The following is a 72,089-nucleotide window of genomic DNA, read 5'->3' as shown; positions in this document are numbered from 1 at the left end:
AACAGAATGGCTTCAACAGAAGAAAATACGCCCAGTCAGAATCCTGACCTCAACCCAATTGAGATTCTGTGGCATGACCTCAAGAGAGCAGTTCACACCAGACATCCCAAGAATAATGTTGAACTGAAACTGTTTTGTAAAGAGGCATGGTCCAAAATTCCTCCTGACCGTTGTGCAGGTCTGATCTGCAACTACAGAAAACGTGTGGTTGAGGTTATTGCTGCCAAAGGAGGGTCAACCAGTTATTAAAGCCAAGGGTTCACATAACTTTTACCACCCTGCACTGTGGATGTTTACACGGTGTGTTCAATAAAGACATGAAAACGTAAAGTTGTTTGTGTGTTATTAGTTTAAGCAGACTGTGTTTGTCTATTTTTGTGACTTAGATGAAGATCAGATAACATTTTATGACCAATCTATGCGGAAATCCAGGTAATTCCAAAGGGTTCACATACTTTTTCTTGCCACTGTATATCCAAATGTAATTCTATAATACTGCTGTAGATTACTGAGAATGTTCAAGATAAAGCTCATTTTCTCACACAATACAAACAAACAGCTAAAAAACAAAGACCAAATGACAATTACAAGTTAACTTAGTTTTAAAGAGCACAACATCTTTAATATGACACCACATTAATGTCAATTGGAATAACACTACGTTTGTCTTGCATTGTGTAGACGCTCACTATCAAAAAACGAATAACACAACAACAAAAAACCCTAGTGTATTTGAATTGTAGTACATTTGACTAAATTACTCACTCAAAATGTATCCTGAAAAATACATTATACTTATATTATTTATACATGTTTCAAAAATCATCCAAAATGTGACCAGAGGACAATATTCAGAAAGTATTTCAAATCACACACAAAGTAGGCTATTTAATTGATAATGATTCTTATTTCTGTAACAATGTAAAATGCAAACAACTATTCTGAGACTATTTCAAAATGTAGATAACCTCTCTCAAGGCAACAGAACACAACGAATGACCAAAAGATGAGAAAGTATTCATTTGTTTCTATAAATGAAAATATCAACTATTTATCTTATTTCTACCAGTAAATGTTTCCTTATAGTATTGTTTTCTTTGGCAACTGTGGTATAAGCGAGATAAACACCTCCGTTCTTTACAGTACCTTGGAAAAATGAACTCTGCAAAGGAATCCATTATTTCCAAGGTAATGTACAGAACGGAGGCGTTTATCCCTTACTTATATCTTGTAAAATGATGAGGAATTGCATGTCAGGAGTATGTCCCGAAGTTGATAGGTTAATTGATCCCCTCGTCACTCTGGAAGTCACCCTCTGAGTTTGGTCAGCAACACTTGACAAAGGAGGGCCAACACTTGACAAAGTTCGTAGAGGCGAGGGGGTGGTTTGGGATTCATCAACTGTTCAAGCCACTGTTCAACACAGAGCCATTTTGGTATTAAAAAAATAAAATGTATTGAACTATTTGGGTTAATATATGTAAATTATGAAGAATTATAGAAAGTGTATAGAAAATGCTTTGTGTGTATAGAGTTATTGTGTAAACCTTTATTATGGTTTCTGTTTGTATGGAAACTCTTTATTGCCATTGTTGACACCTACTGGCCGATTGTTGGTTAACCTGGAGAGGAGCATATAAGGGGTTTTGGGTAATATGGCCCCTCAGTTGAACTCCAATTAGGACAGGTGTTTGTACCTGATAGAAGATGCCATGTGGAGCTGCAGTTTTCTACCATTTCATTTGTCTTTAATCTGCCTGTTGCTACTTATCATTTTTGTACTTTGGGAGTTTACCTTTATTCCATTAATATCAGTGGTGTCATTAGGCCTGGGTTTCCAGGTCTTCAGCCCCGGATGTTTTTGGTCCAGCCCGAACCTTTTTTTTACATTTCAGTCTATGAGTTCCCATAACCACACATCACTTGCTTTATGACGTATAAAAAATATATGTTTAACTGACAAATGATATAAAAAGTGGTTCTTTATGAATGTAAAAATAAAATGTCTCCTAATACACAGTATATGTGTTAATTGTTCAACCAATATTTGAGAGAGTGCCTCAAATATCACATTAATTTCTAGATATCCACAGCATGAATTGCTAGCAAAGTTGGTTCCTGTTTCAGTCGTCTTTGGTCACATTCGCTTGGGTCAAACAAAAACACCCTACTTATTGATTGACAATAGAGCCTCCCACAATGCAGGTGAGGGCTGCCGGATGAAGTTAGTGAAGAGCAACTGCAGGAATTGTGGTCGACTGCAGTCAAAACTTGATGACCTTTGATCACATGATTTTTGTAAAGTTCATGCAGTCAACATGTAGGCTAAAGTCCCTCCAACAGCAAAGCACCCCCACAACATGATGATGCCAGTCCCGTGCTTCACGGTAGGGATGGTGTTCTTTGTCTTGCAAGCCTCCCCCTTTTCCCTCCAAACATAAAGATGGTCATTTGTTTCTCCAAAAAGTATGATCTTTGTCCCCATGTGCAGTTGCAAACCGTAGTCTGGCTTTTTTAATGGCGATTTTGGAGGAGTGGCTTCCTCCTTCCTGAGCAGTATGACGGCTGCGTGGTCCATGGTGTTTATAGTTGCGTACTATTGTTTATATAGATGAATGTGGTACCTTCAGGTGTTTGGAAATTGCTCCCAAGGCTCAACCAGACTTGTGGAGGTCTACAATTTCTTTTCTGAGGTCTTGAATGATTTCTTTTGATTTTCCCATGATATTACAGTTTCTCGATTGTTTACACACATTTTCTGAAAGCATGCCTCATATTCTAAGAACTCTGCACACAAATCAAAAAACACACAATGGGCAAAACCACTCAATTCTCCAGCAAAATGAAACTTTACATTCAAAACAATGTTATTTCTTATCAAAATGGTATTTTGTTTTCAAATGACACACAAACCATCATATGAATAGACATTTATAAGAACCAGTTGAACACTGATGTGCTCAATGTAAAACACTATGATGAATGGAAAACACTTCTTCTCCATTCATCATAATGACTTAGGCCTTTTTTTGGTTCAGTGTTGCCATTACTACAGACAGTACATACATAAGTGTGTTGTAAAATATTTGAGAATATTGTTTTTAATACTCAGAACACACAAATACATTTAATTTTTCCCACAAAAACAATGTACCATTCCCATTCCCAACCAACACAAAGTTGCACATACAGTGGTCTACATACAAAACAGAAGAATTTAATATATACAGTTACAGTAAAAACATTTTTTTTAAATGCTGCATCCTCTCTTCTGTTGCGGTCTGGCCACAGCACCTCATCCACATCACAAGCAATGTTTTCCCTGGCCAAGCACCGGGGGAAATATCGCCTAGCATGGCGATTCCAGCCATGAAAAGCATCAGCTGCTATATCTCCACATGCATCTTCCATAGCTTGGAGAAGAGGTATACGCGTTTGTGGATTTCGGTCATTCACTTTCCATCTCCAGGCAGAAAAAAATTCCTCAATAGGATTGAGGAATGGAGAATATGGAGGGAGATAAACAACTAAAGCGTGGGTGGGCAGTGAACCAGTTACGAACCAGAGCAGCCCTGTGGTAACTTACGTTGTCCCAAATGACAACGTACCTGAGCTGCTCTGGGCCATCTACCTGATCTGGTGGAATGAGTGTGTTGTGTAGGGTGTCCAGGAATGTGATCAGATGGGCGGTGTTGTAGGGGCCAAGGGTAGCATGGTGATGGATGACGCCGTGGTGGGTGATCGCTGCACACATTGTGATGTCCCCTCCGCGCTGGCCAGGGACTTGAACAATGGCACGCTGGCCGATGATATTCCTTCCCCTCTTTCGTCTTTTTGTAAGGTTGAATCCAACCTCATCAATGAAGATGAACTGGTGCTCCACTGCAGCCACCTCTAGCTCAAGGATTCTCTGAAACACACATGACAATATCAGAAATAGACGTGGAGTGGTCACTATTGTGAAGCACAATCATTATGATTACAATACTGAAATATGTATAATTTATACAGTGTTGAGAGTATGCATCAATTGTGGGATTGTATAGGACTCACTTACACATAGTTATATCGCAATTCTTTGACTCTTTCTGAATTGCGTTCAAATGGCACCCTGTAGACCTGCTTCATCCTGAGATTATTTCTGCGCAAGACACGGTCCAGTGTTGATAAGATTACCCTATCAATATTTTGAAATATCCCATTGTTTTCTATTATTTTTCTTTGTATTTGCCATAATGTTATGGTGTTATTTTCAAGGACCATGTTCATGATTTCAGTTTCCTGTTCAGGAGACAGAACACGTACATTGTTTTTGTGGGAAAAATAAATATCATCGGCCACCTTGTGTTGGTAATCTTGCAGCTCTGCCAAACAAATAGTAAAATACTGTAAATACAAAGTAGGAATACATTTCCCAAATACTTGAAACACACTTTATTTTTACAGTCCTACAGAACAGTCCACAGGCAATACTGTACTACTGTACTCATTGAGTACTGTATTGATATGCAGTACTGGAATTTTCTAGTGAGAGTAGAATTCTTACCTATTCTCATTTCGGAATGTCTGGATGATGGAGGCTACAGTGTACCTGCTCAAATTTGGCTGTACTCTTTGTCCAGCCTCCCTCATTGTTAGACCATGGTTGACCACATGATCAACCAAAGTGGATCGGATCTCATCAGAGATTACGGTCCTTGGCCTTCCTCGTCCTTGTCCTCCCCGTCCTCCTCCACTTACGCTCACTCTTCTGGCTCTGCCTCTGTTTCCAATGTTGGCATCCATTGCTCCAAAACAGAAGAGCTCACCTGTTGCCCTTTTATGCTAAAGCTCTGATTGCTAATTGTAAAACGGTGTGACGGGTGTTTGCCCATGTGATGAGTCAGTGTGCATATTTGAATGGCAGTGTGTTCATTGTGAAAACAAGAGATTTTCTGCATGAAAATTGTGCCAAATAAAATAATTGTGTGTAGTGTTTTGAAAAAAAATGTGTTTTAGAACTGCAATTTGAGTGTAAAGCAGGAATTGTGCTTGTAGTTTAGCAGAATTGGTTCAGGGGGTTGGTGCATGAGTTACATGTTGTGGTCATTGTGTCTCAAGTACCAGTATTTGTGTGTAAACAATTGAGAAAAACTGTAAGCAAAGAGGCGCTGAGTTTGAAGGTAGGCCTTGAAAAACATCCACAGGTACACCTCCAATTGACTCAAATTATGTCAATTAGCCTATCAGAAGCTTCTAAAGCCATGACATAATTTTCTGGAATTTTCCAAGCTGTTTAAAGGCACAGTCAACTTAGTGTATGTAAACTTCTGACCCACTGGAATTGTGATACAGTGAAATGTAAGTGAAATAATCTGTCTGTAAACAATTGTTGTGTTGTGTCATGCACAAAGGCAGATGTCCTAACCGACTTGCCAAAACTATAGTTTGTTAACAAAAAATGTGTGGAGTGGTTGAAAAACGAGTTAAATATACTCCAACCTAAGTGTATGTAAACTTACGACTTCAACTGTAGCTAGGTGGGACAACCACATATCACAGTCATAGTAAGTACATCTTCCTCAATAAAATAGCTATTAGCAAAGTCAGAGCTAGTAAGGGGAAAAACAAGTTAAGTGTGAATGTTAGTCTACAAAAGTTGTTTTATTTTATTTATTTTGGGGGGGTGCTGCGGGATTATTTAAGATACTCTTTGAAGAGGTAATGTTTCAGATGTTTTGGGGAAAATGGACAGGAACTCTACTGTCCTAGCTTAAGGGGGAAGCTGATTCCACCATTGGGGTGCCAGGAAAGAGAAGAGCTTGGACAGGGCTGAGCGGGAGCTGCCAAGAGGGCCAAGAGACCAGAGGTGGCAGAACAGAGTGCAACACACTTCCAAAGTCAGTGACCCACAATGGTCAACGAGTTGACGTGATCCCCTCGAATGTGCCCAATGTCATTACTCAACAAAATGCTTGTCACTCAGGATATGATATTTGTGCTTTCTCAATTATCATTATTCACAATTCATTCAGGATTATCTGTAATCATGGTAGTATCCACATTAATGTAGAAGTGTTTATGTGACCCTATTTACCATTCATTTCTATTGGGCACAAATGTATCTGAAACACAAACAAAACAAACAGAAAATGCATCCAACAAGTTTGTAGTAACAAGCTTGATGAAATCATTGGGTGCTAGGAATATGAGACCAAATACAACATTTTTGCCTACTTTAATACACATAAGTGAATTTGTCCCAATATTTTTGGTCCCATAAAATCGGGGGACTATGTACAAAAAGTGCGGTAATTTCTAAACGATTCACTTGATATGGATGAAAATGCCTTCAAATGTGTCACGTCCTGGCCAGTATAAGGGTTAATTGTCATTGTAGTTTGGTCAGGACGTGGCAGAGGGTATTTGGTTTATGTGGTTCGGGGTGGTGTGTTTGTTGTAGGGGATTTGATTTATGTATTCCGGGGTTTTTGGGCACTGTTCCTTGTTTATGTATTTCTATGTTGATCTAGCTGGTTGTATGTCTATGTTTGGTTAATTGGGGTTGGGACTCTCAATTGAAGGCAGGTGTTGTCTATTTGCCTTTGATTGAGAGTCCCATATAGTAGGGTGTGTTTGTCTTTTGTGGGAGATTGTTTGTGAGCACTGCTTGTTGAGCCTGCCACACTGTTGTTAGTTGTGAGTATCATTTATTGTTTTGTTTTTTCTGTGGATGCCTTACTCTTTTTGTGAATTAAAAGAATGAGTATCCATATACCCACTGCATTTTGGTCTTCCCTGCAACACCACGACATAATTCGTGACAAAATGGAATTTGACAGAATGCACTTCGTATACAGAATGCACATCGTAGTCATTGTATCATTTCAAATTCAAAGTGCAGAGCCAAAACCAAAATAATATTTTCTCCCAATACTTTTGGAGCTAACCGTGTATCAGGCTCTATATTTATAATGTTGCAAAACTGTGTGACATAACCATAAACAATTTTTTTCATTTTTTTTCAAATTCATCCTTTATAGAGCAGGAAAAACGGATATAGATTATTTGTGACCCATTTACGTAGTGCTTATAAAGCCTATGTGAATGCTTTATGAAGCCTTCACAAGATGCACTTCAAATAAACTTTAAAGATCAACTGCATCGATACGAGTCAGAAACATTTATTTTACTGTCAAAATGAACTACAAAGTGTACAGTGAGGGAAAAAAGTATTTGATCCCCTGCTGATTTTGTACGTTTGCCCACTGACAAAGAAATGATCAGTCTATAATTTTAATGTTAAGTTTATTTGAACAGTGAGAGACAGAATAACAACAAAAAATCCAGAAAAATGTAATAAATTGATTTGCATTTTAATGAGGGAAATAAGTATTTGACCCCCTCTCAATCAGAAAGATTTCTGGCTCCCAGGTGTCTTTTATACAGGTAACGAGCTGAGATTAGGAGCACACTCTTAAAGGGAGTGCTCCTAATCTCAGTTTGTTACCTGTATAAAAGACACCTGTCCACAGAAGCAATCAATCAATCAGATTCCAAACTCTCCACCATGGCCAAGACCAAAGAGCTCTCCAAGGATTTCAGGGACAAGATTGTAGACCTACACAAGCCTGGAATGGGCTACAAGACCATCGCCAAGCAGCTTGGTGAGAAGGTGACAACAGTTGGTGCGATTATTCGCAAATGGAAGAAACACAAAAGAATTGTCAATCTCCCTCGGCCTGAGGCTCCATGCAAGATCTCACCTTGTGGAGTTGCAATGATCATGGGAATGGTGAGGAATCAGCCCAGAACTACATGGGAGGATCTTGTCAATGATCTCAAGGCAGCTGGGACCATAGTCACCAAGAAAACAATTGTTAACACACTACGCCGTGAAGGACTGAAATCCTGCAGCTCCCTCAAGGTCCCCCTGCTCAAGAAAGCACATATACATGCCCGTCTGAAGTTTGCCAATGAACATCTGAATGATTCAGAGGACAACTGGGTGAAAGTGTTGTGGTCAGATGAGACCAAAATGGAGCTCTTTGGCATCAACTCAACTCGCCGTCTTTGGAGGAGGAGCAATGCTGCCTATGACCCCAAGAACACCATCCCCACCGTCAAACATGGAGGTGGAAACATTATGCTTTGGGGGTGTTTTTCTGCTAAGGGGACAGGACAACTTCACCGCATCAAAGGGACGATGGACGGGGCCATGTACCGTCAAATCTGGCGTGAGAACCTCCTTCCCTCAGCCAGGGCATTGAAAATGGATCATGGATGGGTATTCCAGCATGACAATGACCCAAAACACACGGCCAAGGCAACAAAGGAGTGGCTCAAGAAGAAGCACATTAAGGTCCTGGAGTGGCCTAGCCAGTCTCCAGACCTTAATCCAATAGAAAATCTGTGGAGGGAGCTGAAGGTTCGAGATGCCAAACGTCAGCCTCAATGACTTCGAGAAGATCTGCAAAGAGGAGTGGGACAAAATCCCTCCTGAGATGTGTGCAAACCTGGTGGCCAACTACAAGAAACGTCTGACCTCTGTGATTGCCAACAAGCGTTTTGCCACCAAGTACTAAGTCATGTTTTGCAGAGGGGTCAAATACTTATTTCCCTCATTAAAATGCAAATCAATTTATAACATTTTTGACATGCGTTTTTCTGGATTCTTTTGTTGTTATTCTGTCTCTCACTGTTCAAATAAACCTACCATTAAAATTATAGACTGATAATTTCTTTGTCAGTGGGCAAACGTACAAAATCAGCAGGGGATCAAATACTTTTTTCCCTCACTGTACACTTTGTTATATCTCATACAACATACAATATATTTATCCCCATATGTAGGGTGGCATAATGTTACCCATTTCTTTGTAATGACTGCATCTTCCAGCAAGATTAAAACAAGTGGCCGTATGTCAAGTTGCAGGTATAAGGACATTGTGTTTCAGTCATTCCTAAGCCTAATATGAGTCAGGCCTGTGTACTATGGTGAGGGAAGATACAGAGGTTTTGAGGACAATGTTTTAAGGTAATTACAAGTATTAACTTGTAACTTGTCACGCTACAGTACATTCAGATATATACATTTAACTCATCAGTGCCCCTACAACATTTTGGGGGAGCATGATGCCCATGGCTGGGTGTGTTGTGCCAATCAAGAGGTCAACTGCCATGAGGACTGTGAACAGTACATTGGAAGTAGATGGATGATACGAACTACTTCAATATCAACTTTATGAAGGTTATAGTACAGTGCATTTTGAAATGTAATAGTTTTTTTATTATATAAAATGAAATTATTTGTTAATGCAAAAACTGGCTACTACCAAAGTCTAGCCCTCTTTTGCTTCACTTCCTGGAGCTGATCAGTGGTTAAATATCAAAATTACACAGCTGTGATTTAAACTTTGCTGAGATCTATGCATTTTACGAAAGCATTTAGAGACAAAGAAAATGTAACCCTCGGGTCTAAATACCAATTACAGATGTTAGATCTTAATTTGACCTGTTTTGTCACAGGAGTAAAATAATCCTGAAGCAGGTGGATTAAAATAAATATTTAGAATCGCCACCAGAGGGCAGCTGGAAGAGGTGATTGTATGCAATATAGTACCTACTAGCTACAGTGTACCTTAGACTGCAGGTCTACTGGGCACCATTTCAAGTAGCATAGTGTAGGCTACATGCAGCTACAGTGCATCTCGTGTGAACTCTTACATGTTACTGGATTATAATAAATTGAAATTTGTAGGGGGGGTATTTTTTGTTAGGATTTCTTTTTTTCTTTATCAATTGTTTTATTATACTGTATGTTTAAGAAAGCAATAGGCAGAATAAATCATTGGTCAAATAACAATTGTGAGCATAAGTCCAACATAAAACATGATTATCAATAATACAAGGTAATTTGTTGGAGTAGATTCCGTGTTCCTTGTCAATAATTTGCTTATTGGTGAAATCAGAAATCAGACAATATCTTTAAGTAAATTAATCAAAAACCTTTATTAATGCAATTGCAGATAGAAGTTGACAACGGGAACATAGCACGTGTGTTTCCGAGTAAGTTCTGCAAAATAGGAAAGGGTCCAAGTTGCTTTAATATGCTTGCAGTCAACCTCTAGTGATGTAACTGACTACGTCAACACCTTCTACTCATGAGACCAATCCCATGCATATACAGTTATACAAACTTGCAGGAGAGACAATAGTTCCAGTGTTTTCTAAGGGCTCAGCAGTAATTTTCCACTCCCTAAAGTTGCTTTATAGTGGTGTCTGACTAGTCTCTTATCTCTTTAACTCCCCTACAGGATTCTGTGTCTATGAATCTCTTTTAGCCTTGAGGCGCGTTCTCACAGACACCCTGTTTTGACTGCAATAACTCACACATCTCTCAGAACGTTTCTTATAAGAAGCAGAGACTAGAAAATAACTGTATATTGCTAATCTGCAGTCCAGGACCCTATAGATGTAGTGAGGGAGGGGTCTTATAGCCTTTCCCCTTCCATTAATACAACATAAACATAATCAATTATTATAATACATCAAACATTTGTTGCAGCCCCTATCATGACCCCAGGGTGACCCTCCATCAAATTCATAGAATATGCACAGACCTAGCAAGCGACAATAGATGTTATGCTAACTGATTCTGCCATTGAAAGAGAAAACAAACATCAAAATAGAATATAAACTCTATATACTGAGATTAATGAATTTTAAGCCTTGAATACATTGCAACTTTGCCCTTTCACTTTTGATTGACGCACTGAATGAATGGAGGAGTACCACCATCTGATCGTCATTTTATTTTTTAATAGATTTAGTTATACATTAGACCTATAAGTACTGTAACTGCATTTAGTTCAATGTTTTCAAAAAGTAAAACGAATAGTCAAATAATTTACACGTCAAAACAAAGTTTCTCAGCTCAACAAAATCGTCTTTGGACCATAGGCTCAAATGCATAAACATCTTGACAGCAGAACAAGGATGACTTAAAAATGCCAACATCAAACTGAAAGTACAGTATGCTACTGTAGCCTGCGCATAACAGTTTAGCAATGGAAATCTCAACTAAGGGCCACCAAAGACCATATCTATAATGACAAATTATAGCTAGCATCCACACTAGAGGAATGTTTCTAGTTTCACAGTAGCCTAGGTCTACACCAGTCAATCAACTGATTAACGCATTCTACTGCACGCTGTATATGCCTATTAATAAGGTGGTGACACAGACAATAGTACTGTCAGGGTATGTTCATTGGCATAGTGCTGCAAATATAACTACCGTGATTTCCGGACTATTAAGCGCACCTGAATATAAGCCGCACCCACTGAATTTAAAAAAAAATATTATTTTGAACATAAATAAGCCGCATATGTCTATAAGCTGCAGGTGCCTACCGGTACATTGAAACAAATGAACTTTACACAGGCTTTAACGAAACACGGCTTGTAACAAAAATAAATAGGCTTTAACGAAACACGGCTTGTAACAAAAAAAGAAAAAATGTGCACTAAACAGTAGCCTACCAAGAAAGTCATTGGTCACTATCTAACTCCTCCTGTGCACTGAAACCACTGAAGTCATCTCCTTCGGTGTCGGAGTTGAATAGCTTCAGAATTGCTTCATCCGATATTGGATCGTTTTCATTGTCGCTATCGTCACTTTCATCCGGAGGCAAATCCCCCGCTGAGCCCTCTTCAACACGCAGCAGTCCAGCCTTTCGAAACCCGTTGATGATAGTGGATTTTTTTACAATGCTCCACGCTGTCAGGACCCACTGGCAGACTTGACCATAAATTGCTCTTCGCATGCGGCCCGTTTTAGTGAAGGATTTCTCCCCGCTTGTCATCCAAGCCTCCCACTGAACATGGAGCGCCACCTTAAATGCACGATTTACACTGATGTCGAGTGGCTGCAAATACTTTGTTGTGCCCCCAGGAATCAGGGTGACAAAATGACTACCGTAATCAGAATGATGGGAAGTTTGAGAGCGCTCGATTTAATCTAAACAGTAAACAAAAAAGTTGTTTGACCTTAACCCGTTCGGCAATTTCATTGGTCTAATGAAAGCTTCCTGCTGCCAAAAAACTGAGCACGTCATAGAATGTGTTTTTTTGGAGAAAAAAAAATTGAAAGCCGGAAAAATCCATATATTAGCCGCGTCATTGTTTAAGCCACGAGGTTCAAAGCGTGGGAAAAAAGTTGCGGCTTATAGTCCAGAAATTACGGTAAACATAATGTTAAACTGTACATGTAAATGTGGTGATTTTCATTGTTACAATTGTTGTGAAGTCATTTGGATTTGATCATTGTATAAATGTATCTTCATCCAATCAATGTGAACACATTCTTAATTGATAATGACCAAATACTCACATGATTAAAGAGACAGGGTTGGCGCATATTGTAGGATTGGGGATGGTGAAATAAGCTGTTCAACAAGCTGTTCAATCACCTGTCAATCAACTGATGGGCCATCAGCTCAAATCAGTCAATCAACTCAGCCAGTGAAACACAAACATTATCGTTTTTCACACCATCCATTGATGTGACATAGGGCAGGCTACCTGCAATCAAAAATCTTTCCCTGGAGACTAGGCCAATACCCAAACTATTTTGATAAACTACGATATTGCATTTGGTCTCTGTTCATTCAGTTAAGCCTTCACTTAATTGAACACATTTTTTTTACAGTTGATTAGCAACCTTAGGTTCGTTAGAAACCTTAAAGGGAAACTTCATATTCACCATCTCCAACACCACCCCAACATCAACATACCGTATGTGAAAATGGCACTGTTTCTATGTTTAGTAATTAGAAGGACAGAGAAAGGTGTTTAAATTACCTCATCCTAACATCAAGAAATGCCTACTCACAATTGGTCAAAATCACACAATGCACACCGATGATACCATTGGAATCACTTATCTTCCTCTATCTTTTTTTACTACAAAACATGGAAATGTACCACTTTCACATATGTTGATGTTAGGATGGTGCTGGAGATGGGCCAGTTTCCCTTTAAGATGTCTTCTTTTTCGCTAAGATATAGATAAACAAATGAATGAGCTGCCTTTTTGCGTATTTGTTTTACAATCTTTCTTTCTACGCCATTGCATTCCATTCCATAGGCTACCTCACTATTCAACCTGGACTCAGTGTAAGTCTGTTTCCCTCTATTTAGTATGCTTGCTAAGAATTACAATTTGTATGATATGTTACAAAATGTAATTCTGAATTATAATTATAATTTGATGTGGCTAATGTTAGCAGTTAGGGTTAAGGTTGGGGTTAAGGTTAGGGTTATCTAACATGCTAAGTATCTAAAAAGTAGTAAATATTTGCAAAGTTGCTAATTAGCTAAAATACTGAAGTTGTCCGTGATGAGAGTCAAACGCATAACTTTTGGCAAGGAAAAGCCAAGTATTGACAAGTCACAATAAAAACAGATTTCAACAGTCATGAGTTTGGAAATTTCTGTGAATTTCACCAGTCCGAGTCTTCAGCTTTGGAAGGACCTGGATATTCATACATGCTAATAGCTCTTAATAACACCTTGACCATTGTCCTCATTTGTCCTGATCAGTTCTGCATAAATCTTCTCCAAATCTGTGTAATAGCTTAGTCTGTGGAATTAGTTCATATATTTAAAAAACTTCTTAAAATGACTAATACACTATTAACTTATTGAAATCTATATTCATACAACTATTGTCATTCCATCATTTCAAGATCCAATATCAAACAAAACTTCAACTCAAACATTATTTTTATTTTCAAACTCTATTTTCACACGAAATTAAGGATAACATTTTTTAAAAGGTAATAAAACACATGAATCAAAGAACAAAAAACAAAGGCTGAGGAAAATAAAGTTGGATTTAATAGGACAAACTAAAAAGTAAGACTGTCAAATAGTATTTAAACAGCTCAAGCAGTTTCACTGCACAATGCAAAGTTCCATAGTTCGGAATGAATTGTGAACAATGATGAGTGAGAAAGTTAGACGCACAAATATCATACCCCCAAGACATGCTAACTTCTCCATTTTTTTCTTTCACTCTTTGAATGAATACAACGTTGCCCGGTTGGAATATTATCGCTATTTTATGAGAAAAGTAGCATAAAAATTGATTTTAAACAGCATTTGACATGCTTCTAAGTACAGTAATGGAATATTTTGAATTTTTTTGTCACAAAATGCGCTCGCGCGTCACCGTTTGGATAGTTACCTGAATGCATGAACAAAATGGCGGTATTTTGATATAACTATGGATTATTTGGAACCAAAACAACATCTGTTGTTGAAGTAGAAGTCCTGGGTGTGCATTCTGACGAAGAACAGCAAAGGTAATCCAATTTTTCTAATAGTAATTCTGAGTTTAGGTGACCCCAAAGTTGACGAATGTCAAAATAGCTAGCCGTGATGGCCGAGCTATGTACTCAGAATATTGCAAAATGTGCTTTCGCCGAAAAGCTATTTTAAAATCGGACATAGCGATTGCATAAAGGAGTTCTGTATCTATAATTCTTTAAATAATTGTTATGTATTTTGTCAACGTTTATCGTGAGTAATTTAGTAAATTCACCGGAAGTTTTCAGTGGGTATGCTAGTTCTGAACATCACATGCTAATGTAAAAAGCTGTTGTTTTTGATATAAATATGAACTTGATTGAACAAAACATGCATGTATTGTATAACATAATGTCCTAGGAGTGTCATCTGATGAAGATCATCAAAGGTTAGAGCTGCATTTAGCTGTGTTTTGGGTTAATGTGACGTACATGCTTGTTTGGAAAATGGCTGTGTGATTATTTGTGTCTATGTACTCTCCTAACACAATCTAATGTTTTCTTTCGCTGTAAAGCCTTTTTGAAATCGGACAATGTGGTTAGATTAGTTGATAGTTGATTGATTGAGAAAATTGAATTGTGGTATTTTAGTTGGTTTTGTATTTCGCGCCGTGCGATAACATTGGCTGTTGGCTAGGGGTTCCGCAGGCGGAACGGGGTTCCGCTAGCGGAACGTCTGTCCTCAACAGGTTAACCTGCATTTAGCTGCATTTAGCTGTGGTTTTGGTTTTTGTTACATATATGCTTGCTTTGAAAATGGCTGTGTGATTATTTTTGGCAGGGTACTCTCCTGACATAATCTAATGTTTTGCTTTTGCTGTTTGCTTTTCAAGCCTTTTTGAAATCGGAAACTGTGGTTAGATTATCGAGAGTCTTGTCTTTAAAATGAGAAATTGAGAAATTGAAGTTATAGCATTTTTTAGGTATTTGTATTTCGCGCCACGCGATTCCACTGGCTGTTGACTAGGGTGGGACGCAATATGGGTCACAGGGGCTGTTTCGAAGGGTTAAAAAAGTCAGATCATTTCAAAACTTCATATGTGTGACTAGGTAACCCTCATGAACTGTAAATCAGTCATTTATCCCATCAGATTTGCAAAATAAACTAACACACACACACAGCTAGGACATAGTGACACGGTGTGGGGCTTAGAGACACACGGTGCCTGCAAGAGTGACCTTCGTTCGAACGATCAAAGAACCGTCAGACCTAGAGCTCTGAAACTTTAGAAACCTATTCTAGAGCTCAAGTCGATATTGCACGGTGGGTTATGGGGATCTAGACGGTTCTCAGACCGAGAAATAGCCTCGTACATTTGCAATATGTTCAATTCATTTTGACATCACGAAAATGGCAACATTTAGAAATGTTCCAGAGTCGCATGACTAGGTGAATTGAAACCGCCTCGGCCCATAGAGACGGACCCCAACGTTTCTGTCCAATAGCTCATTCAAGTTTGGGACAACCTAAACTCAGAATTACTATGAGACTGTCACGATTCCCACCGACGGTGGCGCCCCCTCCTGCTCGGGTGGCGCTCGGCGGTCATCGTCACCGGCCTATTAGCTGCCACCGATTCCCTTTTGCTTTTCCCTTTTTTTATTTTGTGACACCTGTGGTCAATTAGCCATTAGAGGGGCTATTTAGTTTAGCTGGCCCGCTCCTGTTCGTGCGGGATTAATGATTGTTTCTTGTGAGACGGCTTGTGTTCGTGTCGACGTTGTTGGACGCCGTATGTATTTTCTCCCCTGTGTGTGGGAACATTTGTTTTTTTGTGAGTGTATATTAAAAACACCACTACCCTGTGTTCGCTGCTTCCTGCGCCTCATTTCCTCCTCCACAATTACCAAGCCGTAACAGAATCCTGCACCTCGATAGAAGGCATGGAATCAGCGGGAGCAGCGGCCACTCCTCTGCCCTCGATGGAGGAACGCGTACTCCACCACACGACAGTCCTCCATCGCATCGGATCGGCAATGGACCAGATGATGGAGAGGATGGACAGATGGGAGAGAAGTGGTATCCTCTCTCCACCTCCACCTCCCCCGATACAGCCATCTTCGCCTCCCATGATGTCTGGCTCTGGCGCGCTTCGTCTGGCGCTCCCGAGGGAGTACGATGGGGCGGCGGCTGGGTGCCAGGGGTTTTTGCTCCAGCTTGAGCTGTACCTGGCCACCGTCAGACCTGCTCCCACGGGGGAGGAGAGCGTGAGTGCCCTCGTTTCCTGCCTGACGGGCCGAGCTCTGGAGTGGGCTAATGCGGTCTGGAACGGTCCAGACTCGGCGAGGGACCACTACCCGGAGTTCACCCGCCGCTTTCGGGCCGTGTTCGACCACCCTCCGGAAGGAAGAGCGGCGGGTGAACGGCTGTTCCATCTCAGGCAGGAGACGAGGAGTGCCCAGGACTTCGCGCTGGACTTCAGGACCTTGGCTGCTGGGGCGGGGTGGAACGACAGGGCCCTCATAGACCACTACCGCTGCAGTCTCCGGGCGGACGTCCGCAGGGAGCTGGCCTGTTGGGACACAGCTCTGTCCCTGGACGAACTGATAGATATGTCCATACGACTGGACAACTTGCTGGCTGCCCGCGGGCGTTCGGAGAGGGTCCTGCCCGTTCCACCCCCGTGCACCCCCGCCCCTACCCCTATGGAGGTAGGGGGGGCCGTGCCAAGGGGCACCGGAGGAGGTGGCTCCTCCTGCACCAGCTGTGGTCGGAGAGGACACACGGCCGACCGGTGCCGGAGGAGCCAGTCTGGGAGTCAAGATGGTAGGCAGAACACTTCTCGGTCACCTCAGGTGAGTCAGCACCAGATTCACCCAGAACCCCCTGTTGGTCATGTGTTTTTACCTGTTTTGTTTACTACATTTTTTCCCTCTTCCCAGCATAGGGCGCTAGTCGATTCAGGCGCAGCTGGGAATTTTATGGACTGTGGACTTGCCATTAAGCTGGGCATTCCGCGGGTGCCGATAGATTCCCCTTTCCCCGTGCACTCCCTAGATAGCCGACCATTAGGGTCAGGGCTAGTCAGGAAGTCTACGGTGCCACTGGACATGGTAACGCTGGGGAATCATAAGGAGCGCATTCGTTTTTTCCTTATTGACTCGCCTGCGTTTCCGGTGGTGCTGGGGGTCCCCTGGCTGGCTGGTCACAATCCCCGTATTTCGTGGAAACAGGGGGTTCTCCAGGGGTGGTCAGAGGAGTGTTCAGGTAGGTGTCTAGGAGTTTCCATAGGTGCCACGTCGGTGGAGAGTCCAGACCAGGTGTCCACCGTGCGCATTCCCCCTGAATACGCCGATTTGGCGATCGCTTTTTGTAAAAAGAGGGCGACTAAATTACCACCTCATCGACAGGGGGATTGTGCGATAGATCTCCAGGTTAACGCTGCGCTTCCCAGGAGTCACGTGTACCCCTTGTCACAGGAGGAGACGGCGGCTATGGAGACATATGTCACGGAATCCCTGGGACAGGGGTACATTCGGCCCTCCATCTCACCCGCTTCCTCGAGTTTCTTTTTTGTGAAGAAAAAGGAGGGAGGTCTGCGTCCGTGCATTGATTACCGAGGTCTAAACGCTATTACGGTGGGGTTTAGTTACCCACTACCTCTCATCGCTACGGCGGTGGAATCATTTCACGGAGCGCAGTTCTTCACAAAACTGGATCTCAGGAGCGCGTATAACCTGGTGCGTATCAAGAAGGGAGACGAGTGGAAAACCGCCTTTAGTACCACATCGGGCCATTATGAGTACCTCGTCATGCCGTATGGGTTGAAAAATGCTCCAGCCGTCTTTCAATCCTTTGTTGACGAGATTCTCAGGGACCTGCACGGGCAGGGCGTGATTGTATATATCGATGACATTCTGATATATTCCGCCACCCGCTCCGCGCATGTGTCCCTGGTGCGCAAGGTGCTTGGTAGACTACTGGAGCATGACCTATACGTTAAGGCTGAGAAGTGTGAGTTTTCCAAACGAGCCGTCTCCTTTCTGGGTTATCGCATTTCCACCACGGGGGTGATGATGGAGTGTGACCGCGTTAAGGCCGTGCGTAATTGGCCGACTCCAACCACGGTGAAGGAGGTGCAGCGGTTTTTAGGCTTTGCCAATTACTACCGGAGGTTTATCCGTGGTTTTGGCCAGGTAGCGGCTCCCATTACCTCACTGCTGAAGGGGGGGCCGGTGCGTTTGCGATGGTCGACGGAGGCGGACGGAGCCTTCAAGAAATTGAAGACGCTGTTCACCGACGCACCCGTGTTGGCGCACCCGGACCCGTCTTTAGCGTTCGTAGTGGAGGTGGACGCATCCGAGGCTGGGGTGGGTGCCGTGCTATCACAGCGCTCGGGTGCGCCATTGAAACTCCGCCCCTGCGCTTTCTTTTCGAAGAAGCTCAGTTCGGCGGAGCATAACTACGATGTGGGGGACAGGGAGTTGCTAGCAGTGGTTAAAGCTTTGAGGGTGTGGCGGCACTGGCTTGAGGGGGCTAAACACCCCTTTCTCATCTGGACTGACCACCGAAACCTGGAGTACATCCGGGCAGCGAGGAGACTGAATCCACGTCAGGCGAGGTGGGCCATGTTCTTCGCCCGGTTTAGGTTTACCATCTCCTATAGACCGGGTTCCCTAAATACTAAGGCCGACGCCCTGTCCCGTCTCTATGACACGGAGGACCGGCCCATCGATCCAACTCCCATCATTCCAGCGTCGAGGCTGGTGGCACCTGTGGTATGGGAGGTGGACGCGGACATCGAGCGGGCATTGGTGTTGGAACCTGCGCCTGCGCAGGTGCCCGTGGGGCGCATGTATGTGCCGCTCGGTGTTCGTGATCGTTTGTTTCGGTGGGCGCACACGCTACCTACTGCGGGTCATCCTGATGAGGCGAGGACAGTGGGGAGTCTAAGGGGGAAGTACTGGTGGCCCACCTTAGCTAAGGACGAGGTCCTATGTCTCTTCCTGTTCGGTGTGTGCCCAGAGTAAGGCTCCTAGGCATCTACCAAGAGGGAAGATACAGCCCCTCCCCGTTCCACAACGACCATGGTCGCACCTGTCCATTGACTTCCTGACAGATCTTCCCCCCTCTCAGGGGAACACGGCGATTCTGGTGGTTGTGGATCGGTTCTCTAAGTCCTGCCGTCTCCTCCCATTGCCCGGTCTCCCTACGGCCCTGCAGACTGCGGAGGCCCTATTTACCCACGTCTTCCGGCACTACGGGGTGCCGGAGGACATTGTCTCTGATCGAGGTTCCCAGTTCACATCCAGGGTCTGGAGAGCGTTTATGGAGCGGCTGGGGGTCTCGGTCAGTTTGACCTCCGGTTATCACCCCGAGAGCAATGGGCAGGCGGAGAGGGTGAACCAGGAGGTGGGCAGGTTCCTGAGGTCGTATTGCCAGGACCGGCCAGGGGAGTGGGCGAGGTATATTCCCTGGGCTGAGTTAGCCCAAAACTCACTTCGCCACTCCTCTACTAACATATCACCCTTTCAGTGTGTGTTAGGTTACCAGCCGGTCCTGGCACCATGGCACCGGAGTCAGACCGAGGCTCCTGCGGTGGAGGACTGGGTCCAGCACTCCAAGGAGACCTGGAGAGCCGTCCAGGACTCACTAAAGGAGGCCAGTGCACGGCAGAAGAGGAGTGCTGACCGCCACCGCAGTGAGGCGCCCGTGTTCGCACCGGGAGACAGGGTCTGGCTCTCGACCCGGAACCTGCCCCTCCGCGTGCCCTGCCGGAAGCTGGGGCCGCAGTGTGTGGGGCCCTTCAAAGTCCTGAGGAGGATAAATGAGGTGTGTTATCGGTTGCAACTCCCTTCCTATTACCGTATTAACCCCTCGTTTCATGTGTCTCTCCTCAGGCCGGTGGTAGCTGGTCCCCTTCACGAAGATGAGGTGCCGGAGGTCCCTCCGCCCCCTCTGGACATCGGGGGGTCCCCGGCGTACAGCGTACGGGCCATTCTGGACTCGCGACGCCGGGCGAGGGGCCTACAGTACCTCGTGGACTGGGAGGGGTACGGCCCGGAGGAGAGGTGCTGGGTGCCGGCGGCGGTCGTCCTGGACCCATCTATGTTGAGGGAGTTCCACCACCTCCGTCCGGATCGCCCTGCGCCTCGCCCTCCGGGTCGACCTCGAGGCCGGTGTCGGCGCGCTGCGGGAGCCGCGCGTCAGGAGGGGGGTACTGTCACGATTCCCACCGACGGTGGCGCCCCCTCCTGCTCGGGTGGCGCTCGGCGGTCGTCGTCACCGGCCTATTAGCTGCCACCGATTCCCTTTTGCTTTTCCCTTTTTTCATTTTGTGACACCTGTGGTCAATTAGCCATTAGAGGGGCTATTTAGTTTAGCTGGCCCGCTCCTGTTCGTGCGGGATTAATGATTGTTTCTTGTGAGACGGCTTGTGTTCGTGTCGACGTTGTTGGACGCCGTATGTATTTTCTCCCCTGTGTGTGGGAACATTTGTTTTTTTGTGAGTGTATATTAAAAACACCACTACCCTGTGTTCGCTGCTTCCTGCGCCTCATTTCCTCCTCCACAATTACCAAGCCGTAACAGAGACAAATTGTATTACCTTTGCTGTTCTTCGTCAGAATGCACTCCCAGGACTTCTACTTCAACAACAAATGCTGTTTTGGTTCCAAATAATCCATAGTTATAATCAAATAGCTCTGTTTTGTTTGTGCGTTCAGGTTACTATCCGAAGGGTGACGCGCGAGCACATTTCGTGACAAAAAAATTCAAAATATTCCATTACCGTACTTTGAAGCATGTCAAACTCTGTTTAAAATCAATTTTTATGCTGTTTTTCTCGTAAAATAGCGATAATATTCCAACCGGGCGACGTTGTATTCATTCAAAGGCTGAAATAATTTTTTTTAGAATTCTTGTGAACGCGCCTCTGTCTCACTGTTCCCAGGCTGACCACTAACATATTATCCTGCTGTTCTTCGCCCAGAGACAGCAGACACCCCATTCCACCTTCTGGCGCCTTCTGAGAGCCAATGGAAGCCTTAGAAAATGTCACGTTGCAGCACAGATGCTGTATTTTTGATAGAGATTCTGCAGAAGGACAACAAATTGTCAGACAGGGCACTTCCTGTATGGAATCTTCTCAGGTTTTGGCCTGCCATATGAGTTCTGTTATACTCACAGACACCATTCAAACAGTTTTAGAAACGTTAGAGTGTTTCCTATCCAAATCTACTAATTATATGCATATTCTAGTTTCTGGGCAGGAGTAGTAACCAGATTAAATCGGGTACGTTTTTTATCCGGCCGTGAAAATACTGCCCCTTATCCCAAACAGGTTAAGGTCGTTGCTCTGGCACCGAATGACCTATCGAGCCGAAACTTGGGATTTGGGGTTGCCTCAGCTAGGCCTACACATAATGTCAGTACTGGACCCGCAGCTACAACGTAACTATGTGTTTTATCTTTTTATTATTGTTTAAACAGAAGGCGCTGTGAATTTTGAGCCTGCTCTGAAATATGTGATAGTTGGCTGCTAAACGAGTTGGAAAAAGTGGGTGTGGTGTCAGTTTGTATCAGTTTGGTGTCAGAATGATATCTAATTGACTGATGGACGGTGACTTGCTGGCTGACTTTTGTCCATTTGCATTATGTTTAAACAGTGATAGACCATCACCAAAATGACAGTCTGAAATCAACACCAACGAGCGATGGAGAGGTTCCAGAATCACTGCCTGGCCATCCCGAGTTCATCGGGTCAGTCAATTTCACATTCCTGCAGTTTTTTTTGCATGTAAAATTCGTGATGTAAATGCCCATTGAAACATATTGCAAATGAACAGCCGTGCGCCTGGTGATTGGAACGGGTTACAAGCAGAACATTTAAAAAAATGTTTTATTGCCTTTAGGGGGGTGCAAGGGGTCCACGGTTGGGTAGGGAGCACCCCCCACCCGTGCCCATCCAATAGGGGGCGCCTCTAGTCATTTTGGGCATTTTTCAAAAAATAGAGTCCCACTTCTCTCATGTCACCATCGAGCGATGGAGAGGAACTACTAGCACTGCCCGGCCATCCTGAGTTCATCGGGCCAGTCAATTATGCATTTCTGCAGTATTTTTGAGCATGTCAAATTCGTGATGGTAAATGCCCATTGAAACATATATTGCAAATGGACAGTACATTTGCAATAAGATTCAACAGTGAAAAAACATCACCAAATGGACATGATGAAATCAACACAACGAGCGATGGAGAGGAACCACTATCACTGCCCAGCCATCCCGAGTTCATCGGGCAAGTCAATTTTGCATTTGTGCAGTATTTTTGAGCATGTCAAAGATGAAGTTTAAGTATAACTCTGACTGGTGTATGAAGTATGACTCTCTTTGATAATACAGAAATTAACCACCATATATGAGTGGTTAGTTACATGATCTCACACAACAGGGAGACTTCCTGATATTAGAAGTCAACCAAATTAAAGGTAAAATCTGATAAAACTGCAACACTTGGCTATTCACAGTGTCGGCATTCCTCAAGGAAGGCACAAGGCACAAATGCTTGAAGCGTCCCAAATTGCACCCTGTTGCCTATATAGTGTACTACTTTTGACCAGAGCCAAAGTAGTGTACTATAAAGGGGATAGGGTGCAATTGATAGCATCATTACCTGACTCCTTATGCAATTTAGAACTAAGAACTTCCGTAAGAAGAACAACAATATACAAAGCTACTCTTTCAATGTATATTTTCCCCATTGGGTGCTTTATTCTTAATACTCTCAGAAAATAAATTATTTCACCGATGCTTGTGGTTATAGTAATGTAAAGATATGTTTTTATTTTAGGTTATTAAGTTGTGATAATGCATCTGTGCTTATAACCAGGTGTATCTCTCAAAATAAATGTATATTGACAACAATTTTGGAAGGCAATTCATTGTTTCATTGGTACACTAACAATAATATGCGTGTAACTACAACGTATGGTTGAATGTGAATACTGAATAAATATCACATTATGAATTCCCATTTAATTTAATCATCATATTTAATTTTTATCCAAGTTGAACAGTGAATAGTTTGGAAACTCATTCCAGGGTTTTTCTTTATTTGTACTATTTTCTACAATGTAGCATAATAGTGAAGACATCAAACTATGAAATAACTCATATGGAATCATGTAGTATCATGAAACTGGCGTTCATTAGAGTTAACTGCACATCAGATTGCAGCCCAAATAAATGTTTCACAGAGTTCAAGTAACAGACACATCTCAACATCAACTGTTCAGAGGACACTGCGTGAATCAGGCCTTCATGGTCAAATTGCTTCAAAAAACCACTACTAAAGGACACCAATAAGAAGAAGAGACTTGATTGGGCAAAGAAACATGAGCAATTAGACTGGTGGAAATCTGTCCTTTGGTCTGATAAATCCAAATGAGATTTTTGGTTCCAACCGCCATGCCTTTGTGAGACGCAGAGTAGGTGAACGGATTATCTCCGCATGTGTGGTTCCCACCGTGAAGCATGGAGGTGTGATGGTGTGGGGGTGCTTTGCTGGTGACACGGTCAGTGAGAATTCAAGGCACACTTAACCAGCATGGCTACCACAGCATTCTGCAGCGATATGCCATCCCATCTGATTTGCGCTTAGTGGGACTATCTTTTGTTTTTCAACAGGACAATGACACCTCCAGGATGTGCATGGGCTATTTGACCAAGAAGGAGAGTGATGGAGTGTTGCATCAGATGACCTGGCCTACACAATCCCCTGACTTCAAACCAATTGAGATGGTTTGGGGTGAGTTGGACCGCAGAGTGAAGGAAAAGCATATGGGAACTCCTTCAAGACTGTTGGAAAAGCATTCCAGTTGAAGCTGGTTGAGAGAATGCCAAGAGTGTGCAAAGTTGTCATCAAGGCAAAGGGTGGCTACTTTGAAGAATCTAAAATCTAAAATATATTTGGATTTGTTTAACACTTTTTTTGGTTACTATACGATTCCATGTGTTATTTCATAGTTTTGATGTCTTCACTATTATTCTACAACGTAGAAAATAGTAAAAATAAAGAAAAACCCTTGAATGAGTAGAGGTGTCCAAACCTTTGACTGGTACTGTATATTCTATATGTCACGCCCTGATCTGTTTCACCTGTTCCTGTGATTGTCTCCACCCCCTGCAGGTGCCGCTTATTTTCCCCAGTGTATTTATCCCTGTGTTTCCTGTCTCTCTGTGCCAGTTCGTCTTGTATGTTAGTCAAGTCAACCAGCGTGTTTTTCCCATATTCCTTTTGCTATTCTCTTTTTGATCGTCTTCCCGGTTTTGACCCCGCCTGACTCTGGACTACTTTCCCGCCTGACAGATCATCCTGCCTACCCTTTGGTACCTTTTGGACTCTGAACTGGTTTTGACCTTTTTGCCTGTCCACGACCATTCTCTTGCCTTACCCTATTGGATTATTAAATATTTTAAGACTCCAACCATCTGCCTCCTGTGTCTGCATCTGGGTCTCGCCTTCTGTCATGATACTATATTCATATTCTGACAATTCAAAATTATGTATTTTTGCTGTCTTAAACAATCATTCACTCATTCCACTGAGCAGCTGGTAGTAGAGAAGTGATTGTAGACCAACAAAGTGATTATAAATCTTGGTTACACTTTACATAAATCTTTCCATTATGGGGGTTGTAAAGGGTTTTTAAGTTTATAGGCTTAGTTTATAGATTCTGGGTTTGCCTAATGTTGAGCACTTTGTCACAAATGTTTATGTAAAAAGGGCTTGCGCAAATATTCACCCCCCTTGGCATTTTTCCTATTTTGTTGCCTCACCACCTGGAATTAAAATTTATTTTTGGGGGAGATTTGTATAATTTGATTTACAAAACATGCCCACCACTTTGAAGATGCAAAATATTTTGTATTGTGAAACAAATGACAAATAAGACAAAAAAACTGAACTTGAGTATGCATAACTATTTCAATACTTTAGAGCCACCTTTTGCAGCAATTACAGCTGCAAGTCTCTTGGGGTATGTCTCTATAAGCTTGACACATCTAGCCACTGGGATTTTTCACATTCTTCAAGGCAAAACTGCTCCAGCTCCTTCAAGTTGGATGGGTTCCGCTGGTGTACAGCATTCTTTAAGTCATACTACAGATTCTCAATAGGATTGAGGTCTGGGCTTTGACTAGGCCATTTCAAGACATTGAAATGTTTCCCCTTAAGCCACTCAGGTGTTGCTTTAACAGTATGCTTAGGGTCATTGTCCTGCTGGACGGTGAACTTCCGTCCCAGTCTCATATCTCTGGAAGACTGAAACAGGTTTCCATCAAGAATGTCCCTGTATTTAGCATCATCCATCATTCCTTCAATTCTGACCCGTTTCCCAGTCCCTGCCAGTGAAAAACATCCCCACTGCATGATGCTGCCACCACCATGCTTCACTGTGGGGATGGTGTTCTCGGGGTGATGGGAGGTGTTGGGTTTCTGCCAGCCATAGTGTTTTCCTTCATGGCCAAAAAGCTTTTTTGGTCTCATCTGACCAGAGTACCTTCTTCCATATGTTTGGGGAGTCTCCCACATACCTTTTTTTATTTAAGTAATGGCTTTTTTCTCGCCACTCTTCCATAAAGCCCAGCTCTGTAGAGTGTACGGCTTAAAGTGGTCCTATGGACAGATACACCAATCTCCGCTGTGGAGCTTTGCAGCTCCTTCAGGGTTATCTTTGGTCTCATTGTTGCCTCTCTGATTAAATGCCCTCCTTGCCTGGTCTGTGAGTTTTGGTGTGCGGCCCTCTCTTGGCAGGTTTGTTGTGGTGCCATATTCTTTCTATTTTGTAATATGGATTCAGTTGTGCTCTGTGGGATGTTCAATGTTTTGGATATTTTTTTGTAACCCAACCCTGAACTATACTTCTCCAAAACTTTGTCCCTGACCTGTTTAGAGAGTTCCTTGGTCTTCATGGTGCCACTAACTTGGTAAGTGCTTAGTGGTGTTCCCGACTCTGTGTCCTTTCAGAACAGATATATATATATATATATACTCAGATCATGTGACACTTAAATAAAGTCCATCTGTGTGCAATCTAACTAATTATGTGACTTATTTGGTTGCACCAGATCTTATTTAGGGGCTTCATAGCAAAGGGGGTGAATACATATGCACAAACCACTTTTCCGTTGTATATTTAGAAAAAAAATTGAAACAAGTTTTTTTTTCATTTCACTTCACCAATTTGGACTATTTTGTGTATGTTGTTTTTCCCAGTTTCGTCCGACGAACAGATTGTAGTGGTAAAATAAAAAGGGATAAAAAAAATTGTGCCGTTTAGCCGAAATGGAATTCTAAGCGTCACTCCGGTCAAATGAGACGTGACTGTGAGATGTGTAATTTAGCTACCTAGCAAGCTAGCTTTTGGCTAGCTAGCAATTGCTGTAAAGTCACCAGAATGATTTGAAATAACGACTGAGGAGGCTACAGTATGTAATGTAACTCAACACTTTACTACAAACTAATTTAAACTAAAATAAATAAAGGTTAACTTACATGTTTTTTGCTGTCAGGTTGGCACCACAATTGGGTATTTGATTTGCGAACTCATCACATGATCAGCGTCTCATCAGCAACACTAAAATGTACTTCCGGGTAACAGAATTTCTGAAATGTTCTAAATAAAAGTCCACCATGTAATAGTATAAAAGTGTCAACAACCTGTATTAATTAATGATATAAGACAAATAATTGTCTAAAAATTACGAATGATTCATATTTGTTCATATTAAAGTGACATTTGCATTAAATTTGGGTTTTAAAACATGTTCCAAGGTCATATAAATACCCCCAATGTGAATCACTGTACAGTATATGGAATACATATTGGCTTATAGAGCAAAAACTGTTCTGGGTGCCGGAGTAAAAGTATTGTCGGGAGAACTCAACAGGATCTGTAGACATAGAATGTATATCTGGCATCATTTCATTGAGTTCTGAATAATACGGAGTGTTGGCCTTTTACTCTACCCATTCCATTGGTGGCCACAATGCAAATCATTCTATATGGAATACATAATCATCACATGTGCGATTACTGCACTACAGAAAACCCTCTAACCAAACAACAGTGGGCAACTACAAAGGGCAATTATACAAAAAAAATCTAAGTTTCTTAGATTTTTCACATCATCACATGATGTGGCTTAAGCATTGTTAAGAACACAGAAAATCAAATGTTGCTGTTTTTCTATTTAAAAGTTTTGAAGAAACTGGGGGAAACCAGGGAAATCCGAAACCTGGAAAAACTAAACTGAGAAAATGGAATTGAGGGAAAAAACTGAAGTAGATATGAAATTAAAACTGATTTAAAAGGACTCACCTATGTTTTGTTCTGTGCATGACTGCACTTCAGAGTGTTATCCTGCAGCACAGTATTTTGTGGAAAGTTGAGGTCAGGTCCAATATTGACTATGTACCCAAGAGGGAAAGATGTTGGACTGTCCTAGAAATGTTTTAGAGAAATTTAAAGCGGGACCGATATTCCTACCTCAAGGAATGTGTAATTTTACAGACAGTCTAGCACATTTCTTCTATATTTCTGCCACTTCAGTCCAGGGTCCACTGCATGGTGTTGTTGCGAATGTCAGACTCCACTCGGTGAGGCACATCAATCTGCAGGTTGAACATGATTCGATTGTAGACTCCTAAAATAGTCCAGTTTGATAAGGCAATTTTACAGCTAACTAGCTACGTCACATACTGATATTGTCTTTGGTGTTATTGTGTGTAGCTATGTTTGCTAGCTAGCCAGCCAGACCATAGAGAAAGCATTGCAATGTGGATTTTGTAGTCATCTTCAGCTGCAACAGATTTCCACAACAATTTTCATATGTTGCTACCATCCCTATTAAAAAGCCAAAATGAAACATTTGTTCACAAAAAAAATATTGTTCTCACATATTAGTGTCATTTACATTATAAGAATGAGTGTTTTGGGTGGATTTTTCATTTAAAAGAGGCATTTGAACATGCTGGAGGGCATGTGGTACAAAATGGTATCTGTTTTTCTCTATATGGTTTCCTTGACTCTGAAAATATCTAATTATCCCCAGGTATCCCCAGGTACTGGTATTCCTTTGCATATCACACCATGGCAGACTTTTTTTTTTACATCTCACAAGTATAAGAATCAAGTGAGGAGCTGAGTTTAAGCAGTTCACCATGGATTAGAAATGAGCAGTCTTCATTTTGGATTTAGAATACATGTAATCAATGTATTATTTTGCATTTGAATGTAAAGTTACATGAGTGCAGGATACAAATAATACTATTGTTTGAATTATCGTATCAGGAGAATGAAAAGCTGTCTATATTGGTGAGTATAGTGTAGATGTGGGGAAATCTATTACTGAATCAACAAATCAAGGAATTATCGATTTAGGTTGTCTGTTCTTTGTGATATCATCAATTTAACTTATATGTAAGCTACAGTAGGAAGATTTTCTTCTCTTCTTCAAACATTGACAGCACATCTTTGCTAAATCCCAGGACCATGGAAAACTCTACTCACTTTAAGGTCTTTAGGCTTGCTGCATACGGTGATATCGGACAATTGAAGTATTTCTACTTTGCTGTACTAACTGTATTATATTTTGTCATCATTCTTGCCAATGCTTTGCTTATTGGAGTTATCTGCATTGAAAGAAGCCTTCATGAACCCATGTATATGTTTCTATGTGCTTTGTTTGTTAATCAGTTGTATGGGAGCACTGCTTTGTTTCCTGCTCTCATGTTTTACTTACTCTCTGACACACATGATATTTCCCTTCTTTATTGTTATCTCCAGATTTATGTGTTGTACACATGCGCTCTAACAGAATTTAGTAATTTAGCGGTTATGTCCTATGACAGGTACATTTCTATTTGTTATCCTCTACGATATATTAATATTATGACACCAAAACTAATTTGTGGCATAATTCTGTTGTCCTGGTTGACTTCTTTTTTCCTCAACGCCATCAATATCTTCCTGAGTTTGCGACTGCAATTCTGTGGTAACATTCTAGACAGACTGTATTGTGATAACTACTCAGTAGTCAAGCTTGCCTGTTCAAATACTATGCTGAATAACATGTGGGGTCTTCTTGTCACTGTGGTTTATCTTTCTTGTACTATAATTCCTACCATATACTCATATGTAAGAATTTTACAAATATGTTTAAAGTCTTCAAAAGAGACGAAACGGAAAGCATTTAACACTTGTACACCACATATAGCCTCTATGCTGAACTTCTTCTTTGGCTGGTTATTTGTGATTATACAAGGCAGATATGAAACTGCAGATCTTCCACCTATACTTCGCACTATTTTATTTGTTTATTTTTTGATATGTCCACCAATTTTCAACCCTCTAATGTATGGAGTTAGGATTGTAAAAATCAGGCATGCTTGTAAAAAGGTACTAGGCATTTACCCTAAAACATAACCTGATAGTTCCTTTTTGTAATGTTGAATTATGTGTTTTCTTACTTATAGTTGCTATAATTGAATGTAAAAATCGCATCAAGTTTATCATGTATTGTAACTGAGAATGTTTTGTGTCATATTAGCTAGTTAACTGCATAACTACAGAGCATCAAGGGGAGCTGCCCTCCCTACCTTCAGACTATGCTTAAACAGATGCTGAGTGGGATCTTTGGGAAGACCCTACACCCAAAACCATTCTGCCAGATCTGGACTCTTGGCCCACCTAACTTCAGGACAGTTGTGTCCCTGCCCATCTTCCTAAAATGTTTGTCATCTTGAATTTTTTTAATGTTGTTGCAGTTTTCAAGTTAATTTCCTGCAGTTCTACACATTTTGCCATGAGGCAGAAATAAAGAGAATCTCTCACGAAGGTTGTATATTGCAGTTTTTTTCTGCAATTTATATGTAATGTGTGCTTACATTATTCTTGCAGTGATGGCTTATGACCGGCATGTGTCCATTTGTAAGTCATTTGTATTTTATTCCATAACCATTTTCTCTCACTTAGCAATTGTTAAACTCTCCTGTGGTGAAAGTGCACTCAGCAACCTGCATGGTATATGTATCATAGCAAGTCTAGTGGTTTTACTTTTTGTGTTAGTTGTGCCCTCATATACTTGTTTGCTTGAAAGCCTCAAAGGAGTCACGAAAGTAGGCTTTTAATACATGTTCTCCCCACTTGATCACATTCATCAACTTCTCTACAACCATCCTTTTTTCGGTTGTTTACTGTAACCAGAGATATCAGTACAGTTTATTCTGTTCCATAACCATGGGGGGGAAAATGCAATGCCCTCTCTACAGAAGGCTACATCGGTCCGCTAATGCAGGACTAGTAAAGGCCCAGTGTGCTACTTTTGTGAGAAAAAAAGTAATCCAAAAATATTCATAGTAATATTTATAAATTCAGATTTTTCAGGGGGTGCTGCATCACCCTCAGCACCCCTACTTCCTGTGGCTATGTTCTGTTCCCACCACTGTTGCACCCTATTATATAGGAATTAGGACCAAGGAGATCAGAAATCTGAACCTAAACTGGTACCAATTATGACTTTAGATGATACAGCTGCAGGGCCAGGGTTGCTGGTTTGAATCCCAGGACTGACAGGAATATCTGTCAAGATGTGAGTTGCCAGAACTGCTGCCAGAACTGAATGCTTATACAGTACATTTGTTTTTATCATCAACATAATCGTTTGTATTGCATTTTATTTCTGTAAATTCTTATTTATTTCCGTTAGATGTATTTACTGTCATAGTACTGTAAAGTACTGTAGTAAAGTCAAATCAGTGATGCTGCTGTGTCTCCGTCCCTATGTTCTTCTAGAATGTCAGTGGATATGTACTGTATGTGTGTTTCAGGGGGATGGGGGAAAGGGCAAAATGATGTAAGGTTCCAATAAGTTCTGTTTCCACAAATGGGCAGTAAAGTATTCCTCTAGTAGTGAAAGATCTATAGACTTAGATCAACATCACGTCAGTGTATCTGTCCCATTATGGCATCTGCACTGGAAGCACCATTGAGGCAATCTCCATTTTGAAGTAGTCCATTTTCTTCTATTATTTCTACGAATTTTCAAACAAACTGGAAGGGTGCATAATGCCACCTGTACAGTGGTTTTTAAACAGATAAATAGCCAAGGTTGGCTATTTATTGCCACCTGCAGTTATGGAAAGTTTGCTCATAAGTATAATTCATTGGCTGATCCCCCAGTTACCACTTCAAAATGGTGAAAGTCCTCAATACCGCAGCCCATGCTAAAACTGGCTTTTGGGCACTACAGTCCTCTATCGATCTCTTTTTAGACTGGTCACTGCGCTAAAGATGGATCAGCCGTTCTGGCATTTGCCCTAACTACCTGGCCCCTCTGTTTCTGCTTAGTTCTTAACCTCTTGACGGTCGCCTAGGATAGGGGCGCTACAGCGATTTTAGAAAAAAATTCGTGCCCATTTTAAACGGCCTCCTACTCAAACTCAGAAGCTAGGATATGCATATAATTAATACTTGTGGATAGAAAACACCCTAAAGTTTCTAAAACTGTTTGAATGGTGTCTGTGAGTATAACAGAACTCATATGGCAGTCAAAACCCCGAGACAGATCGTAACAGGATGTGGAATTCTGAATTGCGGACTCAACTTCATCACTTTGCCTATAAATCACACCGTGAGCTATTGTTCATTGAGCACTTCCTATTGCTTCCACTAGATGTCCCCAGTCTTTACAAAGTGGTTTGAGCCTTCTACTGTGAAAACTGACAGAATGAGAGTCTGTGGAACGTGGTCACATGAGGAGGGCCATCACCATTATGACGCCGGCGCCCCTGGCTACCCTCCCCTTTCGAAACGTTTTGAAAGACAATGCAATCGTCCCCCTTGAATGTTATTGGAGCTCTGGTTGAAAAAGGCCCTAAAGATTTATGTTATACAACGTTTGACATGTTTGAACGAACTTACATTTAAAAAAAATGCATTTTGTTGAGAGAGAAGTCCCGAGGCCGACGGTAGTTTTGGAGCAGCCTTCAGAACGCGCTAACAACAACAAGCTATTGGAACATAAAGGATTAACTTTTTCGAACGATAATACATTTGTTGTGGACCTGGGATTCCTGGAAGTGCCTTCTGATGAAGATAATCAAAGGTAAGGGATTATTGACAATAGTATACAAGACTAGATTTGATATGCGATTGTTCCAAGATGGCGCTGACCTGTATTGCTAGCCTATTTTTCTGAGTATCGCATCCCCTTTTATCGCAAAGTGTGATTACCCAGTAAAGTTATTTTTTAATCTGGCATTGCAGGTGCTTTCAAGAGATGCTAATCTATAAATCTTAGAATGACAATATTACATTTGAAAAATGTTTTCGAATAGTAATTTAGTAAATTGTAGCGCTGTTTCACCGGACGCATTTGAGGGAAAATACACTGCTCAAAAAAATAAATGGAACACTTAACCTGTTGGGGATAGGGGGCAGTATGTGCACGGCCGGATAAAAAACGTACCCGAATTAATCTGGTTACTACTCCTGCCCAGTAACTAGAATATGCATATAATTGTTTGATTTGGATAGAAAACACCCTAAAGTTTCTAAAACTGTTTGAATGGTGTCTGTGAGTATAACAGAACTCATTTGGCAGGCCAAAACCTGAGAAGATTCCAAACAGGAAGCGCTCTCTCTGACTATTTATTGGTCTTCTTGATCATCTCTAACCAAAACAGGGGATCTCTGGCATGACGTGACATTTTCTAACGCTCCCATAGGCTCTCAGAAGGCGCCAGAACGATGAATGGTGGCTATGCCGGCCCTGGCTGAAAAACATTAACGCATTTTGTAAGTGGTCGATCAGAGGACAATGAGACTGGAGGCGCATGCATGAGCCGACACCATGTTTACTTTCTCTCTCTTTGAACGAAAACAACGACTCCCGGTCAGAATATTATTGCTTTTTTACGAGAAAAATAGCATAAAAATTGATTTTAAACAGCGTTTGACATGCTTCGAAGTACGGTAATGGAATATTTTGATTTTTTTTGTCACGAAACGCATCGGGCGCGTCACCCTTCTTTACCCTTCGGATAGTGTCTTGAACGCACGAACAAAACGCCGCTATTTGGATATAACTATGGATTATTTTGAACCAAACCAACATTTGTTATTGAAGTAGAAGTCCTGGGAGTGCATTCTGACAAAGAACAGCAAAGGTAATCAAACTTTTCTAATAGTAAATCGGAGTTTGGTGAGTACCACACTTGGTGGGTGTCAAAATAGCTAGCCTGTGATGGCTGTGCTATCGACTCAGAATATTGCAAAATGTGCTTTCACCGAAAAGCTATTTTAAAATCGGACATAGCGAGTGCATAGAGGAGTTCTGTATCTATAATTCTTTAAATAATTGTTATGTTTTTTGTGAACGTTTATCGTGAGTAATTTAGTCAATTCACCGGAAGTGTTCGGTGGGAATGCTAGTCACATGCTAGTCTCATGCTAATGTAAAAAGCTGGTTTTTGATATAAATATGAACTTGATTGAACAAAACATGCATGTATTGTATAACATAATGTCCTAGGATTGTAATCTGATGAAGATCATCAAAGGTTAGTGCTGCATTTAGCTCTGGTTTGGGTTTATGTGACATTATATGCTAGCTTGAAAAATGGGTGTCTGATTATTTCTGGCTGGGTACTCTGCTGACATAATCTAATGTTTTGCTTTCGTTGTAAAGCCTTTTTGAAATCGGACAGTGTGGTTAGATTAACGAGAGCCTTTTTGAAATTGGACAACGTGGTTCGATTCAGGAGAGGTGTATCTATAAAACGATATAAAATAGTCCTATATTTGAAAAAAATGTAATTAAATTTTGTTATGCAAATGGCGATAGGATTTTTCGCTGGATGTCGAGCCCGTCCAGAGGTTAAATATATGTTCACACTGTCATTTAAGCACAGGTGTTGTTTAATACCACTATCCAATGATAATGTCCCTGAGAAGAAAAGCTTGTGAGTGTAACGCCCTGGCCATAGAGAGGGATTTTTGTTCTTTATTTTGGTTAGGCCGTGTGTGGCTCCCAATCAGGCACAGCTGTAGTTCGTTGTTGCTGATTGGGAGTCACACATAAGTAGCCTGGTTTTCCTTTGGGTTTTTGTGGGTGATTGTTTCTGTTTAGTGCTTTCGGTTTCGTTGTTAGTACCTGACAGAACTGTCGGCTGTCATTTTGTTTATTTTGTCAAAGTGTTCTCTTTTTCAATTAAAATTCATTCAAGATGAACGCATCCTCCGCTGCACCTTGGTCTTTCTCTAATGACGGCTGTGACAGAACAACCCACCAAACAAAGACCAAGCAGCGGAGAAAGGAGCAGCAGGTGGAGTACATGGACTATAGAGAGAGATGGACTTGGGAGGAGATTCTGGACGGGGCTGGACCTTGGCACCAGGCTGGGGAATACCGTCGCCCACGGGAGGAAATAGAGGAAGCTAAGGCAGAGAGGCGGCGGTATGAGGCCAGGAACGCGCTGATGGAGAAGCACGAGAGGCACCCCCAATAAAAAAAATTGGGGGTGCACACGGGTAGTTTGGCTGGGCCAAGGAAGAGCCATAAGCCAGCTATCTGTGCTTACATGGAGGAACGTATGGAGTGGAGGGCGCCGAAGTTTGAGGAAGTGCGCACGATCTCGCCCATACGCTCGCACAGTCCAGTGCGAGATATTCCAGCCCCTCGCAGATGCCGTGCTAGAGTGGGCATCCAGCCTGGTAGGAGGATGCCTGCGCAGCGCGTCTGGTCGCCGGTACGCCTCCTAGGACCAGGCTACCCTACGCCCGCTCTACGCACGGTAACCATCAAGCCCCTGCACAGCCCAGTTCGCCCTGTACTAGCACCCCGCTCGTACAGGGCTGCTAGTTCCATCCAGCCAGGACGGGTTGTGCAGGAGGTGCCATCAAGGCCACCTGTGCGCCTCCATGGCCCAGTTTTTCCAGTTCCCGCCTCTATCGTGCTGACCCGGAAGTGCGAACCTCTAGTCTGGTACCTCCACTATCAGCCCCACGCATCAGGCTTCCAGTGCGTCAGCCTCGCCCAGAGTGTCCGGCAACAGTGCCTCGCCCAGAGTGTCCGGCAACAGTGCCTCGCCCAGAGTGTCCGGCAACAGTGCCTCGTCCAGAGTGTCCGGCAACAGTGCCTCGTCCAGAGTGTCCGGCAACAGTGCCGCGTCCAGAGTGTCCGGAACCGGGTGAGTCGGCCCACTGTACGGAACCGGGTGAGTCTGCCCGCGACCCGGAACCGGGTGAGTCTGCCCGCGACCCAGAACCGGGTTAGTCTGCCCGCGACCCGGAACCGGGTGAGATTGAAATTAACTATGAACTGTGTGTGTCTGCCTACAGCTTTGAACCAAATGAGTCTGCCTACAACCCGGAACTAAGTGAGTCTGCCTACGGTCCAGAACCAAGAGACTATGTCGTCAGTCGGGAAGACAGGAGGCCAGAACCAGAGCCTCCTCCAGTGTAGGTGGGTTGGGGAGTGGGGGTGTAGCACAAGTGCCGTCGTTGACGGCAGCCACCCTCCCTTCCCTCCCTTTTTGTTTAGTTTTTTTTTGTGGTATTGGGGGATTTGTGTTTTCTTTTGAGGTGCATTCGGGGTCTGCACCTTTAGGGGGGGTACTGTCACGTCCTGACCAGCAGGGGGAGTAATTGTATTAGATTTTGGTCAGGACGTGGCAGTAGGGTTGTGTTGTATGGTTTTTCTAGTATGTCTGTTTCTTTGTTAGTCTGTGTGGCTCCCGATCAGGAACAGCTGTATTTCGTTGTTCCTGATTGGGAGTCATATATTAGGAGTGTGTTTTTCACCTGGGGTTTGTGGGTTGTTGTTTTTGCATTGCGTTGTGTATAGCCTGCAAAACTGTTCCTGTTGGTCTTTGTTTCTTGTTTTTTCTTGGTGTTCACATTTAAATAAAATATGATGAGCACGCAACCCGCTGCGTATTGGTCCACCTTTTCTGACAGCGATTTCTCTATATCTTCAGACGAAGAGGAGCGTGACAGAGAGTTGTGTTCGTTTTAAAATAGAGAACGCCTACAGCATAACATTCTAAGTCAGTGGTTCCCGCACAAGCTGTCAGCATTACCCCCCAAAAATGTGGGTAGTGCATCAGCAGTTCCTCTTGTCATGTTAGTCATTGTATACCTTAGAGCTATTTACAACTTGTCAGAAATGTACAGATCAACTAGCCCATGTCAGCTAATATATTTTTTTGTTTTTTTTGCCCATAGATAATATTGTAATTGTTTAGGTACTCAAATATCACCTGAAAACACACGACATGGCAAAATGTATAGAATTGCAAGAACATTTGCTTTAAAACTGCAACATTTGCTTTGGACCCCATGACAAAATGTATAGAATTGCAGGAAATAAGCATTAAACTTGCAAAATTCAATCTGCCAACAAGAGAGGTGTGAACAGTTTGTGTCATAAACAGTGCTTGTGCCCATAGAAATAGATCAATGTTAAAATTAGTGCTTCAACAATTGGGGGAAATTAACTTAAAATCAGTAGTAGGCCTAAGATAACAATTCACCAAATGTATTCTTAAGTCCAATATAACAAATTGATATATACAGTACATACAGTATACTGTATAGAGTGAACAGCTATGAACAGCTATTTTCCCTTAGATGTCCAATGCAGCCATTTTTCTCTCAATATCAAACAATCTATGGGTAACAACTTAAGTACCTTACTGTGGTAATGTTTGACCACTTTAATTGAAAACAAACAAAAATTGCTTCTTAGCAAGGACGCAATTTCTCAAGCAAGAATATTTTTTGGACTGTCTGGGAATGGTCTGAGTGGGGAGTGGAAAACTGAAAACTAGCTGTTATTAGCAGAGAGGTTTGGAACGTTTTTTTATTTGTCTAGTAACTACAGTATACTGAACAAAAATATAAATGCAACATGTAAAGTGTTGGTCCCACGTTTCATGAGCTGAAATAAAAGATCCCAGAAATTGTCCATATGCACAAAAAGCTTAGTTCTTTCAAATTTGGGTCAAAAATGTGTTTACATCTCGGTTAGTGATCGTTTCTCCTTTTTCAAGATAATCCATCCACCTGACAGGTGTGGCATATAAAGAAGCTGATTAAACAGCATGATCAATACACAGGTGCACCTTGTGCTGGGGACAATAAAAAGCCACTAAAATATGCAGTTTTGTCACACAACACAATTCCACAGATGTCTCAAGTTGAGGGAGCGTGCAACAGGCATGCTGATTGCAGGAATGTCCACCAAAGCTGTTGCCAGAGAATTTTATGTTCATTTCTCTACCATAAGCCACCTCCATTTTAGAGAATTTGGCAGTACTTTAAACAGGCCTCACAACCGCAGTCCATTTGAACGGCGTCGTGTGGGTGAGTGGTTTGCCGATGTCAATGTTGTGAAGAGTGCCCTAAGGTGCAGGTGTGGTTATGGTATGGGCAGGCATAAGCTAGGGACAACGAACAAAATTGCATTTTATCAATGGCAATTTGAATGCACAGAGATACTTTGTCGTGCCACTCATCTGCTGCTATTACATGTTTCAGCATGATAATGCATGGCCCCATGTTGCAAGGATCTGTACACAATTCCTGGAAGCTGAAAATGTCCCAGTTCTTCCATGGCCTTCATACTTACCAGACATGTCACCCATTGAGCATGTTTGGGATGCTCTGGATTGATGTGTACGACAGCGTGTTCCAGTTCCCGCCAATATCCAGCAACAGCCATTGAAGAAGAGGGGACAACATTCCACACCCACAATCAACAGCCTGATCAACACTATGCGGAGGAGATGTATCGCGCTGCATGAAGCAAATGGAGGTCACACCATATACTGACTGGTTTTATGATCCACTCCCCTAGCTTTTTTTTACGGTATCTGTGATCAACAGATGTCCATCTTCATTCCCAATTATGTGTTATCCATATGTTAGTTCAGGGTTGGGAGGGCCAAGAGACCAAAGGTGTCAGAACGGAGTGCTCGGGTTGGGGTGTATGTAAGGTTTGATCAAAGCCTGAAGGTAGGGAAGGGCAGTTCCTCTGGCTGCTCCGTCGGTAAGTACCTTGTTTGATATTGGATCTTTTAATTATTAAATGACAATAGTCTTATGAACATAGATTACAATACCTTAAGTGTAAGATTCTTAATAAGACATTCAAATATATGAAGTAATTCCAAAAACCAGGCTACTATGCACAGGTTTGGAGAAGATTGCTGCTGAACTGATCGGGACGAATGAGGACAATGGCCATGGTGTTAAGAGATTTTAGCATGTGTGAATATACGTCTTTCCAAAACTCATTACATGGACTGGTGTAGTTCACAGAAATTCCAAACTCATGTGATCTGTTTTTATCATGACTTGTCAATACTTGGCTTTTACTTGTAATGATTAAAGATAATTGGATAGCCATTTGATCCAGTGCAAACTATTTCACACCAGGTCCTGCTATCAAAATCCTCCTCTCTCCCTCTCTCTCTAGCTCAAACGCTAAAGAATTAATTGTATTAGTAAATGTCCTACTGCTTCTGTAGACCTAAATCCTATCACTGCAAAAATGTCCCTGAAATGCATCCATACATATCAATAACCGTTGTTTTATATAGCTTTATAACAAGATAGAGATATTGGTCTCCACTACGACATACAGGTGTCAAGTGTATTACAAGTGCAGCCGTATGCTACACCTAAACTATAGCATATTGTAGCCTATCAAAACTAATTGAACACATAGGTGTATAATATTAGATCTAGATGAAATTGAGAATAGTGCAGCCTGGTCTCATAAACTAGACGTAACATGGTAAATGTAAATTCAGACAATCAAATATGTATAATAATTTTTGTTACGTTTGGTATGGTTACATGAGTGTCACGTCCTGACCAGCAGAGGGTGTAGTTGTGTAGTATTTTGGTCAGGACGTGGCAGAAGAGGTCTGTATGTTTGTTCTGGGTTGTATGTTTCTATGTTGGTCTGTGTGGCACCCGATCAGGGACAGCTGGTTATCGTTGTTCCTGATTGGGAGTCATATATTAGGTGTGTGTTTTTCACTTGGGTTTGTGGGTTGTTGCGCTAGCACTGCTATTATTTTGTATGTATAGCCTGTTAGCATGTCGTGAGTCGTTCTTGTTTATTGTTTTGGTGTTCACTTTATTTAAAATAAGTATTAAAGATGAGTATCCACATCCCGCTTGCATTTTGGTCTCATGTTGACGACAGCCGTTACAGTGAGACAAAAGGTTACTTAGGGCAAATATTAAAGGAGGGTGGGTAGTTGGTTGGTTGCTATGAAACATTACAAGTTGTAATTAGTAACATATCATTCTAAATTTACATTTTTACATTTTAGTCATTTAGCAGACGCTCTTATCCAGAGCGACTTACAAATTGGTGCATTCACCTATAATATCCAGTGGAACAACCACTTTACAATAGTGCATCTAAATCTTTATGGAGGGAGACAGATTTACATGAACTATGTTACGTCTAACACTGATTCCAGATTAAATAGTGAGGTAGCCAACGGAATGGAGTGCAATGGAGCATGAAAGAGAACGATTTTAAAACAAACGCACATTTTTGGGGATCTATATATAATCAAAAAAGAGGACTTCTTAAGGTTTCTAGCAAACCTAAGGTTTCCAATCACTGTTCAAAATTAGTTCAAACGAGTGAAGTCTTAATTGGATGAACAACAGAGACAAAATGCAATATCAAAGTTTATTAAAATAGTTTGGGAAATGGCCTCCTCTCCGAGGGAAGATTTGGTGGCAGGTCACATATGTCACATTAATGGAAGGTGTGAAAAACATTCATTTGTGTTTCCCTGGCTGAGTTGACTAGCTGATATGAGCTGATGGCCCATCAGTTGAACTACAAATGTAGGATCTTAATTTGAGCCAGTTTGCCTCAGCAGGAAAATAATCCTGCAGCAACAGGAAATGTGAATAATTATGTGGATTTTAATTAATGGACATTTTGTAAGGGTTGATACAATTTGGGTCATTGAAGGCTGCCGGTGTGGGCATGAGGTATGGGTGAAATGGCGGACAGGAAAAAAATGAGAAAAGTGGAACATATAAGTAAATATGGAATGGACAAGCCTTGTGGAAGATCTGATGGAGTAGATGGCGGACAATGGAAAAAAAGGAGAAAAGTGGAACTTGTTTTGAGTAAATATGAAATGGTGGATCACACAACTTTTGGAGGAGCTACAGAAGGAAATTGAACATGATGACAGTGAGGATTAATTAACTGAGGTGGCATGTGCAATGAAGACCACCGAGTTTGAACCTCATCCTGATGATGACAAAGATGATTCTGACCCGGTGGGAGTGATATTTTTGGAGAGAATTGATCCTTGCCTTTTGGCAGATCCATGTGTGGTGTCAGGCTGGGTGGAGAAGATTTTGGGGAATGTTGGGTCGGTGATAGTAACTCGAAGTAGAATCACGTATATTTTTTGCATTTCTGCCGTCCAGAGGGAGTATGCGCTCCGCATCACGTGACTGGGGACAAGAACTATGACTTGCTTTCCTCTCCAGAGCAGGGCACTGTTGAAAGGAGTGATAACTGGAGTGGTGAAAAGTGTTGAGGGTCAACTGAAGTTGAAGATTCCCGGTGAGGAAAAGTTGAGTGTAGAGGGAAGCAGTGTGGTGAGGAATGTTGGCGTCAAGTGCAAAAAGAGGCATACATGCTTCAGTAGTTTAGAGATGGAACCTGTCGAGAGTGAGGATGAAGTACCTGAAGAACACAGAGTTCGGGCCTCGTCCCTAGGATGATAAGGATGATTCTGGCCCAGTGGGAGTGAGATTTGTAGAGATAATGATCCTTGCATTTTGGCTGAATCGTATGTGGTGTCAGGTTGGGAAGAGAAGAGGTTGGGGGCTGTTGAGTTGGTGAAGGTAACTTGGACAAGAATTATGACTTACTTTGCTCTCCGGAGCAGGGCACCATTGAAAGGAGTGATAACAGAGGTGGCATTAAGTGTTGAGCGGAGCAGTTGAAGTTGAAAGATTCCCGGTGTCTGTGACACATGCTTTTTGGTATGACGTGGATCCAGTGGAGAGCGTGGGGAAATGGAGAAGACATTGTCTGTCATCAAAAGGAAGGGCGGACAAAGGCACTCTTTATATAATTAATTAAAATGCCTTTATTTGTATGGCATGTTCAATGGAAACAAAGTTTAAAAACTCTGATCTGTTTCGGTTGCATGGCCATCGTCAGGGAGGACAAAGAAATTATAATACAATGTCCTCTTTTGAAAAGCTTTTCCAATCGCCCCTGATATAGTGGCGGCGCGAGGCGCGGCGTCTACCCAGATTTTGAGAATTAGTTGTAATTTACTTAACCTGTTATGGCTAGGGGGCAGTATTTTCACGGCTGGATAAAAAACATACCCGATTTAATCTGGTTACTACTCCTACCCAGTAACTAGAATATGCATATAATTATTGGCTTTGGATAGAAAACACTCCAAAGTTTCTAAAACTGTTTGAATGGTGTCTGTGAGTATAACAGAACTCAAATGGCAGGTCAAAACCTTAGAGATTCCTTTACAGGAAGTGGCCTGTCTGACCATTTCTTGAACTTCTTTGCCATCTCTATCTTTTACAAAGGATCTCTGCTCTAACGTGACACTTCCTACGTCTTCCATGGGCGCTCAGAGCCCGGGAAAAACCTGAATGTCGTCATCCCAGCCCCAGGCTGAAACACATTATCGCCTTTCTCAAGTGGCCCATCAAGGGACTGTGGGCTTAGGCGCGTGCCCTAGCCGCCCCCGTCTTTGTGATTTTTCCTCTGTTTGCCGAAAAGGAGATTCCCGGTCGGAATATTATCGCTTTTTTACGAGATAAATTGCATAAAAATGGATTTTAAACAGCGGTTGACATGCTTCGAAGTACGGTAATGGAATATTTAGATATTTTTTGTCACGAATTGCGCCATGCGCGCGACCCTGATTTACCATTTCGGATAGTGTCTTGAACGCACGAACAAAACGCCGCTATTCGGATATAACGATGGATTATTTTGGACCAAACCAACATTTGTTATTGAAGTAGCAGTCCTGGGAGTGCATTCTGACGAAGACAACAAAAGGTAATCAAACTTTTATAATAGTAAATCTGATTTTGGTGAAGGCTAAACTTGCCGGGTGTCTAAATAGCTAGCCCGTGATGGCTGGGCTATGTACTTAGAATATTGCAAAATGTGCTTTCACCAAAAAGCTATTTTAAAATCGGACATATCGAGTGCATAGAGGAGTTCTGTATCTATAATTCTTAAAATAATTGTTATGCTTTTTGTGAACGTTTATCGTGAGTAATTTAGTAAATTGTTAGCAAATTCCCCGGAAGTTTGCGGGGGGTATGCTAGTTCTGAACGTCACATGCTAATGTAAAAAGCTGTTTTTTGATATAAATATGAACTTGATTGAACAAAACATGCATGTATTGTATAACATAATGTCCTAGGTGTGTCATCTGATGAAGATCATCAAAGGTTAGTGCTGCATTTAGCTGTCTTCTGGGTTTTTGTGACATTATATGCTAGCTTGAAAATGGGTGTCTGATTATTTCTGGCTTGGTACTCTGCTGACATAATCTAATGTTTTGCTTTCGCTGTAAAGCCTTTTTGAAATCGGACAGTGTGGTTAGATAAAGGAGAGTCTTGTCTTTAAAATGCTGTGAAATAGTCATATGTTTGAAAAATTGAAGTTTTTGTATTTTTGAGGAATTTGTAATTCGCGCCACACCTATCATTGGATATTGGAGCAGGTGTTCCGCTAGCGGAACGTCTAGATGTAAGAGGTTAACAGTTCTTAGTGTATTCACTCAGTACAGCCTGACGTACACTTTATATAGCTGACAAGAACTCCTGGATATTGGAACACAATGCACAAAGAGAGTTTTGACAACTTACAACTTCCACTGGAGATCGCGAAGACGCCCTGGGAGACTGAAACATCGCTGAGAGGAAGTGCCCGGAGGCGGCGTTTAAGATCGTAAACAAAGGCGAGGGAAGCGGGGTGGCCTCTGGGCTTGGCAAAAGCCAACCCCACATCGGCTTTCACTACCTAGCATTTTCCTCGCTAGCGTCTGGTCACTGGCAAACAAAATGGACAAAATACGACTAAGAATCATCACAAAAAAAAGGATTATGGATTGCAGCATCATGATTTTCCCGGAAACGTGGCTAAACAACAGCATACCCGACAACGCTATTGAGCTAGAGGGGTGCGACGTCTTCAGGGCTGATCGTACGGCAGAGGATTGGTCAGACCAGAGGGGGTGGTCTGTGCATTTATGTAAACAAGGCATGGTGTACAGACAGTAACGTAACTGGGAGTCACTGCGCAACTAATCTAGAGTACCTGATGATAAGGTGTAGGCCTTTCTACTTGCCTCGGGAGCTTACATCCATTGTTGTTACTGCAGCCTATAAACCTCTGGATGCTAATGCTATACAAACATTCCGGAGGCTTACGAAGCCGTTCCCCTCCCCCACCTGGGACAGTCTGATCACCTTTCACTGTTCCTACTCCAAGTATTTACCCCTCATTAAAAACGTGAAACCATCATTGAGGACAGACAAAGTGTGGTCAGAGGGGTCAGATTACTACAGCACCAGTTTCAACATACAGACTGGAGATTGTTTGCCACTCAGGCCATCCTTGACTACCATATGGACATTGAAACATATGTTTCTTCTGTTCTGGATTACATCAACATCTGCATCAACAATGTCACCAGCCATAAACTAATAAAGACTTTCCCCAACCAGAAGCCTTGTATGAACAGAGAGGTAAAGACAAGCTACGCTGCTTTCAGATCTGGCGATGCGGAAGCCTACAGCTCATCCTTGGCCAACCTGAAAAAGGGCCTCAAGATGGCTAAACATGACCACAAACTGCGGATTGAGGAGCACTTCAACAAGAACTCCAACCCTCAACGCATGTGACAGGGCATCCAAGCCATCACAGACTACCGGCCAAAAAATCCTACCCCCACAGCCAGCAACGTCTCCATCGCTGATGAGTTAAACAGGTTCTATGCTTGCTTCGACAGGAACAATAATAATCCAGCCATCAAAGCTGAGCTCCCCCAGACGACCTCCCCCTTAGACTATGCATCGCAGATGTTTTGCCTGCACTGAGCAGGGTGAATGCACACAAGGCTGCTGGTCCTGATGGCATCCCCGGTCGTGTGTTCAGAGCATGTGCTGGGCAGCTGGCCGAGGTCTTCACTGACATTTCAACCTGTCATTGGCCGAGGCAGGCTTTAACCTGTTGTGGATAGGGGGCAGTATTTTCACGGCCGGATAAAAAACGTACCCAATTTAATCTGGTTACTACTCTTGCCCAGGAACTAGAATATGCATATTATTAGTAGATTTGGATTGAAAACACTCTGAAGTTTCTAAAACTGTTTGAATGGTGTCTGTGAGTATAACAGAACACATATGGCAGGCAAAAACCTGAGAAGATTCCATGCAGAAAGTGGACCGTCTGACAATTTGTAGTCCTTCTGTTGCATCTCTATCGAAATTTCATTATCTGAGCTGTTATGTGACACTTTCTAAGGCTTCCATTGGCTCTCTAGAGCCTTCAGAAAGCGGAATGACGCGTCTCCTGTCTCTGGGCAGAGTACAGCAGCAGAGTTTGTAAGTGGTCTGCCTGGGGACAGTGAGACTGGAGATGCGCATTCACGAGGCCTCACCATTTTTTTCTTTCACTCTTTGAATGAATACAACGTTGTCCGGTTGGAATATTATCTCTATTTTACGAGAAAAATAGCATAAAAATTGATTTTAAACAGCGTTTGACATGCTTCGAAGTACGGTAATGGAATATTTTGAATTTTTTTGTCACGAAATGCGCTCGCGCGTTACCCTTCGGATAGTGACCTGAACGCACGAACAAAACGGAGGTATTTGGATGTAACTATGGATTATTTGTAACCATTACAATTTTTGTTGTTGAAGTAGAAGTCCTGGGAGTGCATTCTGACGAAGAACAGCAAAGGTAATCCAATTTTTCTTAAAGTAATTCTGAGTTTAGGTGGCCCCGACGTTGGCGGGAGTCTGAATAGCTAGCCTGTGATGGCTGAGCTATGTACTCAGAATATTGCAAAATGTGCTTTTGCCGAAAAGCTATTTTAAAATCTAACATAGCATTTGCATAAAGGAGTTCTTTATCTATAATTCTTAAAATAATTGTTATGTATTTTGTCAACGTTTATGATGAGTAATTTAGTAAATTCACCGGAAGTTTTCGGTGGGTATGCTAGTTCTGAACATCACATGCTAATGTAAAAAGCTGTTTTTTTATATAAATATGAACTTGATTGAACAAAACATGCATGTATTGTAAAATATAATGTCCTAGGAGTGTCATCTGATGAAGATCATCAAAGGTTAGTGCTGCATTTAGCTGTGGTTTGGGTTTTTGTGACATATGCTTGCTTTGAAAATGGCTGTGATTATTTTTGGCTGGGTACTCTCCTGACATAATCTAATGTTTTGCTTTCGCTGTAAAGCCTTTTTGAAATCGGACACCGTGGATGAATTAACAAGAGTCTTATCTTTGAAATGTTGTAAAATAGTCATATGTTTGAGAAATTGAAGTTATAGCTTTTTTGAGGTATTTGTATTTCGCGCCACGCGATTCCACTGGCTGTTGAATAGAGGATACCCTAGGATAGGGGGCGCCACAGCGCATTTTGAAAAAAAATCGTTCCCATTTTCAACGTCCTACTAATCAAACTCAGAAGCTAGGGCATGCATATACTTATTATATATGGATAGAAAATACCCTAAAGTTTCTAAAACTGTTTGAATGGTGTCTGTGAGTATAACAGAACTCAAATGGCAGTGAAAACCCCGAGACCGATTGAAACAGGAAGTGGAATTCAGAATTGTGGACTCGACTTCTCATCTTTCCCTATAAATCACACCGTTAACCATGGTTCAGTGAGCACTTCCTATTGCTTCCACTAGATGTCGCCAGTCTTTTCACAGTGGTTTGAGCCTTATACAGTCGAAACTCAGTGAATGAGAGTCATTGGAAATTGGTCACAGGGGATGGGCCATCACCATTATGACGCCGGCGGCCATGTCTACCCCCACCTTTGGAAACGGTTTTAAAGGCAATGAAATCATCCCCCTCGAATCTTATTGGCTCTCTTGGTGTTACAGGCCCTGAAGATTAATGTTTTACAACGTTTGACATGTTTGAACGAACCTACAGGCGGGAGAATCTCATTTTATCCGGAACTTCAGCCCTGCGCTTGGAGAGAGCCCTAGGACGCGCTACCAACAGCAGGCTAATGGAACGTGAAGTATGGACTTTTTCGACCGAAAATACATCTGTTGTGGATCTGGGATGCTTTCTGATGAAGACAACTAAAGGTAGGCGATTATTGACAATATTATACAAGATGAGATGTGACATGCGATTGTCCCAAGATGGTGCCGAGCTCTGTATATTAGCTCATTTTCTGAGTATCGCATCTCCTTTTATCGCAAAGTGTGATTACCCAGTAAAGTTAATTTAAAATCTGGTATGACAGGTGTTCTCAAGAGATATTCATCTATAAATGTTAGATTGACAATATAAATTTAAAAAATCTTTATAGGATAGTAATTTAGGGAATTGTAGCATTGTTTCCCGGGACGCATTTGAGGGGAAATTCGTTAGTCAACGTCAGACGCCGATGTAAAATGCTGTTTTTATATATAAATATGACCTTTATTGAACAAAAGAATGCATGCATAGTGTAACATGATGTCTTAGGTGTGTCATCTGATGAAGTTTGTAAAAGGTTAGTGCTGCATTTAGCTCTTTTTTGGTTATATGTGATGCAAGTGGTTGGTCGGGAAAATGGCTATGAAGCTGCTTTTTACGATGGACTCATCTAACATAATCTAATGATTTGCTTTTCCTGTAAAACCTTTTTGAAATCGGACGACGTGGGTCGATTCAGGAGAGGTGTATCTATAAAAAAAAATATATATATTATTATTATTTTTTTTAAATTATGATTTTTTTTTAATGCTAATTGGCGATATGATTTTTCGCTGGATTTTGATCCCGCTGACGGGATGAGACGCTGGAGAGGATAGAGTGGGACGCTAACGTCCCACCTAGCCCAGAGAGGTTAAGACCGCAACCATTGTGCCAGTGCCGAAGCAGTCGACCGCATCAAGCCTGAATGACTTCCAACCTGTTGCACTCATCCCCACGATCATGAAGTGCTTTGAAAGACTGGTTTTGTCCTACCTTAAACTCTTACATCTAAACGTTCCGCTAGCGGAACACCTGTTCCAATATCCAATGATGGGCGTGGCGCGAAATACAAACTCCTCTAAAATCCGAAAACTTCAATTTTTCAAACATATAACTATTTTACAGCTTTTTAAAGACAAGACTCTCGTTAATCTAACCACACTGTCCGATTTCAAAAAGGCTTTACAGCGAAAGCAAAACATTAGATTATGTCAGCAGAGTACCCAGCCAGAAATAATCAGACACCCATTTTTCAAGCTAGCATATAATGTCACAAAAAACAAAACCACAGCTAAATGCAGCACTAACCTTTGATGATCTTCATCAGATGACAACCCTAGGACATTATGTTATACAATGCATGCATGTTTTGTTCAATCAAGTTCATATTTATATCAAAAAACAGCTTTTTTACATTAGCATGTGACGTTGAGAACTAGCATACCCCCCGCAAACATCCGGTGAATTTACTAAATTACTCACGATAAACGTTCACAAAAAACATAACAATTATTTTAAGAATTATAGATACAGAACTCCTCTATGCACTCGATATGTCCGATTTTAAAATAGTTTTTCCGTGAAAGCACATTTTGCAATATTCTCAGTAGATAGCCCAGCCATCACGGCTAGCCATTTAGACACCGACCAAGTTTAGCCCTGACCAAACTCCGATTTACTATTACAAAAGTTTGATTACCTTTGTTGTCTTCGTCAGAATGCACTCCCAGGACTGCTACTTCAATAACAAATGTTGGTTTGGTCCAAAATAATCCATCGTTATATCCAAATAGCGGCGTTTTGTTTGTGCGTTCAAGACACTATCCGAAGTGTAAATAAGGGTCACGAGCATGGCGCAATTCGTGACAAAAGATTTCTAAATATTCCATTACCGTACTTCGAAGCATGTCAACCGCTGTTTAAAATCAATTTTTATGCCATTTTTCTCGTAAAAAAGCGATAATATTCCGACCGGGAATCTGCGTTTAGGTAAACAGACGGAAGAAAACAAAGCATTCGGTCGACGCGGGCACGCGCCTGAGTCTCACACTACTGTGAGCAGCCACTACCCAAACGCGCTACTTTGTTTCAACCAGAGCCTGCAAAGCCACGATTCAGCTTTTTGCTGCCTTCTGAGAGCCCATGGGAGCCGTAGGAAGTGTCACGTAACAGCAGAGATCCTCTGTAATGGATAGAGATAATGAAGAAGGGCAAGAAATTGTCAGACAGGCCACTTCCTGCATGGAATCTTCTCAGGTTTTGGCCTGCCAAATGAGTTCTGTTATACTCACAGACACCATTCAAACAGTTTTAGAAACTTTGGAGTGTTTTCTATCCAAAGCTAATAATTATATGCATATTCTAGTTTCTGGGCAGGAGTAATAATCAGATTAAATCGGGTACGTTTTTTATCCGGCTGTGAAAATACTGCCCCCTATCCATAACAGGTTAAGTGCTGCCTCCCTCCAACACTGGATCCCCACCAGTTTGCCTACCGACCGAACAGGTCTACAGCAGACGCCATCTCCACAGCTTTACACTCTGCCCTGACCCACCTGGACAAAACCAACAACTATGTGAGAATGCTGTTCATAGACTTTAGCTCAGCATTCAATACAGTCATTCCCTCTAGGCTGGTCACCAAACTCCATGACCTAGGGATCAGCCCCTCTCTCTGTAACTGGACTTTGGACTTCCTAACCAACAGACCCCAGTCTGTCAGGTTAGATAACTTCACCTCCTCAACCCTGAACCTGAACACTGGTGTACCACAGGCCTGCATGCTGAGCCCCCTCCTGTATTCCCTCTTCACCTACGACTGCGTTCCTGTACACGGTTCCAACACCATCGTCAGGTTTGCAGACGACACCACGGTGGTAGGCCTGATCAATGACAATGATGAGTCAGCCTACAGGGAGGAGGTCAAGCATCTGGCTGCATGGTGCTCTGACAACAACCTGGCCCTCAATGCAAAGAAAACCAAGGAGCTCATTGTGGATTACAGGAAGTCTAAAAGTTGCAGCCCCGCCCAAGTTCTCATTGATGGCACTGAGGTGGAGCGTGTGCCCAGCTTCAAATTCCTGGGTGTCTACATCTCCAAGGACTTCTCCTGGACCCTCAACACCTCAACCCTGGTCAAAAAGGTGCAGCAGCGCCTGTACTTTTTGAGGAGGCTGAAGAAGGCCCCCCTGTCTCCCAAGATCCTGGTCAACTTTTACCGCTAACAGGTTGAGAGAATTCTGACAAACTGCGCCACAGTGTGGTTCGGCGGATGCTCCGTGGCCGAACGGAAGGCCCTGCAACGGATGGTGAAAACCGCCCAGCACATCACTGGCACCCCGCTCCCTGCCATCGTAGACCTCCAGCTCAAGCGGTGTCTGCGTAGGGCACGTGGCATCATCAGGGATCCTTCACATCCATGCCACAAACTGTTTGCCCTCTTACCATCAGGCAGGCTGTACAGGTCTCTATGTTCCCACACTAGCAGGCTCAAGAACAGTTTATTTCTACTGTAACCCTGCTGAACTCTGTGACACGGCACTAGCCATATCCAACCTCCCACCACTTAGTACTGTCACGTCCTGACCATAGAGTGCTCTTATTTTCTATGGTAGAGTAGGTCAGGGCGTGACTGGGGGGTTTTATCTAGTTTCTTTTTTTTATGTTCTAGTTTCTTTTTTCTATGTTGGGGTTTTTGTATGATTCCCCAGTTAGAGGCAGCTGGTAATCGTTGTCTCTAATTGGGGATCATATTTAAGTAGTAGTTTTTCCCACCTGTGTTTGTGGGAGATTATTTTGAGTTAGTGCATGTTGCACCTCTGTCGTCACGGTTTGTGTTTTGTTTATAGTATTTAGTTCTTTTGGCTAAGTTTCACAATATAATAAAGATGTGGAACGATACTCACGCTGCGCCTTGGTCCGTTTCTACAAACATTCGTGACAAGTACTGCCTCTCAGGGACCTTGTTGCACTACTCTCTTTGCATTCTTCACGGTACTACTGGACTCTGACATTGCTTTGCAAAGTCTGATTAAGGACATTATTCAGTTGTACATGTACATGTCTACCTCGGTAACCTCATTGCTGCTATTCCTGCATTTCAGTTGCATGTCTCCTTGCACTTTCAATTTGCCTTCATTGCACATTTAGACTTGCCATTTGTACTTGCCATTTATACATCCCATTTAATAACATACATTGTACTTCATTGTTTCAGTTGTACATTTTTGCACTCTTATTTGCAGGTCTGGTCAGATGCTAACTGCATTTCGTTGTACTGCACTTGTACTTGTTCAATGACAAAGTTGAATCGAATCTAAAAAAAAGTTGAAGAGGGATTGGTTACTGCATTCATTGGACACCACCTAATAAGCAATACTATACACATTAAAAAGTGAAATACTGTACATATGTTCTGGCGAAATCCTGCACTGAGCCTTCACCGTGCGCTGCCACTTTAAGAGCGCATCAGCAGTAAGGAAGGAGGAGATAAAGACAGCTCTTTCAGCTCTCTGGGAGGGAGCTATTGGTTGGCGCGACAGCTTGATTGTGTGTGCTATGCTGCAGTAGTCTGTTTGTTTTCAGCGCGTTTAGTTTATAAAGTGTTTTAACCTAATCATCGGTGTGACCGCTCTAGGTGTAGTGGTTGTTATTGTTTGGGACTGCACCGGTTATGGATCGCATGGATTAGTAGCAACATTGTTGCGAAGCTTTGACATACAAACCAACAAACCATCAGATGGTCAGACAGTACAACTGCAAGCCTGAAGTCAACAGCTAATATCTCTCTTTCTCTCTCTTTCTTTTCCCTCTATCGTTCCACTGCTGAACACTGCAGCAGACTTTCCATTTTTCAAATGCACTTCCCGTTGATGTTCATTAGCGCTGGACTATTATTGTGATGCCAGAAGTATTTGGGTTGACATTTTATTTAAAAGGGAGGTTGCTTTCAAGTTGTGTATTGTATTTGAACTGGATTGAGGTGGTGTGTACCAATGACATGTGGCAGAGAAGATTGTGGACATTTTAAGGCCTTTGTTTTGTCTATGAACACCCCCCACATTCATACCCTCTGCACTCCTCCACAGGAAGGTAATACAGATCATTGCAAATCCTCTCTTGATGACTTGGTTCTTTCATGTAAATTGTTTCTATGAATTTGCCATTCAATTGCTCTGCTATTATTATTATTGTATGAGGTATTAATGGTGGGGTTACCCCTGTGCTGTGACGTGGGTTTTATATGGTGTCTTCTCTTTTCTCTCAACTGGCTATCTGGCAAACAGGCTACACTCTAGGCAGTCTCTTCTGCTGATGTGTGTGGGTCTGGTAGTGGTACTCTCTCTCTTCTGCTCTTTTTCTTTCGGCATGGTTAATACCTGCCTGGCGCCCGAACAGAATATTTATTTTTACACCTCTCTAATAAATACCGCTACAATATTATTAAAAATGCAACTCAAAGCTAGAAGCATCAGAATCCCTAGAAAGGTTGTTCCAACCTTGAATATGACTGGGCAAAGTGCCAAGAATAGGAGAGCCATCTGTTCCATAGTAGTGTCCTTTGCCAACACATACACAACTAATGAATTCAATACAAAGATTTACCTATTTAGTTTCTACAGGAATCTACATCTGAAGGCCTGGTACAAGCAAAACATCTCTCCAACTACAGACACAAGTGTTTCAGGTCAGGCAGTTTCTGTGCCCTCAAACACATTTTAAGCCCAAGTCCACCTTTTGTCCCATTGTCCAGAATGCCACACTAAATACATTTGCCAAGCAGGTGAATTTTGATGTGGAGAACCTGTTTAAGAGCAAAATTTACTCTAACGAAACACAATGTACTCTTTCTAAGACAGAGAGGGATGCAGTGGAAGCATTGTCCAAAAATGGACGGATTGTGGTTAAAAAAGCAGACAAAGGTGATGGAGTAAAGACAAATATCTTACAGAAGCCTAACGTCAATTAGACAATGATGTATTCTAACAATCTCTTACCATCAACCCTACAGAGGACCTAAAAACTGAATTGAAAGGAATCCTTACTAGCACCAGGGTCAGCGCACTCTCAAATGTTGTTTTTTGACATCATTGTAAGACTGCCACACACACACTATATGACACATTTATTAAACATAAGAATGAGTGTGAGTTTTTGTCACAACCCGGCTCTTGGGAAATGACAAAGAGCTCTTATAGGACCAGGGCACAAATAATGATATAATAATAATCAATAATTTTGCTCTTTATTTAGCCATCTTACATATAAAACCTTATTTGTTTGTCGAAAATGGTGACTAACTCCCCACAGGTTAATGAGAAGGGTGTGTTTGAAAGGATGCACATAACTCTGCAATGTTGGGTTGTATTGGAAAGTCTCAGTCTTAAATCATTTCCAAGCACAGTCTGTGCCTGTCTTTAGTTTTCATGCTAGTGAGGGCCGAGAATCCACTCTCACATAGGTACGTGGTTGCAAAGGGCATCAGTGTCTTAACAGTGCAATTTGCCAAGGCAAGAAACTCTGAGCGCAGCCCCATCCAGAAATCTGGCAGTGGCTTATGATTAAATTTAAATTTTCACAGAACTGCTTGTTCGATGAGGCTCTCTTGTTCAGATATTGGTAAGAGGACTGGAGGCAGGGCATGAAAGAGATAACGAATCCAGTTGTTTGTGTCGTCCGTTTCAGGAAAGTACCTGCGTAATTGGGCACCCAGCTCACTCAGGTGCTTCGCTACATCACATTTGACATTGTCTGTAAGCTTGAGTCATCATGCAAGCGCTCAGACAAGCGAAAATTATGGTCAGTAAAAAAAACTTTAATCTCGTCTCTCAATTCAAAAAAACGTATCAATACTTTGCCCCTTGATAAACAGTAAAAGCGTTACATGGTCGCTGCCCATATCATTGCATAATGCAGAAAATACACGAGAGTTCAGGGGCCTTGCTTTAACAAAGTTAACCATTTTCACTGTAGTGCGCAAGACGTCTTTCAAGCTGTCAGGCATTCCCTTGGCAGCAAGAACCTCTCGGTGGATGCTGCAGAGTACCCAAGGGGGGTCGGGAGCAACTGCTTGCACACACGTTACCACTCCACTACGTCTCCCTGTCATGGCTTTTGCGCCATCAGTACAGATACCAACACATCTTGACCACCAAAGTCCATTTGATGTCACCTAGCTGTCCAGTACTTTAAAAAGGACAACATCCTCTCATGTTGTTCTGGTTTCCAGTGGTTTGCAGAAGAGGATGTCTTCCTTAATTGACCCCCCATAAACGTAACGTACATATACCAGGAGCTGTGCCAGGCCCGCCACATCTGTTGACTCATCCAGCTGTGATGCATAGAATTCACTGGCTTGTATGTGAAGCAGTAATTGTTTCAAAACATCCCCTGCCATGTCACTGATGCGTCATAAAACAGTGTTGTTTGATGAAGGCATTGTCTGTATAGTTTTTTTGGCCTTTTCCCCCAGCATTGTCCCAGCCATATCCGCGGCAGCAGGAAGAATTAAGACCTCCACGATAGTATGGGGCTTGCCTGTCCTAGCCACTCGGTAGCTCACCATATAAGAAGCTTCTAGCCCCTTCTTATTAATTGTATCTGTTGCTTTTATACATGTCTTACTACTCGAAAGTCGTCTTTATTCTCGCTCAAAAAACTCCTGTGGCTTATTTTTAAAAGGGTCATGTTTTGTTTCTAAATATCTGCGCAAGAGTGAAGGTTTCCCGCGAGAGAGTAGCAGTTGATTGGATGTTAATTATTTGACTAGCCTACCTGTATTTGACATTGTGTTGTTATTTAGCTGAACACTAGATGGTTAAATTTATTTTTGGCAGTGAAACGAGGCTACTCAGGTGAGAAAAAAACCTTACCCAAATGTATAGCCCCGTTGGAAAATGTAAATGTACTGTTGAAAATGTGGGGAATACCTGCTCTATGCCGATCCTTCAGTTGTTTAATTGTTTCAACTGCTGATTTTAGCTTTAATGTGTATTCTTCTGATGTGCTGTACCATCCAACCAAACTACGTTTGTTATTTAAGAATGTCAGTTTGACCATGTGAAACACTGTTGCTTCCTTCCCTGTCCTTGCCCAAACCTGGGCACGAACCAGGTACCCTCTGCACACATCGGCGACCGTCACTAACGCACACTGCTAACTAGCTAGCCATGTCACATTGCCTAGACATGCCCTGTTTAATCTACTATTCTCTATGAATGATTGTATTTCTATAGAATTTAAAGGAAGGATTCACCCATTTTGAGTGTTATATTGTTTTTGTGCATCTCTGTGATTTTTCTATCGATTCCCTGGGTCATTTCATGTTTTCATGTGTATCTGAGTTATTAGCGTTCAAGCAGGCAGAAATTCTGGCTGGTATGACGTAGCATATTTATAAAGCTGTTCTCACTACACTGGTAGTTAATAGGAATACGACTTTTAGATTGCGAAAACGTCTGTCATACAAGACAGATTTGAATACTGGCCGATGTCATAACACGGGAGGTTGTCTTCTCTCGAATGAGCCATTGGTCATATTTTTGCAGTTCCAGTCCAGCTTTAAATTACGTTCAGCTTATAAAGGCTTCATAAAGCCTTCACAAGCACTACATAAATGTGTTAGTATCTTTAACCGTATGTCATGGTTCATAAATGTGTCATAACTGTGTGTCATAATCATCATTGTCAAATGTGACATAACCAACCATGTTGGACATAATATAACCATGTGGTTTCTAAAGGGTCACATGTTGGGTCGAAGGATTGGAATACTCTCTAAAGTAAAGTCATGTTAGTCACATTACACAAATTTGACCTTCATTAGTTAGGGTTAGGTTTAAAATCTAATTTTCAGAAGACAAATTGTGGATATGGGCAGGGTTTAGCCATAGTTCTGACTTTCTGACTGTGTTAACTAGTGACGATGACAAATACTTCACTCAGTAAGGTCACTCCTACAGAATTCTATGGTCACTCCCACTAAGGCCAACTTTGAATGGTAGCTATCCCAGGCTTATATTTGCTGTGTGTGCAATAGTCTGGGGATGACGTTACACCAAGAAACACTTACCTTGATGAAAGCCTCCAACCTAACGAAACTGAAAGTGGCTTTCTTCTGGAAGCAAGTTACATGCTCCTCAGTACACAAACATGCACACAACAAAAACGAAACCATACCGTGCAGCATTGGGCCCATCAGGTCTTTTGACACAGTCCCTCACTCCCCCGCTGAAACAACAGCCACAAAATGTTGGCACCAGTGTAACAGGTAGTAATCAAGCCCTGGTCTCCAGCATGGGAACAGAAGAGTAATACCTGGTGCTGTGGTCTCAGGTTGGACAACTCCAAATCATCTTGGCTCTGATACACACAAGCTATACAGGTCCATCAACCCATTTAAATACCTCTCACACCGTACAGTATCCTATGAATCATGAGAGAACCTTCATAAATCAGTAGAACGTTAATAACCTATTTATTGACACTTTATGTAGTGTCCTGTAGTACTTAGTTTGAAGTGAGGCACCTTCAGTCATTTATAACACGTACATAAATGCCTTATCATATGACCTACTATAAAGTCAGACACCTTTGGTAATTCATAACACATACATAAAGGCTTAATGATGTAAACACAAATGTATTAACACTTGTATTAACACAAATTATCACCAACTACGAAAACAAAAAAACATTACATTTTTAAATGTAACCTTTATTTAACTAGGCAAGTCAGATCAAATTCTTATTTACAAACCCGGATGATGCTGGGCCAATTGTGTCCCGCCCTATGGGACTCCCAATCACGGCTGGTTGTGATACAGCCTGGATTCAAACCAGAGTGTGTGTAGTGGCGCCTCTAGCACTGAGATGCAGTGCCTTAGACCGCCGCGCCACTCGGGAGCCCTAAATAAGGTACTTCTCGCATGTGTCAGAGATTTCTGTTTAAACCATACATTTCCTTTTATTTGTATATTTCTAAAATAATACAATTACATTCAATTTTAAAAAGTCCAGCAATGAATTAAACATTACACAGGACTAGGCTGGACACTAGCTCATTGCATTTGCTGTGGTGCCCAGTTTCATAATATGACCATATTTCCCAGCTGCTTGCTGTCGTTTTGAAATAATCACAAAAAAAGGCCTTATTTTAGGGCATTTTTCACCCTGCCAGCTCCTATTAGTTCTATTGAGCGCTGTGGCAACAACTCGCCTTCCGAACATTCTATTCCCAGCTTATTGTTCAATGTCACAATTCCTGCTTCGCTATTGTTGGCAATGAGACCTGCTCACGTTGTTTATAGTTAAAGTGTAAACAACAAAATAAAAATAAAAAATGAATCTTGGAACTCTGAGGTCGTCCCATTGTTTCCTATAGGAGAAATATAGGCATGTCTGTCTATTTTGCCAAATATCTCGCAATGTGTATATTTGGAATTTTTTCAAGTCAGACGCCATTTTAATCAGGAAAATCTCCTCTTTCTAATTATGTAAGTCTGGGCCGCAAGCTCCACTGTCATCAAATGCTAGCCCAAAAATATTTTTTTCCCATGGAACGCTGAGCTCCCCCCATTGTTTGCCTATGCAGAGGCATGCCTCTCCATAGGAACAGTCTGGGCAGCGAGCTCATTTGTCATCGATCGCTAGACCAGAAATAGTCAGAAGTTTTCATTTTTTCCGTACTTCCTCATTACGTAGCCATAAGCACAGTTGACACCATCGAGGTGCGGATGTTTACTTTCTAGACGAACAGATTGTAGTGGTAAAATGAAAAGGGATAAAAAATTAGTGCCATTTAGGCAAAATGGAATTCTAAGCGTCACTCCGGTCAAAACAGGCTTTGCGACCGTTCGATTCCATTCATTTGCTATGAGCTCGCGCTAGTGTTCCTGCTTAGCCAACGTTCTTAAGCCGTTTTTCAGCCTGGGGTGAATTTTGACTCGCTCTATTGTCCAGCCTAACAGGACTATGAATAGTGTAGCTTATCCCTGAGCTGTTGGAGGAATAGTTCTTGCCTCTCTGCCTGCTGGAGGTACTGCATGTTGGATCCAACCTTAAAATTAACAACAAATGAAGTTAGCAGGTCTGTTAGGAAATGCCTTTTACACACCATCTTGATAAGGGCATTTCTGTACTAAACCATAAACTCTAAATGGGGAGATGGGAAACTCCCTTAGATTCGTATTATTATATTCCTCTTTCATTTACAAGTCTCATGACGTGACTATGAGAAGTGTATTTAGCTACTGTAGCTAGCTAGCAAAATTGTGGCTAGCTAGCAATTGCTGTAAAGTCACCAGAATTATTTGAATAACGACTGAGGTGGGTAGAGTATGTAATGTAACTCAACACTTTACTACAGACTAATTTAAACTACAATATATAAAGGATAACTTACTTGTTTTTCGCTGTCAGGTTGGCACCACAATTGGGTATTTGATTTGCGGACTCATCACATGATCAGCGTCTCATCAGCAACAATAAAAAGTATTTCCGGGTAACGGAATTTCCGAAATGTTCTAAATAAAAGTCCACCATGTAATAGTATAAAAGTGTCAACAACCTGTATATATTAATGATATGAAAAATAAACAATGGTTCATATTTGTTCATATTAAAGTGACATTTGCATTAAATGTGGGTTTTAAAACATGTTCCAAGGTCATAAATACCCCAAATGTGAATCACTGTACAGTATATGGAATACATATTGGCTTATAGAGCAAAAACTGTTCTGGGTGACGGAGTAAAAGTATTGTTGGGAGTACTCAACAGGGTCTGTAGAATGTATATCTGGCATTATTTCATTGAGTTCTGAATAATATGAAGTGTTGGCCTTTTACTCTACCCATTCCATTTGTGGCCACAATGCAAATCACTCTATATGGAATACATAATCATCACATGTGCGATTACTGCACTACAGAAAACCTTCTAACCAAACAACAGTGGGCAACTACAAAGGGCAATTATACAAGAAAATCTAAGTTTCTTAGATTTTTCACATCATCACATGATGTTGTTGTGAACACAGAAAATCAAATGTTGCTGCTTTCCTATTTAAAAAGTTTGGAAGAAACTGGGGGAAACCGGAAAACATGGGAGAAATCCGAAACCTGGAAAAACTAAACTGAGAAAATGGAATTTGGGGGGAAAAAAACGAAGTAGACATGAAATTAAAACTGATTTAAAAGGACTCGCCAACGTTTTTTTCTGTGCATGACTGCACTTTAGAGTTTTATCCTGCAGCACAGCATTTTGTGGAAAGTTGAGGTAAGGTCCAATATTGACTATGCACCCAAGAGGGAAAGATGTTGGGCCGTCCTAGAAATGTTTTAGAGAAATTTAAATTTAGCATACTCTTTTACAGTTTTACAGACAGTCTAGCACATTTCTTCTATTTTTCTGCCTCTTCAGTCCAGGGTCCACTGCATGGTGTCGTTGCGAATGTCAGACTCCACTTTATCAGGCACATCGATCTGCAGGTTGAATATGATTCAATTGTAGAATCCTAAAATAGTGCAATTTGATAAGGCAATTTTACAGCTAACTAGCTACGTCACATACTGATATTGTCTTTGGTGTTATTGTGCGTAGCTATGTTTGCTAGCTAGCCAGCCAGCCCATAGAGAGAGCATTGCAATGTGGATTTTGTAGCCAACTTGAGCTGCAACAGATTTCCACAGCAATTTTCATATGTTGCTACCATCCCTATTAAAAAGCCAAAATGAAACATTGCTTCACAAAAAAATATTGTTGTCACATATTAGTGTTATTTAAATTATAAGATTGAGTGTTTTGGGTGGATTTTTCATTTAAAAAAGGCATTTGAACACCCTGGAGGGCATGTGGTACAAAATGGTATCTGTTTTTCTCTATATGGTTTCCTTGACTCTGAACATATCTAATTATCCCCAGGTATCCCCAGGTATTGGTAATCCTTTGCATATCACACCATGGCAGGCTTATTTTTTTATATATCTCACATGTATAAGAATCAAGTGAGGAGCTGAGTTTAACCTCTCTGGGCTAGGCGGGACGAATTCGTCCCACCTACGTAACAGCCAGTTGAATCCTGTGGCGCGATTTTCAAAACCTTTGAAATGCTATTACTTCAATTTCTCAAACATATGACTATTTTACAGCTATTTAAAGACAAGACTCTCGTTAATCTAACCATACTGTCCGATTTCAAAAAGGCTTTACAACGAAAGCAAAACATTAGATTATGTCAGCAGAGTACCAAGCCAGAAATAATCAGACACCCATTTTTCAAGCTAGCATATAATGTCACAAAAACCCAGAAGACAGCTAAATGCAGCACTAACCTTTGATGATCTTCATCAGATGACACACCTAGGACATTATGTTATACAATACATGCATGTTTTGTTCAATCAAGTTCATATTTATATCAAAAAACAGCTTTTTACATTAGCATGTGACGTTCAGAACTAGCATACCCCCCGCAAACTTCCGGGGAATTCGCTAACAATTTACTAAATTACTCACGATAAACGTTCACAAAAAGCATAAAAATTATTTTAAGAATTATAGATACAGACCTCCTCTATGCACTCGATATGTCCGATTTTAAAATAGCTTTTTGGTGAAAGCACATTTTGCAATATTCTAAGTACATAGCCCAGGCATTAACGGGCTAGCTATTTAGACACCCGGCAAGTTTAGCACTCACCATAATTTACTATTATAAAAGTTTGATTACCTTTTGTTGTCTTCGTCAGAATGCACTCCCAGGACTGCTACTTCAATGACAAATGTTGGTTTGGTCCAAAATAATCCATCGTTATATCCGAATAGCGGCGTTTTGTTCGTGCGTCCCAGACACTATCTGAAATGGTAAATCAGGGTCGTGCGCATGGCGCAATTCGTGACAAAAAAAATCGAAATATTCCATTACCGTACTTCGAAGCATGTCAACCGCTGTTTAAAATCCATTTTTATGCCATTTTTCTCGTAAAAAAACGATAATATTCCGACCGGGAAGGTCCATTTAGCTAAACAGAGGAAAGAAAACACAGCTTTCGGTCGACGCGGGCACGAGCCTGAGTCTCACAGTACTGTAACCAGCCACTACCCAAACGCGCTACTTTTTTTCAGCCAGAGCATGCAAAGCCACGATTCTGCGTTTTGCCGCCTTCTGAGAGCCTATGGCAGCCGTAGGAAGTGTCACGGGACAGCTAAGATCCTCACTCTTCAATAAACAGAGACAAGAAGAACGACACCTTGTCAGACAGGCCACTTCCTGCATGAAACCTTCTCAGATTTTTGCCTGCCAAATGAGTTCTGTTATACTCACAGACACCATTCAAACAGTTTTAGAAACTTTAGGGTGTTTTCTATCCATATGTAATAAGTATATGCATATTGTAGTTACTGGGTAGGAGTGGTAACCAGATTAAATCGGGTACGTTTTTTATCCGGCGGTGTAAATACTGCCCCCTAGCCCTAACAGGGCAGTTCACCATGGATTAGAAATGAGCAGTCTTCATTTTGGATTTAGAATACATGTAATCAATGTATTACTTTGCATTTGAATGTAAAGTTACATGAGTGCAGGATACAACGAATAATATTGTTTGAATTATGTTATCAGGAGAATGAAAAGCTGTCTATATTGGTGAGTATACTGTAGATGTGGGGAAATCTATTACTGAATCAACAAGTCAAGGAATTATCCATTTAGGTTGTCTGTTCTTTGTGATTTCATCAATTTAACTTATATGTAAGCTACAGTAGGAGGATTTGCTCCTCTTCTTCAAACATTGACAGCACATCTTTGCTAAATCCCAGGACCATGGAAAACTCTACTCACTTTAAGGTCTTTAGGCTTGCTGCATACGGTGATATCGGACAATTGAAGTATTTCTACTTTGCTGTAGTAACTGTGTTATATTTTGTCATCATTCTTGCCAATGCTTTGCTTATTGGACTTATCTGCATTGAAAGAAGCCTTCATGAACCCATGTATCTGTTTCTATGTGCTTTGTTTGTTAATCAGTTGTATGGGAGCACTGCTTTGTTTCCTGCTCTCATGTTTTACTTACTCTCTGACACACATGATATTTCCCTTCTTTATTGTTACCTTCAGATTTATGTGTTGTACACATGTGCTCTAACAGAAGTTAGTAATTTACCAGTTATGTCCTATGACAGGTACATTTCTATTTGTTATCCCCTACGATATAATAGTATTATGACACCTAAAATAATTTGTGGCTTAATTCTGCTGTCCTGGTTGTCTTCTTTTTTCTTCATCGCCATCATTATCTCCCTGAGTTTGCGACTGCAATTTTGTGGTAACATTCTAGACAGACTGTATTGTGATAACTACTCAGTAGTCAAGCTTGCCTGTTCAAATACTATGCTGAATAATATATGGGGTCTTCTTGTCACTGCGGTTTATGTTTCTTGTACTATATTTCCTACCATATACTCATATGTCAGAATTCTACAAATATGTTTAAAGTCTTCAAAAAAGACAAAACAGAAAGCATTTAACACTTGCACACCACATATAGCCTCTATGCTGAACTTCTTCTTTGGCTGGTTATTTGTGATTCTACAAGGCAGATATGAAACGGAAGATCTTCCACCCATACTTCGCACTATTTTATTTGTTTATTTTCTGATATGTCCACCAATTTTCAATCCTTTCATGTATGGCATTAGGATGGTTAAAATCAGGCATGCTTGTAACAAGGTACTAGGCCTTAACCATGAAACATAACCTGATAGTTCCTTTGTGTAATTTTGAATAATGTTTTTTCTTACTTATAGTTGCTATAATTGACTGTAATAATCGCATCAAGTTTATCATGTATTGTAACTGAGAATGTTTTGTGCCATATTAGCTAGTTAACTGCATAACTACAGAGCATCAAGGGGAGCTGCCCTCCCTACATTCAAACTATGGTCAAACAGATTCTGAGTGGGATCTTTGGGAAGACCCTACACCCAAAACCATTCTGCCAGATCTGGACTCTTGGCCCACCTAACCTTAGGACAGCTGTATACCTTTCCATCTCCATAAAACGTTTGTCTTCTTGAATTTTTTTGTTTTTCAGTTGCAGTTTTCAAGTTAATTTCCTGCAGTTTTACACATTTTGCCATGAGGCAGAAATAAAGGGAATCTCTCACGAAGGTTGTATATTGTAGGCTTTTTCTGCAATGTATATGTAATGAGTGCTTACTTATTCTGGCAGTGATGGCTTATGCCATTTTTATTTTACTCCCATAACCATTTTCTCTCACTTAGCAATTGTTAAACTCTCCTGTGTTGAAAGTGCACTGAGCAACCTGCATGGTATATGTATCATAGCAAGTCTGGTGGTTTCACCTTTTGTGTTAGTTGTGCTCTCATATGTCAAAATATTACTTGTTTGCTTGAAAGCCTCAAAGGAGTCACGAAAGTAGGCTTTCAATACGTGTGCTCCCCACTTGATCACTTTCATCAACTTCTCTACAGCCATCCTTTTTTCTGTTGTTTACAGTAACCATACATTTCTGTACAGTTTATTCTGTTCCATAGCCACGGGGGGGAAAAAAATACTATGCCCGTGCTACAGAAGGCTACATCGGTCCGCTAATGCAGGACTAGTAAAGGTGTGCTGCTTTTATGAGAAAAAAGTTATCCAAAAATATTAATATTTGTTATTAATTCAGATTTTTCAGGGGGTGCTGCATCACCCTCAGCACCCCTACTTCCTGTGGCTATGTTCTGTTCCCACCAATGTTGCACTCAATCATATAGGGATTAGGACCAAGGAGATCAGAAATCTGAACCTTAACTGGTACCAATTATGACTTTAGATGGTACAGCAGTAGGGCCAGGGTTACTGGTTTGAATCCCAGGACTGACAGGAATATCTGTCAAGATGTGAGCTGCCAGAACTGAATGCTTATATTGCACATTTGTTTTTATCATCAACATATTTGTTTGTATTGCATTTTATTTCTGTAAATTCTTATTTATTTCCGTTAAATGTATTTTACTGTCATAGTACTGTAAAGCACTGTAGAAAAGTCAAATCAGGGATGCTGCTGTGTCTCTGACCCTATGTTCTTCTAGGATATCAGTGGATATGTACTGTATGTGTGTTTCAGGGGGATGGGGGAAAGGGGAAAATGATGTAAGGTTCCAATAAGTTCTGTTTCCACAAATGGGCAGTAAAGTATTCCTCTAGTAGTGAAAGATCTATAGACTTAGATGAACATCATGTCAGTGTATCTGTCCCATTATGGCATCTGCGAGAGCACTGGAAGCACCATTGAGGCAATCTCCATTTTGAAGTAGTCCATTTTCTCAAACAAACTGGAAGGGTGCATAATGCCACCTGGACAGTGTTTTTTGAACAGATAAATAGCCAAGGTTGGCTATTTATTGCCACCTGCAGTTACGGAAAGCTTGCTCATAAGTATAATTCATTAGCTGATCCCCCAGTTACTACTTCAAAATGGTGAAAGTCCTCAAGGCTGCAGCCCATGCTAAAACTGGCTTTTGGGCACTACAGTCCTCTATCTATCTCTATGGTTACATACTTTTTAGACTGGTCACTGAGCTAAAGATGGATCAGCCCGTCTGGCATTTGCCCTAACTACCTGGCCCGTCTTTTTCTGCTTAATTCTTAAATATATGTTCACACTGTCATTTAAGCACAGGTGTTGTTCAATACCACTATCCAGTGATATTGTCCCTGAGAGGAAAATCTTGTGAGTTGTGTTCGTTTTAACATAGAGAACACCTACAGCATAACATTCTAAGTCAGTGGTTCCCGCGCAAGGTGTCGGCAGTTCCTCTTGTCATGTTAGTCATTGCATACCTTAGAGAGCTATTTACAACTTGTCAGAAATGTACAGATCAACTAGCCCATGTCAGCTAATGTATTTTTATTTATTTTTTGTCCATAGATATTGTTGTAATTGTTTAGTCACTCAAATATCACTTGAATACACATAAGACATGGCAAAATGTATAGAATTGCAAGAACATTTGCTTTAAAACTGCAACATTTTCTTTGTACCTGATGACAAAATGTGTGGAATTGCAGGAAATAAGCATTAAACTTGCAAAATTCTCTCCGCCAACAAGAGAGGTGTGAACAGTTTGTCATAAACATTGCTTGTCCCCATAGAAATTGATCAATGTTAAAATTAGTGCTTCAAAAATTGCGGGAAATTAACTTAAAATCAGTAGTAGGTCTAAGATAACAATTCACCAAATGTCTTCTTAAGTCCAATATAAGAAAAGGATATATACAGTATACTGTATAGAGTAGACCTATGAACAGCTATTTTCACTTAAATGTCCAATGCAGCCATTTTTCTCTCAATATCAAAACATTTATGGGTAACAACTTAAGTACCTTACTGTGGTTATTTTTGACCACTTTAATAATTGAAACCAAACAAAAATTGCTTCTTAGCAAAGACACAATTTCTCAAGCAAGAATATTTATTTTGGACTGTCTGGGAGTGGTCTGAGAGGGGAGGGGAAAACTGAAAACTAGCTGTTATTGGCAGAGAGGTTTGGAACTCTTTTTTAAAATGTTAAATACAGTATACTGAACAAAAATATAAACTCAACATGTAAAGTGTTGGTCCCACGTTTCATGAGCTGAAATAAAAGATGCCCGAAATTTTTCATGAGCTGAAATAGATGATCCCATAAAATGTCCATTTGCACAAAAAGCTTATTTCTCTCAAATTTGGGTCAGAAGTTTGTTTAGGGTTAGTGAGAGTTTCTCCTTTGCCAAGATAATCCATACACCTGATAGGTGTGGCATGTCAAGAAGCTGATTAAACCGCATGATCACTACACAGGTGCACCTTGTGCTGGACACAGTAAAAGGCCACCAAAATGTGCAGTTTTGTCGCACAACACAATTTCACAAATGTCTCAAGTTTTGAGGGAGCATGCAATAGACATGCTAACTGCAGGAATGTCCACCAAAGCTGTTGCCAGAGAATTTTATGTTCATTTCTCTATCATAAGCCACCTCCATTTTAGAGAATTTGGCAGTACTTTAAACAGGCCTCACAACCGCAGACCATTTGCATGGCGTCGTGTGGGTGAGTGGTTTGCTGATGTCAACGTTGTGAACAGTGCCCCATGGTGCAGGTGTGGTTATGGTAGGGCAGGCATAAGCTATGGACAATTAACACAATTGCATTTTATCAATGGCAATTTGAATGCACAGAGATACTTTGTTGTGCCACTCATCTGCTGCTATTACATGTTTCAGCATGATAATGCATGGTCCCGTGTTTCAAGGATCTGTACACAATTCCTGGAAGCTGAAAATGTCCCAGTTCTTCCCAGGCCTGCATACTCACCAGACATGTCAACCATTGAGCATGTTTGGGATGCTCTGGATTGACGTGTACGACAGCGTGTTCCAGTTCCCGACAATATCCAGCAACTTCACACAGCCATTGAAGAGGAGCGGGACAACATTCCACAGCCCACAGTCAACAGCCTGATCAACACTATGCGGAGGAGATGTATCCACGCCCCTACCTTTTTTTTACGGTATCTGTGATCAACAGATGTCCATCTTCATTCCCAATTATTTGTTATCCATATGTTAGTTCAGGGTTGGGAGGGCCAAGAGACCAAAGGTGTCAGAACGGAGTGCTCGGGTTGGGGTGTAGGTAAGGTTTGATCATAGCCTGAAGGTAGGGAAGGGCAGTTCCTCTGGCTGCTCCGGCGGCAAGTACCTTGTTTGATATTGGATCTTGAAATCATGAAATGACAATAGTCTTATGAGTATAGATTACAATACCTTAAGTGTAAAATTCTTAAGACATTCAAATATATAAAGTAATTTCAAAAACTAGACTACTGTGCACAGGTTTGGAGAAGATTACTGCTGAACTGATTGGGACGAATGAGGACAATGGCCATGGTGTTAAGAGATTTTAGCATATGTGAATATACATTTCCAAAACTCATTATATTGACTGGTGTAGTTCACAGAAATTCCAAACTCATGAGATCTGTTTTTATCATGACTTGTTAATACTTGGCTTTTACTTGTAATGATTAAAGATAATTGGATAGCCATTTGATCCAGTGCAAGCTATTTCGGCCCGGTCCTGCTATCAAAATCCTCCTCTCTCCCTTGCTCAAACGCTAAAGAATGAATTGTATTAGTAAATGTCCTACTGCTACTGTCGACCTAGGTCCAATCACTGCAAAAATGTCTCTGAAATGCACCCATATATATAGCTTAAAACCTGTTAGGGCTAGGGGGCAGTATTTGCACGGCTGGATAAAAATTTGTACCCGATTTAATCTGGTTACTAATCCTACCCAGTAACTAGAATATGCATATACTTATTATATATGGATAGAAAACACTCTAAAGTTTCTAAAACTGTTTGAATGGTGTCTGTGAGTATAACAGAACTCATTTGGCAGGCAAAACCCTGAGACATTTTCTGACAGGAAGTGGATACCTGATGTGTTGTATTACCTTTAAACCTATGCCATTGAAAAACACAGGGGCTGAGGAATATTTTGGCACTTCCTATTGCTTCCACTAGATGTCACCAGCCTTTACAAAGTGTTTTGAGTCTTCTGGAGGGAGATCTGACCGAACAAGAGCCATGGAACGATGATGGCCCATTAGACACCTGGCGCGCGAGTTCATGTTGGGTACCCTCGTTCCAATACGTTATAAAAGAGAATGCATTCGTCCACCTTGAATATTATTCATGTTCTGGTTAAAAAAGGCCCTAATGATTTATGCTATACAACGTTTGACATGTTTGAACGAACGTAAATATATTTTTTCCCCTCGTTCATGAAGTGAAGTCCGGCGGGCTTAGATCATGTGCTAACAAGACGGAGATTTTTGGACATAAATGATGAGCTTTTTTGAACAAAACTACATTCGTTATGGACCTGTGATACCTGGAAGTGACATCTGATGAAGAGAATCAAAGGTAATGGATTATTTACATAGTATTTTCGATTTTAGATCTCCCCAACATGACGGCTAGTCTGTATCGCAACGCGTATTTTTCTGGGCGCAGTGCTCAGATTATTGCAAAGTGTGATTTCCCAGTAAGGTTATTTTTAAATCTGGCAAGTTGATTGCGTTCAAGAGATGTAAATCTATAATTCTTTAAATGACAATATAATATTTTACCAATGTTTTCTAATTTTAATTATTTAATTTGTGGTGCTGACTTGACTGCCGGTTATTGGAGGGAAACGATTTCCTCAACATCAATGCCATAGTAAAACGCTGTTTTTGGATATAAATATGAACTTGATAGAACTAAAAATGCATGCATTGTCTAACATAATGTCCTAGGAGTGTCATCTGATGGAGATTGTAAAAGGTTAGTGCATCATTTTAGCTGGTTTTATGGTTTTGGTGACCCTGTCTTTGAATTGACAAAACATTACACACAACTCTTGTAAATGTACTGTCCTAACATACTCTAAATTTATGCTTTCGCTGTAAAACCTTTTTGAAATCGTAAAACGTGGTTAGATTAAGGAGATGTTTATCTTTCAAAGGGTGTAAAATAGTTGTATGTTTGAAAAATTTGAATTTTGACATTTATTTGGATTCAAATTTGCCGCTCTTGAAATGCACCTGCTGTTGATGGAGTGCACCACGGGTGGGACGCTTGCGTCCCACCTAGCCCATAGAGGTTAATAACAAGATAGATATTGGTCTCCACTACGACATACAGGTGTCAAGTGTATTAGAAATGCAGCCGTATTTTACACCTAAACTATAGCCTACTGTAATGCTTTTCTTAGAGAAGTGGAGGAGTCAGGCGCAGGACACAGGGATAAAGGTAAACAAAACGTGTTTACTAAAATTATCCATTAATCTTCTCATCAAAATACATAGTTTGGAGAAACACCTCCAACTACATAAAACAGACAAACAGGAAATGCAGAGGTTTAAATAATGAACTTAATTAGGGAAAATCAAAACAGGTGTACACAATAAAGACAAAACCAAACGAACAGTGAAACATCGATCGGTGGCAACTAGTAAGCCGGCGACGTCGACCGCTGAACGCCGCCCGAACAAGGAGAGGGGTCGACTTCGGCGGGAGTCGTGACAACACCCCCCCCCCCCCCGACGCGCGACTCCAGCAGTGCGCCGACACCGGCCTCGGGGACGACCCGGAGGACGGGGAGCAGGGCGATCTGTACGGAAGCGGTGAAAATCCTGGATTAACGACGGATCCAGGATGTCTTCCGCCGGTACCCAGCTTTGCTCCTCCGGGCCATACCCCTCCCACTCCACAAGGTACTGAAGGCCCCCCGCCCGACGTCTGGAGTCCATAATGGCTCGTACGGTATATGCCGGGGCCCCCTCGATGTCCAGAGGTGGCGAAGGAACCTCCCGTACCTCCGACTGCTGGAGCGGACCAGTCACCACCGGCCTGAGGAGAGACACATGGAACGAGGGGTTAATATGATAATCAGGGGGAAGTTGTAACCTATAACAAACCTCGTTCAATCTCCTCAGGACTTTAAATGGCCCCACAAACTGCGGACCCAGCTTCCGGCAGGGCAGGTGAAGGGGCAGGTTTCGGGTCGAGAGCCAGACCCGATCCCCCGGTGCATAAACCGGGCCTCACTGCGGTGGCTGTCGGCACTCGCCTTTTGCCGCCTGATGGCTCGTTGAAGACGTACATGGGCAGCGTTCCATGTCTCCTCCGAGTGCCGAAACCATTCATCCACCGCAGGAGCCTCGATCTGGCTCTGATGCCATGGTGCCAGGACCGGCTGATACCCTAGCACACACTGAAAAGGGGTAAGGTTAGTGGAAGAGTGGCGTAGGGAATTTTGGGCCATCTCCGCCCAAGGGATAAATGATGCCCACTCTCCCGGCCGGTCTTGGCAATAGGACCGCAGAAACCTACCCACCTCTTGGTTGACTCTTTCCACCTGCCCGTTACTCTCGGGGTAGAACCCTGAGGTAAGACTGACCGAGACCCCCAGGCGTTCCATAAACGCCCTCCAGACTCTAGACGTAAATTGGGGACCCCGATCAGAGACTATATCCTCAGGCGCCTCCGCAGTCTGTAGGGCCGTAGGGAGACCGGGCAAAGGAAGGAGACGGCAGGACTTAGAAAACCAATCCACAACGACCAGGATCGTGGTGTTACCCCGTGACGGGGGAAGATCCGTCACGAAATCCACCGATAGGTGTGACCACGGTCGTTGCGGAACGGGAAGGGGTTGTAATTTCCCTCTGGGCAGATGTCTAGGTGCCTTGCACTGTGCGCATACTGAACAGGAGGAGACATAAACCCTCACGTCCTTGGCTAACGTGGGCCACCAGTACTTCCCCGTAAGGCAGCGCACCGTCCGACCTATACCAGGATGACCAGAGGAGGGTGATGTGTGGGCCCAACAGATCAAACGATCGCGAACATCAAACGGCACGTACACGCACCCAATGGGACACTGGGAGGGAGTGGGTTCTGCACGTGACGCCCGTTCGATGTCCGCGTCCACCTCCCATACCACCGGTGCCACCAGGCATGAGGCTGGAATTATGGGAGTGGGCTCTGTGGACCGCTCCTCTGTATCATACAGCCGGGACAGTGCGTCTGCCTTGACGTTCTGGGAACCTGGTTTATAGGAAAGAGTGAAAGAAAAGCGTGTGAAAAACATAGCCCACCTAGCCTGGCGAGGGTTCAGTCTCCTCGCTGCCCGAATATACTCCAGATTTCGGTGGTCAGTCCAAATGAGGAAAGGGTGTCTAGCCCCCTCAAGCCAATGTCTCCACGCTTTCAGAGCCCCGACAACAGCTAACAACTCCCTATCCCCCACGTCATAGTTTCGCTCCGCCGGACTGAGCTTCTTCGAAAAGAAAGCACAGGGGCGGAGTTTTGGTGGGTTACCCGAGCGCTGAGATAGCAAAGCCCCTATTCCAGCCTCGGATGCATCCACCTCAACTATGAACGCTAAGGAGGGATCAGGATGCGCCAGCACTGGAGCCGTGGTAAACAGAGCCTTCAGGTTACCAAAAGCTCTGTCCGCCTCAGCCGACCACCGCAACCGCACCGGTCCCCCCTTCAGTAAGGAGGTAATGGGAGCCGCCACCTGGCCAAAGCCCCGGATAAACCTCCGGTAGTAGTTGGCAAACCCTAAAAACCGCTACACCTCCTTTACCGTGGTTGGAGTCGGCTAATTACGCACGGCTGAAATGTGGTCAGTGTCCATCTCCACCCCTGACATGGACAAACGGTACCCAAGGAAGGAGACGGACTGTTGAAAGAACAGACATTTCTCCGCCTTGACGTAAAGGTCATGCTCCAACAGTCGACCAAGCACCGTACGCGCAAGGGACACATGCTCAGCGCGGGTGGTGGAGTATATGAGAATATCATCTATATACACCACTACACCCCGCCCGTGCAGGTCCCTGAAGATCTCATCCACAAATGATTGGAAGACGGATGGAGCATTCATTAACCTGTTAGGGCTAGGGGGCAGTATTGACACGGCTGGATAAAAAACGTACCCGATTTAATCTGGTTACTACTCCTGCCCAGTAACTAGAATATGCATATAATTATTGGCTTTGGATAGAAAACACCCTAAAGTTTCTAAAACTGTTTGAATGGTGTCTGTGAGTATAACAGAACTCAAATGGCAGGCCAAAACCTGAGAAGATTCCATGCAGGAAGTGGCCTGTCTGACAAGTTGTGTTTCATCTTGGCTCTTTTTATTGAAGACTGAGGATCTTTGCTCTAACGTGACACTTCCTACGGCTCCCATAGGCTCTCAGAGCCCGGTAAAAAGCTGAACGATATCGAGGCAGCCTCTGGCTGAAACACATTATCGCTTTTGGCAAGTGGCCAATCAGAGTACTATGGGCTTAGGCGTGTGCCCGAGTCGACCCCATGCTTTATTTTCTTTCGTCTGTTTACCTAAACGCAGATTCCCGGTCGGAATATTATCGCTTTTTTATGAGAAAAATGGCATAAAAATTGATTTTAAACAGCGGTTGACATGCTTCGAAGTACGGTAATGGAATATTTAGAAATGTTTTGTCACGAATTGCGCCATGCACGTCACCCTTATTTACCCTTTCGGATAGTGTCTTGAACGCACAAACAAAACGCCGCTGTTTGGATATAACTATGGATTATTTTGAACCAAACCAACATTTGTTATTGAAGTAGAAGTCCTGGGAGTGCATTCTGACGAAGCCAGCAAAGGTAATAACATTTTTCTTATAGTAAATCTGACTTTGGTGAGTGCTAAACTTGCTGGGTGTCTAAATAGCTAGCCCTGTGATGCCGGGCTATCTACTGAGAATATTGCAAAATGTGCTTTCACCGAAAAGATATTTTAAAATCGGACATATCAAGTGCATAGAGAAGTTCTGTATCTATAATTCTTAAAATAATTGTTATGCTTTTTGTGAACGTTTA

At 42.0% G+C, this 72,089-nt stretch overlaps 2 protein-coding genes and 1 long non-coding RNA gene across 3 annotated transcripts; 2 read left to right on the top strand and 1 right to left on the bottom strand.

The window, feature by feature from the left end:
- Positions 1–28,845: 28,845 nt before the first annotated feature.
- On the top strand, positions 28,846–49,861 carry LOC106612771 (olfactory receptor 11A1-like). Its single transcript, XM_014214244.3, has 3 exons — positions 28,846–29,751; positions 49,412–49,513; positions 49,613–49,861. Exons 1-3 carry the CDS (start codon positions 28,846–28,848, stop codon positions 49,859–49,861), a joined length of 1,257 nt encoding a protein of 418 aa, XP_014069719.2.
- A 6,472-nt stretch (positions 49,862–56,333) lies between these two features.
- Positions 56,334–58,105, bottom strand: LOC123744732 (uncharacterized). The gene is made up of 2 exons (XR_006771163.2): positions 58,039–58,105; positions 56,334–57,693 (listed from the first exon to the last, which is right to left on the bottom strand). It is a non-coding gene; the product is annotated as an uncharacterized LOC123744732 (long non-coding RNA).
- Positions 58,106–61,458: 3,353 nt separating this feature from the next.
- Positions 61,459–62,391, top strand: LOC106612772 (olfactory receptor 11A1). The gene has a single exon (XM_014214245.3). The coding sequence runs from the start codon at positions 61,459–61,461 to the stop codon at positions 62,389–62,391; it is 933 nt and encodes a 310-aa protein (XP_014069720.3).
- The last annotated feature ends 9,698 nt before the right edge of the window (positions 62,392–72,089 follow it).

The sequence above is a fragment of the Salmo salar genome, chromosome 09 (assembly GCF_965601325.2).
Source record: "Salmo salar chromosome 09, fSalSal1, whole genome shotgun sequence".
Classification (NCBI taxonomy): Eukaryota; Metazoa; Chordata; class Actinopteri; order Salmoniformes; family Salmonidae; genus Salmo; species Salmo salar.
Note: the sequence above shows the minus strand (reverse complement) of the source record. Positions and strands in the feature narration are given on the sequence as shown.

Coding starts and splice junctions, on each gene's coding strand:
- LOC106612771 (XM_014214244.3), top strand. CDS start 28,846: ATGGAAAACTCTACTCACTTTAAGGTCTTTAGGCTTGCTGCATACGGT. Junction 29,752..49,411: donor TCAGGCATGCTTGTAAAAAG/GTACTAGGCATT, acceptor GGTGTACCACAG/GCCTGCATGCTGAGCCCCCT. Junction 49,514..49,612: donor TTGCAGACGACACCACGGTG/GTAGGCCTGATC, acceptor CTCAATGCAAAG/AAAACCAAGGAGCTCATTGT.
- LOC106612772 (XM_014214245.3), top strand. CDS start 61,459: ATGGAAAACTCTACTCACTTTAAGGTCTTTAGGCTTGCTGCATACGGT.